The sequence below is a fragment of the Lichenostomus cassidix genome, chromosome 4 (assembly GCF_008360975.1).
Source record: "Lichenostomus cassidix isolate B80296 chromosome 4, HeHo_3.0, whole genome shotgun sequence".
Lineage (NCBI taxonomy): Eukaryota > Metazoa > Chordata > Aves > Passeriformes > Meliphagidae > Lichenostomus > Lichenostomus cassidix.
Window position 1 is genome coordinate 40,560,841 of NC_139484.1, and position 72,089 is coordinate 40,632,929.

General features: G+C 37.9%; 2 protein-coding genes across 2 annotated transcripts; both read right to left on the minus strand.

The window, feature by feature from the left end:
• Positions 1-622: 622 nt before the first annotated feature.
• Positions 623-1,538, minus strand: LOC146438315 (melatonin receptor type 1A). Its single transcript, XM_085058817.1, has one exon. It carries the CDS (start codon positions 1,407-1,409, stop codon positions 675-677), a length of 735 nt encoding a protein of 244 aa, XP_084914943.1. The 5' UTR covers positions 1,410-1,538; the 3' UTR covers positions 623-674.
• Positions 1,539-47,754: 46,216 nt separating this feature from the next.
• On the minus strand, positions 47,755-53,207 carry LOC146438316 (melatonin receptor type 1A-like). The gene is made up of 2 exons (XM_085058818.1): positions 52,769-53,207; positions 47,755-48,047 (listed from the first exon to the last, which is right to left on the minus strand). Exons 1-2 carry the CDS (start codon positions 52,959-52,961, stop codon positions 48,004-48,006), a joined length of 237 nt encoding a protein of 78 aa, XP_084914944.1. The 5' UTR covers positions 52,962-53,207; the 3' UTR covers positions 47,755-48,003.
• Positions 53,208-72,089: the final 18,882 nt, after the last annotated feature.

Genomic DNA, 72,089 nt, shown 5'->3' on the forward strand with positions numbered 1-72,089 from the left:
TTATCCTCCTGCCCTTGGAGCTTTGAAGATAATCATTCAGGCATGTTTCTCCTTCTAAAAGCTATTTTAAAATTGAGAAGTCGATTGAGACTGTCATTCCTAGGAGGGCTGGTGAGGTTTAATACCCAAAAAAATTATATTCGTGTCCATGTTAGTAGCAAAGAAATATAGATAGAGGTACTTATCAAAATACCTAATGAATTTTCAATTACCTTGATTTTTCACTTCACATCGCCTAATATATTACATAAAGGTCTTATTTCATCTTTTAAAAGAAGTTTTCAGAGGTTTTAGAATCAGGATCATAATCTGGCCAAAAAAAACACGTGGAAAGTGGCAGGAATAGTTTTATGACTTTTTCTGACTGCACCAGGCAGTATGGATACTTTTGGTTCAATCTTTTTCTAGGTGTTTATGTCCATCTAAGAAAAAAAGTATCCATTCATAACTTTTTATTCCCTCAAGGATATCATTATGTCTTTATACAAGAGATATACCATTGTGTAATAGGATCTGTATGTCAAGGCTCGGTTACAAGCTCCCAAATACCATGCAAGAAATTTTATCAAAGTGCTTTCAGTGTAGAAGATATATTTCATTATAATATTTAACAGGAGGTCTAATAAAATTGATAATTTGGATGTCGTTGAGTGGTAATAGTAAGATTCCCATTTTCAGACAGAGTCCACCTTCACTTGATTGTTGTTTGTAATCAGTGGAGAAGGTTTACTTCTCATTCTGTCTCCTGCATCATTAGAACTATCCTGGAAAAAGACTTTTGCTGTACAAAAAGTGACGATAATTCTCTTGTATTCTCTTCTGAAGTTCTGGTTCAGGAGTCCATATACAATAGCATTAAGGCAGCTGTTGAAATATGCCATGTAATAACTAGATACAAACAACCACTCTGGAATCCTAGGGATTACAGTTTTGGGGTTGACAGCCACAGCAAGGCCTATAAAGTTCAAAGGAGCCCAGCAGACTGCAAACAGTACAAACACCACAAACATGGTCACAAAGTTTCTGAAGTCATGTGGTTTCAGCCTGGGGTTGTTATCTGGTTTTACCCTTCTCCTTACCTGAATAACGAGGATCCAAATTCGCAAGTAACAGAAAGTAACTACAGCTATGGGAAGCAGGAAGTGGAAAAACACAACAGCTATTGTATATGCTGAGCTCACAGACTGTGCAAACGTACATGAGTAAATCCTGGGGTCATACTGCAGCGATCCCACAAACAGGTTGGGCACAATAGCAACAAATGTTAGGACCCATATAAGAACAATATAGCACAATGAATTCTTGTCGCTGTACAGCTTGTCATATTTGAGACTGTGGCAGATATAGCAGTACCGATTGATAGCGATGCCTGTAATATTGAAGATTGATCCAATGACACTTAGGCCCATCAAGAAGCCACTAATCTGGCAGTGTAGGTATCCCAGTTTCCATCCGTTGTGAAACACAGATGTGAGGACCAGTGGATAAGGGTAGATAGCTACTATCAAGTCTGCAACTGCCAGGCTTACAACAAACACATTTCCTGTAAAATAAATATAAAAAGGCAAGTATTAGTTTTTCTTTTGCTCTTTTCTGTCATTTCTGCTCTCAGTATATTAATGAGTAGCCTCAGCGGAACACTTCAAGTGGTATTAGTTTCTACTTTCTAGATCAAAATTCATTGTCATATATCAGAAATAAGACACTAATTTTTAGTCTAAAAAGGTAGCTTAACTTAAAGATGCACCTTATGAAAGAAAACTGTCTTTAAGCTTAATTACCAGGACCTATTATTTTTATCATGTAATTTACTTAGATTCTTTAAATCACACAAAATTCATATCAAATTAAAATATTCATAACTTTAGGCCTTGCTTTGGTTTTAAAGAGTCTCTTTTGAAAAATCAGCAGAAATAATATTATTAATAAATTTCCAAACTCAGATTTACCTTCTTTATTTAACTGCCTTTTCTTTCATTACATTAGTGCTTAACTGTTCCAGTCCTGAAATTAAAATCTCTTTTCTCCCATTTATATTTCAAGCTTCCATGACTTTAATAGGACTTTTCTGTTACTCTCCTTGAATCTGCTGGCAAGTACTTAAATAAACTTAACTTCTAAGAGTCTAGTTGCATACAGAGTTAGTTGTCTTTCCTAAACTGAGGGACATTTTCTTCAGTTAAAAAGAAGATGCTGGGCAGTGACCTAGACAGTTCCCAGACAGTACTGATGTCCCATTTTTCTCTGCCTCCAAACTGGAAAATTAAGCAATGAAACATTCTGCTGATTCATTTTTTAACAAAGGGAGATTCTATTCTTCAAAGACGATGGAATCCATCATGTTTTGAATTCATCTTTTGAAAATAGATTATATTTTCTTTTTTTAGTTGCTCAAATGATAATCCATCTGAATGCCTTCCAACCATTCTAATCTCTAAGAAGAAGCTCACAAGAAACATTGATGTCACTTTCATTCATGTCTTTAAAATACCTATTACATGTAAAGCTCTAGTTATTCATGTCCATAAGTACAGAAAGCTGCAAATGTTATCTATACATGCATGTTTGCAGGTATATAAATGCACATATACATAGGCATTTTTGTGTTTGAGATTCTACTCTGGAATTCTGAGATTATTAATGGAAGATTAAATGCAAGCTTCCATTGCAACCTGTAATAAAATATATTATCTTTAGATTATGTACAGTTTCATTATCAATCCAAGGTGGGCTTGGTTAATTGTTTTATGCATTTATTTTGAGCATACAAAATACAAACAGACAATAACAGGAAAGGTAGTAGTAGGAAAGGTAAAAGTATCTATGGACCAATAAGGCATTTTAGCTGCAAGAATTCTCAAAATTACTTTTTAATATATTATTTCAAATGTCTTAAAATGCATAGTCTCTTACCAATCTTAGGCTTTAAATGGCTAGTTAGAAATGTTCAGTCTGCAAATACAAGCAGAAAAAACATAGAAATTATCTTTCTATGCTACCTACACTGCTATGTTTAAATTTTGGTACATGCACAAAGTACTGCATTTGATATTTATACTAATGGCAGCTGGAACAAATGGCCTCAACTAAAAGACTGCTGCACTAGTTTTCATAGATTTTGTATCTGGATTTATAAATAACTTTCTTGTGATAGTGTCTGTAGTTGTTTAGTCTTTGACTGAGGATTCACTGCCAGACTGAAATATGCTTATCCTGAAGCCTTTGGCAGGATTCCAGATCATTTCAGCACAAACATCAGAGCTCCTTTAAGCAGAAGATGACACAGGAAAAAAAGCACTGCTTTCAGAATTTACCCTTGACGTAGTGGCAACTGATACAAGAACAAGAGACTGTATGGAACTTAGAGCTCTTTGTTTATCTGATGAATCAAGAAATGGAAAGCAAATGAAAAGCTGCTGTTGGCAGGTTTTTTTTCCCCTGCCTAGAATATTGCAGGATTGCTGAAATGGTAACATATAAACTGCACATATTTATTAAAATCTAATACTTGAAAGAATTATATTTGCCTATTAACTTTCTGCTTAGCTGGAGACTGCCCATCCCAAACATCTTTCTTTGCCATCCACTAAAACTTCTGCTGCATCTCACCATTTATATTGCTAATATAGCCATTATTTACGCACATTAGCCAAATGATTAGGACAAAGTTAAAATGGTTTTTTTTTCCCTTTTGAAAGTGTTGTGTTGAAAGGTGACAGATGGTATACATTTCTCTAAATAGTTCTAGCTTTGGAAACAAATGAGTCTAAAGAGTAGGCACTCTGAATCAACCAAATTCCAGGCTTCCACAAACTCATGCACTGTGGTTGTTCCAGCTTTTTTCAGCTGGCTGCTTGAGAGTGACAAACTGAAAGTCTTGGAAACACAAGCTATTTCATGTGAAAATTGAGGGCTAGCAGGAGGCTAGCAGGATTTCCTGGTAGCCTGTCTTTAAAAAAAAAAAAATAAATTAAATCATGAGTTTGGAAAGCAAGCCTCAAGCTGCCAGCTCATGTCAGCTGAAAGAATAAACCATTGGGGCTGGAAACTGCTTGGAAACCAGATACCTGTTTGCAGAGAGGAATTTTAATTTGCTTTTCCGGGAGGGTTATCTTAAAACTTGAGTTCAGATACATTTTCCTTATAAGCATGGAAACTTTTTTGCTAAGACAGAATAGAAAATTCAAGTGAAAAAAATTTGGCATTAGTATGTTTTTTGTATATTTTGAGGTTCATTGTTTCAGACCCTGAAGTTGAATCTGAAATGATGTTGAGCTTTTGTATGTTATACAATAAACAATTTAAAATAATTAGCTTTAGGTTCCACAATCACTTGAAAATATTGCTAATTTATGAAATTCCCATATTTTAATGGCATATTGTGAGATTAAACTCTTATGTTTGTAGAATACTTGGTATTTTAGAGGTGAGAACCATAAAAATACATATAGAAAAGGGTTAATTTTTATCTTCAGAGTTAGGTTTGAACAGAATACTATAAATGAAGCCTGAAGCCCTATATTGAACCCTTTAAAAAAGCCACAAAATCAAAATCTTGAATAACTTTTCCTCAAAGAAAAAGTATTCATTCTCTTTAGAGAGTAAGATCACATTACCCTGAAAAAATGTGATTTGTGTACCTAAAGAATATATTATTATGCATTAACACCAATTGGCTGAACTGAGAAGGCAGAGGTTGAATTTCTTGACTTTGATGTAAGCCAAATAAGTTTTAATAAATTTAAGCAAACGTTGTACAATGGATGTATGTGGGAAGAAAGATAATCTACTGGTGACCAGCTTGAGCAGGTTATGTTCTTAGAGATGCTGTCTAAAGAAATGTTCCACTAAATATTTTCACCACCCTTACTGAAAAAGATGCCTTTCTGCTCAGCAAACACATAGGAACATCAGATCTACCTGCTGAATATAAAGCTGCATTAAGGCAACAGAAAACAAATGAGTGTTTTCCTAGACAATTTGCTTTTCCAAGAGCACAATACAACATAAACTCAGTGTAAAAATTGTGATCCTGACAGATTATGAGACAAAATGCTTATGGGATTGCCAGGATGTCAAAATGAATGTAAGAGTCTCAATAACAACTACATGATGTATTTGCATCAGTCGTAACTTGTATTTGCAGAACATATACAAATTACTGAGTGGGTTGTTATTCCCTAGATTTAGTGCTAAGTATGTCCTGAATGGTAATTCGAAAGTTTCCAGAATTTTCTAGCAACTTAAATATGTGCAGAATATTAATAAAAAAAGATTAAAGTTACATAAGACTAGGTGGGGCTGAATGCCTGCCATAGACTTAGACTGGAGGGTGGAACACTTAGCCAGCAGGTCAAAAATTACTAAATCTTCTGGCAATTTTAGGAGAACTGAGGGAGATGTGGTCTACAGAGCTCTGTCCTTGAGTGTTTAGGCTGCGAAGTACCCTTCTAAAATGTTTAGTTTGGGGAGAATAAATTATTTTTAAAAGGGGAAACAGCTTATGTATGGAACAAAATAACAATGTTTTAAAACATTAGGGGGACTCTAGCTAGAATATTTGGTACCCAGAAAATCTGAGTGAATTTTAAAGAAGATCTCATATTTCTGGCAAGATCAGTAATGCTACTCTTTCTCCTCCTTTTTTTCCCAAGGTATTTCTATATTTCTATACTTTTTCGTACTGGTTGCCAAGTCATTATTCTGTTCAACTATTTCAAGGTTTTGCCTGTATAAATAATGCTTTGGCTCCTTACAACAAATGCTTTCCACAAGCCATCATGTTTTCATCATGTAGCTACATTTTGAAACACATACCATCACATTTCCATTAGTGCTTCAGGCTGCACCAATTTTAGGTAAGAGGGGTTTAGTCTTTATGCTCACTGGAGTTGCTTTATCTTTTAGGTAAGACTAAACACTACATGCAGCAATCATTGGAGTCACATACAAGGATTTTGTTTCAGTGGCCGTTAACTCAGACCTCTAGTGTTTACTTGCTAAGTATATCTTTAAGGAAAGAGTAATTGGTCCAACATCACTAATTTTTACAAGATCAAACTTAGTTTCTAACAACCAGGTTAATATCATTCTTATCTACTGCCTTTTCATAACTTGTAAGATATTGCCACATATGCTAACAGTTATTTCCAATTGTTTCATAACCAACCTTAATTAACAGAATGTTCTCCTATGAATTCTGATCATGTTTTGTAGACATTGAGCTGTACCTAAATATTATACTGCCAAGTTTGTTACGTACACAGTTTTTATACATTTAATGGCACAAAAAAATTATTTGCATTTTAAAGCACAGGTCTCTGATCATTCTAACACTTTTATTGATTGTCCTCAAGGATATCTTACACATTTTTTTGGCATTATGAAATATTTCTGATTAATCTAGCCCTTGCTTAGGATGTTAATGTGGGCATATATGCTCCTAGCTGAAAACAAGACTATGATTAGGTGCTCACCAGGTGAACACCTGCAGCATCAGAAATTTTAAATGTGGTACCTCATAACTGGGTACAGCATCAGAGAGATGAACTTCTTCCTTAGAAAGGCATTTTCTCAGGCCTCTGCTTATTTAATGATGCTTGCATGCACAAAATGGTGTCCTAATGACAAATACTAAAGATAGATTTGTTTCATATTGCACGAATATTTTTGCTCTGAATGTTTTTCCATTAGCACCAATATTTCACTTGTAAAACATCATAAACAACTATATAATCAGGGAGTGAAAGCTGGATTTTTGAGTACCTAATAGAAATTTAATAAAATGTTCTTCTATCCAGAGACAGATCTTAGCTCTACTCCGTGTTTCTTCTACCTGGAACATTAACCAGTCAGAATGTGTCAAGGAAAAAATCAGTTAGTAAATTTTCTAGCATTAACATTGGAAAGTTGCTGTACCTGGCAGCACAGAGATCATGCACAACGAAAATTGCTAAATTAAGACAGCTGTAAGTGGGGACAATGACCACGATTTCTTAGGCAAAATCCCAAAGTCAAGTAAGGTTACCTAGACAAACAAGTGTGCAGTTCCAGCTTTACTGAAGAAAGACTTGATATATCTAAGAAACTGAGTCCTTGCAGCTCAGCATCAAAATGGCACAAAACAGCTGAGCAAAAATGTAGGAATAAATATTACATAAGCTCCAGTTACTCCTGGGAGCTTCATTCACTTTACAGATCATAATATCAACTCCCCTAGATATAAAAAGTCTATTTTTAAACTAAAGGCACTATTTATAAACCTGTCCTGAATCAAGAAGTCCACGTGCACATTAAATTTGAATAGCATGATGGGCCTGGGGGTTTTGCTTCTCATTAGCAAGTTAACCCTGATGCTGCAGGTGGTGATGCAAGGAAATGTGAATGGTTTAAAGGCCACAGTCAATCTTTTAGCTTTTAGCATATGTAAGAAAATCTTTCTCTTTCCTTTTAAGCTGAAAAAAGACCTTATATTACTTCATCATTTTCATAACACCTCATTGAAATGTACACTTCTGTCACATCATGGAAGGGACTATCAGACCTTCTATCATCTGGTTGAGACACTAATGAAACCACCAGGGCAATTAAAGGCATTGCTGCTGCCTATAAAAGTAATGATGATAGGCAGGTAACTTGTTAGTGCTGAGGAGTATTAAATATTTGAGGTTTAAACTCATTTACAATCTTACTAAAGTAGTAATACTTAGTGTCAGATAAGTTCAGTTAGTTAAATGACCTTAGTAACCTCAATATTTAACTGCAGTTAATAGAAACTCAGGGTCCTGTATCTTACTGGTCTCGATGGCTGGAGAACTACATTACAGTATATTTGAGAGATATTGAAGAACAGATTTGTTAAAGAGATATGAGAATAATCTATATTGCAATGCTTTGTTTCACTCTGCTGAAAGTTGAAGAAAAATTTACATAATCAGCACAGCATAAATGAAAGATTACTGATGCATTCAGAAAAGAAAAGGCTATACTGTATTTAGATTAATTATCACACAGAATCTCCCAGTGAAGCTGCAGCAACAATTAAATTTGAAATGCCTATGCCATCTTCTGGCCAAGAAAATCAGATGCATGAAAGAGTAATTGGCAGAAAATGGCAGTGACAAATTTTGTAGTACTCAGAACAAAGGAATGGTTGTGTAACAGGTCCAAGTTGACTGTAGCCAAAGATATGCAGATGAGATTAAGTAGTTTTACAGATATGCCAAACAACATACAGTTTTCTGTGGTTTTATCACCTACCACCTTTTTTCTGCAGTCCCATGATACACATGTGAGTGAGAAAGCCACTGCTCTCCTTCTTGCAGTCTAAAAATATTTGTCAGTGCTATTTTTGGTGGTTCAGTCATGAGAGGATAGTGATGTGAGTTTACTGTCAGGCACAGAAGGGAATTGAATCTATATGCTGGATGAGTGCTACAGACTTGGGGATGTTCCTTGCCTCTGGCAGTTTTGTAAGACATGCCAGGGCTGCTTTGAAAATATCTCTTATATTGGACCTCTCACATGAGAGACTTGCTTTGTAGTATGCAGCAGGTTTAGGAGGTGCAAGAGATATTGAATATCTCAATGCTGATAAGACTGAGGTATTTCTGAGTATGCCAAGAAGGGCAGCACTATCCACTGGATGAATTTACGTGACATGAAATATAAAGCACCTGAGGAAAGCAGCACTAAAGAAAAGGCCTAGACTACCATTTCCCATATAGGTGCCTAACATAGGAGTAGACAGGAGCTGATATTGACTGAAGATCTTTTGTGAACCTGAACTTAAAAAAATCTAAAAGTGGTCAGGGTCTGGGTCTTTTTTAACAACTTTTAAGAAATGCCATTTTAAAAAGTACTTTAAATAGCTCTCAGAGCTACAGTGCACCTCAGGATACACTCATCTTTCTGTTACATTATGCAGTGGCATGAAATATTTTGCTTTGAGATTCTACAGAGTAGGTTCATGTCCAAGATATTTTGCTTTAGAAGCAGCAGCAAATTGAACAAGACTTCTGTTCTTTTACAGAAATATCTAAAATTTTATTGCAGCTAATACATTTTTACCTTGGTAACAAGATTGTATTAAACTGACACTGTGATAGAGTTTTATAGTTTTAAAACATAGAAATAAAAGATGAAAGTGACTCTTGTCACCCAGCCAAGAGTGAACTAAGACTTAACATAAAATATCAAGAAGGCTTGTAATGACATTGAAGAGAATCAACAAATCCTGCTGTTGCAGGTGAAAGTTAGAAAGCAGGGCAGGGAGACATAGTGGTGGATGTCTCAAGTTCTGTGACCCTGGTTTTGGCTTTGGTATCTGCCTGGCCTGTTCTTTCTACAGTTCACTAGGTGGGTGTGTTTTCAAGGGCAGAACATCTATCCTCTTTGAACATCAGCTTCTTCTGCCATGATGACAATATTTCAGAGATCAAATAGATTTGCCTGAATAACTTATCCACTTTTACAGAAGGGAATTATATTACCACTTCTGACTTGATCTGTTCTATCTCTAATTTCTATGATTCATTTGGGAGGAAAAAAATCCTGTGGACAGCCTGTTCTCCAACAAGGTATTGCCTAGATGTTACAGAACACTGAGGTTCAGCAAGCTGTATGAAACCGATTAGAATGACAATACTGCTGATGTCAGAGGATCACGCTACTGAACTGCATCACAGGAGAATAAATGTAAGAGTACTTTTCCCCCCTTCAACTGTATTTGCACTAGAGACTGGAAATAAATGGAAAGACAAAAATTATACTGTTCACAGTAATATCAGAGCTCAGATAAATAAAACTAATAATACAGTTCGAAAGTAGGAAAAGGCAGAGATGGATGCTTATGAAATATAATTATGTTTTGTATCTGTAAAAAATCTCTCAGATCTGTCAGGATTGATGCTAGAAAATGTGAAGATGCAGTCTATTCCCTTCCAAATTCTAATATGTATTTTGAGAAAACGAGTAGGAGAAAACAGGAGAGTGAAGGTGCAACCACATAACTGACAGGAGAGGCTGACAGGAAAGGCTTCTATACAGTATAAAACATTGCAAACACAAAATCACTTTCTTGAATCTCTTTGAAAGTCACACTTTTATGTAACAGGATTTTGTGGCTGAATTTGTCCATACAATTATTCATGGGATGAAAAAGAACTTAAAACTCTCAAGAAGACAAAATAATCCATTTTCTTTCTGTTATGGCTAATAAGTGTACAGGTGGTCATTCAGCCAACCCCATAGTTAACGAAAGAGTCCTCAGTAGACAGCAAAGCTAGTAAAATGATTTCATTAAATAGTCTTCCCAGTTCTTGCTCTTAAAATCAGCAGTGGTAAGACATCTGCCAAGAAAGGGGAAAATAGCATTTTAGAAAAAAATCACTCATATATAAACTCATGTGTTTACTCTCCCCTCATCTACCCATCCTCTGGTTCTTTTTTTTTTTTTTTCCTTTTCTTCCCTTTCTTCCATCACCATGTTTTTTCTCTTCTTACTGCCTTACAACCCCAAATCTTTTGTTTCTGACAGAAGCCTTTTTCCTCCATGCTTTCCCCTCTTTTTCTCTCATCTTTGTTGCCCCAAGTTTCTTATAAAAGGTGAGAAGGCACAGACGATTGTCATACAACACTCCCACCTTATCAGTTGGATGATTTTTCTAGTGCATTCCACTTTGCCATTATCACAGACCTAGGTGACTTCAATTCTTCCTCTCTTCCTTTCAGTTCATTTTCTCTCCTGTACGGAAGTCAGGTTGAATGGTCCCACATCAGAGTGGAGCTAGTGAAATAGTATCAAGTATCATGGGGAATTCACTAGAATAAGTGAATTGCAATATTAGTGGGGTTTGTTTATGAAAGTAACTGATGGTATCAAGAATTCTTACTCCTCTATACCATCCGATATGCATTACCACTGGAAACTAAATGAAGGGCAAATAAGTGGAACTCTTATATGCATGGCAGCAAGGCAAAGGATCTTAATACTCATCTTCTCTACTGTTTATCATTTCCTCTTTATGATGGACAATCGAGTTGAGGAAACAGGGCATGGGAAAACAACTCTGGATTAAGAGAGAGTGAAGACGCCAAGATGCGTAGCTCCTTTCCTCTGTAAAAAGATTTTAAAACCTTGTGAAATTTGCTTCAGCTGTTGGAGCAAAATACACTCTTCAGTCCAAGACTACACACCTGTATTATCCTCCTTTGTCTGTTGTTTGTGTATGTCCACAGCCTGCCAGGAGAATCCTAAAGGATCCCTGAACTTGTGCTTTTGTAATTTTATGGGAACCAACATAAACTGCAGGGTTGTGCCCCATACACAATGGGGTAAAAATACGATAAGAAATACAAATTAAACCTAAACTGGTTACACTGAGTGTCAGGCAAATTCAAAATGTGACAAAACAACAATTTAGTTACAGACAGCTTTTTTAGAGGAGATATTCTGGACTGTTGCAGCAAGCAATTAAAATTATAGCCCTGGCAATTTAAATATTTCAAAAGCTTTGAGGAGTATATTCTTGCCCCATGTATTATTCAAAATAAAATGGACTTAGATATAGGATAGATTTAAATGAAATTAATGAAGAAGGTAGTTTATAGTTTATTCATTACTGCCCTGATTCATTAATCATAATTTTTTATCTCCTGTACAGTATAATTGACTCAGAAATGTTTGCCTAAATTACATGTGTATTGTAAAATACATTCCTGATTAAATCTACAGTTGGAATTTTGTATTGGAGGAGAAAGAATGAAGATATTGCACTACCTTAAGTAAAATCTGTATTTTAATTTGTATCAAAAAGGTTGTACGAAACATATACTTTATCTGCAGTAAACATCACCCCCCACTTTTTTTTTTTTACCTGAAGATCTAACTTCTAGTCCTTTAACAGATCTAAAATAGATGTGGACAAATAAAACTCTCAGTTTTCTAATGTTATCCTCATTGCTAGTAGAAACAGTCTATAGAGAATTTAAGATAAAGTTTAATACTTGTGACATTTGAATGACCATAAAAATATTTTCATTTATTTGCAGGCTCCCCAGGATTCTTATTTTGTACAATTTAGTTTCTTCATTACAAAAGCAACTGTCAGAATAGACAAAACAACAGGGACAAGCTGACTATAAAAATTTTACAAAATTTTAAAAAATAGACTAAACTTATTATCCCTTTAATTCTTCAGACAAATAAAGACATGACTTTTTTTCAGTATTTCTCCTAGACTGCCTGAATAAGGCACTGTGACTTTACTGCAGGCAAAAAGAATAAGCTATCCTAAATTCATGCCAATACCTTTACAGTATACAATGATATGAGAAATACTGACGCTCATGTACATCACCCAGTTATTCTGCAACTGGATATACTATTATACTTGTAGTTAATTAATATCTCTCCACTTCAATTTTATCTGAATGATCTATTTTTTGCTATTGGTCTGAATGATAAAACTTTCACAGAAGTTTTCTCTGGGTTGACCAGGTTTCTAGAAGTCACAACAAGGAGAAGTCATTTATTGCTTGTTTCTTTGTTCTTTTTTCTTGTTTTTCCCTGTATGATGGGATTTTTCATAGAGTACAAAATAAAACTTTTGAGCAGTAATTATTTCAGAGAAAAACTGAGGTATGATTGCCCTTTGACATCATAGAAGATTTCAGGAATTTTCACACTGTACCTTACATAAGTGAGGTCAAATTGAAGTATTTTTCTTCTCTTTAGCAACTACTGACATAAAATTTCAGAATATTTCAACATCCTCTTGATTATTTAATAAGAAAAGACATGACTTTTACATTTAATGCTTATTAGAAATAAAATGGGGTTTGGATTTGTGCCTTTTATCTTCACAGTACTAAATGAAGTTCTTTATTGAGAACTCCCTTACGTGGGAACATATAATTCGGCGTACAGATGAATCTGCTAAACCTTTGAATCCTTAGAAGTAGGCTTTTGAAAAGAAAAAAATGGCTAAAACAATGATTCAGCTAACTCCACAGAAAAGTTGAAGTGGTGTAAGTGAGCAAATAAGTGGGTCGCTGTATTGAATATATCTCATAATTATATTACTGAATATAATATTCATCTCCACCTTGTTTTAGTTGTTTCCCTGTTCTCTAGATTTTATTTTCATGAAGAGTGGTGCACAATTTCTCAGAAAGTTTTTTTTTAATTGCTTAAGACTAAACTGCTAATTTATCAGTGAATGTGGTAAAAAGACTATGAGACTATGGTACTAGAGAACAGGAAGAAATATATAAATGGTGTTGGCTTCCAGTACCCACATATGTCTTTAGAACTTATCACTCAGTGTTCTTACTTAATATGTAGGACAAGACTGTCCAGTACAATGAAACAAAATTGCTGAAACCTATACTTGCTGTCAGAAGTATTGAATTTTGTATTACAGTAATTTCAGTGTGGTAGCATTTAAAAGCTGTGTTATGATATCTCATCTGAATTATTTGTACCCATTGATTTTTGTTATGAGTCAGAAATATGCTAACTGCTCACTCTGAGAAACCAAACACAATTTGTAAAATTAAGGTCAATACTTCCAGTGTAAAAAATGTGAACCCTTTCACTGTGTGAAAATAAAATAAATCTGGAAAGCTATACCACCATTATAATCCTAATCTCATAATGTTATGTATATAATAACTTGGCTGTGGAGCTCCTTTCCTTTTCTAACGCCTATTTTTTCTCTTGCAGTCCTTTCTGTCTTTGTTTAAATGTTAGTGAGAATCTTACCAAAAAAAAAAAAGAGCAAGCTTTCAAGCAAACTGAAAAGCTATATACAGACAGCTAAAGATAGTATCCTTTTAAATATTCAGTAAAAACGTTTCCAGTTCTCCCTCTGAACCTTACTGCTCAGTTCTTCATCTTTTTATAGGCACAAGCTTTTTGTGTGCCAACATACTTCATTATTTAACAAAATTTAGCAAACCAGAAGTCAACACTACTACTTATGAAGCTAAAAATAAGGCACCCGAAGAAAGGTGGGATAACTATCTCAATGAATATTAATAAAAAGTATTTCTATGTTGAAAGGATGCCAGAACGAAGAGGTTCTGTACAATCAGTGTATGTCAAAGATGCCGTGTATTTACATTGTGTTACAAAACCTGACATGAAGTATATTGTGAAGAAGAATGAGTGGTAAGGATGCCTTAGCTTTAGACAGCACTGATCTGTAGCTTTGAATTTCTTTACTTTGTTCTACTGGGGAATAATCATCTCATTTTTTAAACAGTATCCTTGTAAAATGTTCTACAGGTGACTGAATGCTAAAAAAAGGTGGGGGGAGAGTGTCTTTCACATCTTGTCTAAAACTTCCTAGATTTCCTCACTTTAGTTTAAGAAAGATTTGTATTTAGCTTCGTAGATGAAAAGATTTCTTTAACATTTTTGAAAGATAGCTTTAGCTCCTCAGAGAACCACTTTAGCTGTTTCCATGTATGAGCACAAAAATATCAGCTTTAGCACATTCTTTTTAAATGAACAGTAGAAGGGCTTCCCTTAAAGATCTGAAAATTCTTCACTCAAAACTAACAGCCTTCATTTTGTTGTGTAAAACTAGTCAGTTCATGAATCCAAAGTTAATTATTTTAGTAATAGGGGAAAAATCTCCGTCTAAATCTTCTTGTGTGTCAATTGAAACCACTGATGGGCAACAGTAGAATTTCTTGGCATTATATTAATTTCCTGATAGACTTCAATTTATATTTTAGGGAAGTCCAAGTGGGTTTTTTGTTTATAAATTCCAATATCTGGAATAGGATAGTGTCAATTATTTACAGTATTTTTAGATATACTTTATTAACAAGCTTGCATCCTGTAAATGTTGGCCTGGTCAGAGCTCTAAAACAGATCAATCAACTTTCTTACAGTGAGATCAATGAAGGAAACCATGTAAGACAGAGAACAATAAAACCAAACCAGTTTCTCCCTGCCTTTTTTTGTATTTCTGAGGCACCTCCTTTTTTCCAGGATTGATTTCCGTCAGTTCAAGCACTTTGATGGTGTCCTGTGGTCCTCATTTCTTGGGCCTGATCTGTTTTCTGCTCTTCTCAGCCATCTCACTTCCTGCTGTAGCTGCAAGTTCTCTTCTTGATGCCTTCCTGTGCCTGATCTTCCTGTTGTCTGGTGCTTGCTTTCATCAACCCTGCTCAGCTGCTCCTGAGAGAGTCATTTCCCCTTTCTTCTAGAACATAAACCCCACCCACATATGCCCCTGCTAACAAAATATGGCAGAGTGAGGAAAAAGATAACAAATACCCTGACTCATAACTACGGGAGAGAAGAAGAGTAGTTAAACTTTTCATTTTCAAGACAGTCCCTGAAAATATCTTCTGCAAGTCTACAAAGAATGAAAAACCTATGCCAAACTCCTAAGTCAAACAAATGAACAAACACATCCAATCTTATTCTTCCAGCATAAAAAAGTACTTTGTTATATGAGATTTTCAGTAGAGGTATAAAAGTCAGAAGACGTAGAAAGCAGGGCAAGTATCAAAGGAGCAAACTAAGTATTCTTTAGCTTACCCATCAATGATTTGGATGAAGGGGCAGATGCCTCTTCAGCAAGATCGGTGAACACAAAGCTGGGAGGTGTAGTTGATAAATAACCCAGAGTGCTGTGCAGCCCTTTAGAAGGACCTCGACAGCGTGGAGACATGGGCAGAGAAATGGACGTATTTTTCATAGGACAATGGGGAGAAACTTGCTCCACTTCCTTTGTGGAGCATTTTGGAAAGTATCTCCACAGGTGAAGCACAAAAGTAGCCAGGTTCACTGTGAAATGCAGCCTCTCATGCTTGGATTCTAGCATATATCTGCAGTAAAATGGTTGTTGAACATATGTTCATGTAATTAGTTAGTATTGCAATTGTGATTTTTAACGTAAGCTGCAGAAATATAATTTCTATGTCCTTTAAAAATAATAATAAAAAAATCTTATTTTTGAGTAATTAATATCTTGTGCATTTTAGCAGAATTTTGCTCACTCAGATCATAGAATCACAGAATCATGAAGGCTGGAAGAGGACTTCAAATTCATCTACTCCAATCATAAACCCAGCACCACACAATAACCCTTAAACTGTATCCCCAAGTGCCGCATGCAGGTGTCTCTTGAATACTTCCAGAAAAGGCAACTCCACCACCTCCCTGGGCAACATATTCCAACACCCAGCCACTCTTGCAGTGATGGACTTTTTTTCCTAATACATAATCTGAACTGCCCTGCACAAGATAAGGCCACTTCCTCTCGTCCTTTCACTTGAGACATGGCAGAAGAGATCAACCCCCACTTCATTACAACCTCCTTTTGGGTAGTTGCAGAGAGCAGTGAGGTTATCCCTGAGCCTCCTTTTCTCCAGACTGAACACTCCCAGTTCCTTCGGCCTGTCCTGTAAGATGTGCACCTCAGCCCTTCCCCAGCTCTGCTGCCCTTCTCTGGACTCACTCCAGCACCTCCATGTGTTTCTTGCAGTGAGTGGCCCAAAACTAAACACGGGATTTGAGCAGCAGCCCCGCCAGTGCTGAGTACAGGGGCACAGTCCCTTTCCTAGTCCTGCTGGCAATGCTTTCGCTGATCCAGGCCAGGATACCACTGCCCTTGGTCACCTGGACATGCAGCTAGCTCATCCTCAGCCAGCTCATATCCAGCACCCACTCGTGGGACACCTTCCCTGGTAAGGTCACTTACCAGCTGTGTCAGATGGCTCCACACTCTCCAGGAGCCTCCTCGATTGCCTCCTCTCTGCTGTGCTGTATTTCCAGCAGACATCTGGCACGTTGAGGTCTCCCAAAAGATATAGGTAGAACAACTACAGGCTATACAAGGCTAGAAATAACCTTAGCTATATGGTGGAAAAAAGGTAGGGGCTGCCATCCATTTGTGTCTCTATAAATATGAAAGATTATTTAAAATCATCGCTCCCTTTAGCTCATAATGAAAATTTAGATGCTGATATAAATTACAGTCCATTCAAGATTTAAGGTTTAAAAATCATGCTATAAGTGCCTTCAAATTACAAATCAATCTTACATCTATTCCAGTTAATTGTACAAATATGGAGTATTTGGACTATGATTTATAGTATTAAATAAGTGATTTAGTATTTTATAATTTATAAGCATATTGTTCATACATAAAATGATTCACTGAGAATACATTATTATGTAGTGATCTTTTAGTGCTCCCTACAGAACCTTGCTCACTGAGATTATTGAACTTCATAGAAATGAAAAGAAATCCCAATCCCCAAAAGAGCCAATGACAGAATTCTAGCAAAATTATCAAACCACCATGAATACATCTGGTCTTGTACATTTCTCATGCTCATTAGTATTGCACAGAATCAAGCCCTTCAAGGAACACATGTGGAAATTTCCATTAGCAGCAATTACTCTATTACTTTAGTAATTTCATTCCCCCCACCAGAAAAAAAAAAAAAAAAAAACAACAAAAAACCAGAGTGTAGTGACTTCAAAGCTATGCTTTTCTGGAAGAAAATAATGAGAAACAATAAAATTAATATTTTTTTAAAATCAAATCCTGAAAAAGTAGCATCATTATAAAAAAGTTTAATGGGGCATGAGTAGATGAAGATTTTTTTATTTCATCATAATATCTTTTTACGTTCCAACATACTAACTCATTATGATTCAGTTTCCAAAACTAAAAAATCAGGCATACCCTATTTCCTTGTAAAGTTAACTATTCTGAAAATTGAATTCATTTCTTTGAACTCAAGAGTGTTTAAGAATGAATAAAAGTGCTCCAATAGATTAATTCATATAAGGTTCTAAATAGATTTTTGAAGTCAATTCAAGGGTAAAAACCCAGAAATCTCAATGCTTTGGTTTTCATGACAAAGATTAAATAAAAGAAAATAATGCTTTTTACAGAAAGCAGAAGTATATCACTTATTGGGCTGAACTTTTTGTGGAAAAACAAATTGAAATTCTGTGTGGAAAACACTAGTAAAAATACCAAAGAAATTAATTATAGAGAAACATACCTCAGTCTGCAGGATGTTTCAGAGAAAAAAACTGTTAATTAAGTTCTTATTTTAAGTATCTTTTAGGCTGATGGGTGATACTTTGCCTTGCTATACTATAGGGTCAGTGTTTGCTGTAAAACACCACCTTGATTTTCTGAACAAATGGATTATTTTTTTAAAATCTCATGGTTATAAGACTGGATGAAGAGTTTAATTCAAAAAACCCTAACACTTAGTACAGACAACTTTATGTGTTATAGGTTCTGCTAAAAGGTCAGAAAAGCAAATTTTCTGTTTTCAAAAGAATGGCTGCATTCATTATGACAGGGCTGTAACAAATTCTGGGCTTCCAGTAATCTTAAGACAGCTGCAGTGTGGTTATGTCCAGCCTGACCCGAGCCAGCAGGAGATATTGAAGATATGTCACTTTTACAGTCAGTAAATTGATGGATCATTTCTAAAATTATACTGGCTGTTATTATCATTATTATTATTCTGCTTCCTTCACTGTTCTTTGTTTTTTTAATCCCCTTCTTCCTGCAGTTCGAGGCACAAATAGTGGAGGATATGCTAGCTCTAAATGATAAGCTCTGCTTCCAGTGCATGGATGCTCCAAAAACAAAAGCAACAAGGCATTTGGAGATAATTTAATCACATTAGGAGCAATCCTTTTGCTTATTTTCCTTCTCATAAAGATAAATTGATGTTGGATGGCATATGGAGAAAGACAGCCACTGAAGAAAAATGTTTCATATCCCCTAGTCTAGTAGATATATGAAAGGCTATCACAGTGTCCATCACTAAGTGATGGACAGCTTTTTGTACTGAAGTTTTTATGCCATGAATTTAAGGAAAAATTGGTGCCTTCTCCAATGGCAAGTGTGAAAGTAAAGTGAATTTGAATATATCTCTTATATAGCTGCTGGAAATCTTCAGAAACTATAATATAAATACCCTTTCCTTGTGAACTTGACATTATAAACACGTGGCAATGTCTCATGGAAGTTTTACTAGAATTTCTTTAACAATTACCATAGTCATTAAATATTTGAAACACTGAAAAAAATGCTTATGTCCTTTACCAAAACTACCATTAAACCTACTTTCAATCTTTTAGGCAATTTTTTATTCTAACTGGCAAATACTTTTTGTGTCATTAAATGTTGCTGCAGTTGCTTAAGTTAACAAATCTGTCAAGTCTGACATTTTCTCTTGCAAAGTTAACTGTTCTGGGAATAGAATTGTCTTATTTGCTCTCAGTTGTGTTTAAGAATGAATACAAGTTACACATTAGATTTAGTGGCCTGCATGAATCTTCCAGTTATAACCCTATATTCTTTTGTCAAAGGCCAGCTATAAAAGAACATAAAAAGTGAAAGAGCCAGTGTTTGTGCTAATATGCGTTCATCTTACCATCTCTAAAAAGGGCTCTGTGTTAGGGGAAAATTGTAACTGCAATGACCCTTGTAGGAAAAGTACTCCTACTGGATATGTGCTCACATTCTGGTAACTGGAAGACAAAGTGAGACGACTGTTACGTGCTATTTCTCTGTATTTTCTTGCCATTGTATTGGAGGAAAACTTTCAGGTCCAAATATGTTTGCTTGATTTAATCAACATAATCACAGCAACTTTGAGGAAACTATACATGGTCACAGGCACTGAAAATAAATCTATTTAGTCGTTTCTCAAACTTAAAGTCATATACATTTGACAATGTATCCTTATCAAGGCCTAAAATCAATCATTGCTATTCTCCCATAAGCCTTCAAAAAATCCCAATTTTATTATATTGAAATTTATCCAGTTATTTCACCAAAATGCCTTCATAAAAATAGAAACTCTTACTAAAACTGATGTTCATATCCTAAATAAGTTTAGTTTTTAACTTTTATTTAATAAGCAAAATCAGATTTAATATCAAACAGCAGGAGCATTTTTAGATCTGTGCATGTCTCATTTTCAGAAAGCCCAGAGAATATAAATAATCCACTGATTCTGTGGCCTGTTTCTCATCTGTATTATTCTTTGTATGTGCAGACTGGACAATAATGTTCTTTAAGTCACCTCATTCATCATGATATAAGATATCCACATATCTTTTTGGTCATTTAGGAACAATATGCACAAACAAAAAAGGACTAAAAATGAAGTATGTGTAATTCTCCATTCATAATGACATGTGCTACCTACTGTAATAAGTATAAACTCAGAAGTCACAATGTTTACCACAGGAACAACTTTCAGTTCCATAACCGGAATTGATATACATTTTATGAAACATTGAACTTTTAGAGGTCTATTTATTTCTGTTATTCACAAATTCCCTGCTATTGGGAGACATGGAAGTTCAGCATATATGAAATTTCTGGCCAGTTAATTGAGCTACAGGTCTGCGAAATAATAATTTTAAATTATTTCTTACACACACAGAAATGCTATCTTATTTCAGGGGATACTGTAATTTTCACCAGTTGGAATTCTGTTCATTAGCAACATTTTATTTTGGTTCAGCTCTTACTCTATATATTTAAAGTAAAATAATTTTGCAAAAGAGAGGTAGTTTATATTATAATTTAGGAAAAATCTTTATTATCTTAGCCATTACTGCTAATCCTCAATACTTTTCTTGGTAGATGACTGTGAACTTGAACAGTTATACACTGAAAATAACAAACAGCCCTTGCAGTCAGCTAAATCAGAATCACTCAGTGTAAGATCTGCATAGAAAGAAAAGGTAGGTTCTTCAGAGTCCTGAAAGCATGTCCATTAGTCAATATGCCTAAATATTTGACATAGGCAGGATCAAAGCTGGAGGAAATTTACTTAAGCTTCCAAACACTTTCCTTCTACATTAAGCTAGAAACTGTACAGATAAAAGCCTTGGTTCAGGTCCAGATCATATCTATATGCAAGAGATGGCTCTGGAATCAGTCACATCCAAGGGAGATTAACTTCTCAAGATCCTCAGATACTTCTAAGTTTTTCTGAGACAAAATGATCAAATCAGTCTGAATTTGCATATTGGACACCATAATTCTTCCCACTGACTTTTTCAGAGCTATAATCATACTACTTGTGAAAAACTCTGCAAAGAGCCAGCCAAAGCCATCATTCGGAATATGTTTGTTTAATTAAAGGATGCCATTAATCCAGTGAATAATGTTGCCATAGAGAAGATTTCTGTTGCCTTCTGAAATTTAAATTTACATTTGAAATACATTTTAAAAAATATTTTAGATAGCTTTCAAATGTGAATTAAAATATAATGGGAGAACCATATTCTAGGTACTTTTTTCATGCAATAAACTACACATAGAGTCACTGTTGAACTGCTAGCAGAGAGAAAGAGTCGGGCTCTTGAATGTGGCAAAATTCTAATTTTATTAATTCCAACTTATAGAGACTTTCACACATCATCTGGATTGGGTCAGTTCTAAACCTCCCCTCAGGCTGATTGGCCAGGCTTGAACCACCTGTCTTTCCAGAGACTGTTTCAATAACATCCAAACTTTATCTTTGTTTATAAAACACAGGAAGAAGAAGAGAAAATTCTCATGGGAAAAGTCTGTGCTTGCCACAACATAGTATTTACATGCCTGTCAAAATCCACTCATTTCAAATTACATTAAATATCAGTCTGCTCTCAAAATTCAACACTCAGAGAAAAGTCAAGTATAAAGTAGTAATGACAGCTCTAAATTTTTTTTTTTTTGAAAAGCAGGTGTCCAAGTTGAAGTCAAGAATCTTTTCCATGACAATAATCTGTAAATCTAGTATTTCATATGTGCATCCATTAATTAGACCACAAAAATAATTTTAGTAAAATAGTAACTTAATGAAGAACACGGTACAGCTCTCTCATACTGGTGAAATCTGTAATTTAAATGCAGACCATCTGCAAAACTAATCAGTACTAGATGGATGATTACAATGGTTGCTCTGCTTCTGTTGATTTGACATCTGGTGGACAACAAGCTCAACATGAGTGAAGAGTTTGCTGCTGCAGCAGAGAAAGCCAACAGGATGATGGGTAGCACCAATGAGGGCATCACCAGCAGGGATAGAGAAGTCATTATGCCACTCTGCTCAGGGCTTGTTAGGCCAGACCTGGAATACTGTGTTCGCCACTATACAAAAAAAAGACATGGACAGGATGGAGAGGGTCCAGAGAAAGGTCACAAAGATGACCAAAATGACTGGAAAGCCATGAGAAAAGTCTGAGAGGACTGGGTTTGTTCAGCATTCAGAGAAGAAAGCTTGAAAAGACCTTATCACCACTGTTCCTGTATTTAAAGGCTAAGATAACTCCCTTTTTACAAGGCGTAACATGGAAAAGATAAGGGGTGATTGGTATAAGTTACTCCTGGGAAGATTCCAACTGGACACAAGAATTTTCACAATGAAAACAATCTGGCTCAGAATAATCTCCCCAGAGAAGTGTGGGATTCCCCAACATTGGACATTTTTAAGATTCAGTTGCACATGGTGCTGAGACATCTTGCCTAGACTGTGGCTGTACTATGTTCTTGCCAATAAAGGTTAATGCCCCTTGAGGTCCCTTCCAACCTGGTATTCTATGATTATATGAAAATATCTCAGTTAGGAGAGATGACTTGTGAATATGCAGAACTAAGTAACTGGACAGTTTTGATTATTTATAAGAGAAATGATTACTGGATGAGTAATCAGCTGATCAAGTAGTCACCAGTCTTCCCTTTCAAAACAAAAATTGAACTTACGTACAAAGTACATGGCAGCACTGAATCTTTACTGTCTCTTTTTAACCTAGGATATTATGAAAGCTGTCTGTAATATTTGACAGTGGTCTATTCTAAGGGGTAAGCAAACATGCTTCCTGCACTGTGAGCTGCAGTGGAAAGATGGCTGTACATATAGAAAAGAAGTACTTTCCAACCTACTTGCTAGTCAAGACATAGACAAGACTTTGATTCTTACTACTCTGTGGGGAACTGGCTAGAACAGAGTCTGCAGTCAATTTAGCTGCATCTGAAATGGCCCTAACATAGACCTCAGAAAGGACAATCCAGCTGCGCTAGGAATATGCATAATGTAGACTTTAATTTTGTTTGTACAGGACTGGTTTTGTAGGCTGGTTACACAGCCAACGTATACCATTTGAAGAGTGGGTTTAGTAATGATTTGACAGTAGAGACAGCAGGGATAAGAAGTTGCAACAAATTCAATCATAGCCTTTTTTTAATAACTTCAGGTTTTGAAAGCTGCATTTAATGTTTAGACTCACATTTTTTACCAATTTTAACTGAAATTGGCCATCTAGCAGCTTGAAGTGGCTTTACAAATATTACCCACCAATTACTATTTTACTTTATCAGCAGCTTGTGCTAAAATGTCCCAGTTGTTATATTAGGCACTATTCTGGAGTTGTTAGGTTAGAACAAAAATGACAGTACAAGAGAGAACAGAGGAAAAAATATTTTTCCATCTACATGAAGAAAGCAAAATGGCACATTTCTGGATTTTTTTTTTCATATTTTATACCTATTGATAATCTTTTGCTGTATATACTATGATGAAAAAACAAGATGAGGTAAAATTAATTGACAAATAAATTTCCTAGCAGAAGGATCAATCTTGAGTTCTAAATATTAAGATATTCAAGAAAGGTGCCACACTGCACCTGGCACTGAAGAAAAAGGAAGAACTTGAGAGGAACTTGAAAGCCAGAGGCAGCCTTGGCTGCAGTGATCATGAAATGATGGAGTTCAGGATCCCAAGAGAAGTCAGGCACAAAAGCAGGATCACAGCCCTACATTTCAACCTTTCCAGAGGATATGGCCCTGGACAGCAGAATTGTCCAGGAGAGTTGGCTGATATTTCAGGACTATATATATATATATATATATATATATATATATATATATATATATATATATGTATGTCACAGTACTGCAACAGGAATGAAAAGAACACTGTAGAGGCAACATGAAGAAAATAAGACTATTCCAGATCTTTCTTTTTGGCTTTTTGTTCTAATTCTCAGTTACTGTACTGCTAATTCTCTCAGTAACATTTTGTGCCATTAAGGATTGTCTGTAGTACTATGAAACAGGACTGACACTGAGTACAGCAGGCTAATCCAGTTTTAATTGCACTTAATCTTTGTTAGTAGATTACCAAAATATATTTTCCTGTTTCTTCTAGATTACACAGAAATGTTTCTAGAGATTAGGAACTGGCATATCTTAGAGTCCAATACCAAAAACTTTATTGGTCATGATTTCAATACTGGAAAAACACTGTATTTGCAATTGACAGGATCTCTAGAAAATAGGTGGAGACAAAAAATTAGAAGTCACAGAACAAAATTAAGTTTTTCTGAATATATACAGTCTTTTCCATGGAAACCTCTCTTCATTCCCTTCTAGGATAATTATTTTAAAAGTTCTATGCAAAGTTATGCAACTAAAAGAGAAAAATTTTGACTTTATATACATATAAAATAATCATGTTTACATACACACATACTGTATTATATGCAGATACATGATGCCAAACTGTCTCTGGTATAAATATAGAAAAAGAAATAAAATTGAGGTACCTTGGACACATGCCTCTAGGAGTATCAGAAAAGTTTAAGTATATATCAAGTTTATGGCAGAAGTCTGACTCTATTACAAACCGAGTTGAACTGCTAATTTTTCAAGTGCATTTTCTTGATCATAACTCATAGTATAGCCAAGTTTGTTGATTAATAATGTTAGAAAACAATGTGATATGATAGTAGAAAATTAAAGCATTTAACATAATCAGAAATCTCAGTGACATATCTCATTCATTAGGAATATATTTTCCCCTTGTTGAACGCACATCAATGTCATTAATATTAGCAGGAGTGATTTTAGCTTGTTTAAAACTGAAAATGACATTTAATAACTGCATCAGCAATTGCATGGATATGTGTTCAGATAATCCAACTACTCATTTTTTGCAAATCATTGTCTGGAAATTGCTTCAGCCTTGCTAAGTAGTCTCATTTGCTATACATTATGAATGAAGCTGTCCAAAACATATGAAGTGCTTTCTTTATATATAATTCCATTACAGATGCATTACTTTTACATCTATGTTGCTTTGGTTTATTTGCACATTTTGTTTGAAAATCAAACCCTTACTTTGAGAGAAGCACTAGAATTTTGAAGAATTGCTAAGAGAATTTTCAGAAAAATCTCTAAAAATTTACATTTGCAAAAGGGTAAATAAAAGTATTAAATCTTTGCAATTATTTAAAGTAGCTGCATTGAATCCCATCTCTATAAAATTATCTATTTTCAGATGACTAAACCAACCAATCTGGTTTTAGAGCTCTTTTCCTTCGTGTTCAGATATATTTACACTTTGGAATATAATTTTGTAAAAAATTTGGAGACTACTGAAAAACAACAAACAAAATAATTTTGGAGAGAGATGTCAGTCTTTTGCTTTTTATGACCATCTTTTTCTACCTTCATGGCTCCCAAATGTACTTGCAGCCTTTTCTTCTCACCTACCAAATGAGTATCGCATAGAAGTTCATATTATTCTTCACTTGTCAATTCATCTTTTGTCACCTAGTAGAAGTAGCACAGCATCATTTCTCACTGTACTGTAGCACTCAGACAAGGGGTAACCAATTATATTGAGTAATTCTCCTGGTTGACATTTCTATTTATCCTTCCTCCCTTTTACTCTGTTTCTTGCATCCATCAGTATGAAAACAGAACACACATCTCTGCACTGCATGGAATAATCCTACACCTTCTGCCGAAACTGACCCGCTGAGAGCCAGCAAAGTAAGGTAAGGGATGTCCTCATAGCCTAACCCTGGGCTAGGGTTCTAAGATGGACCTCAGGGACTTGGACCAGAAATCAAACTTCTTTGGGCTTCTGTGAGAATCTCAATCACATTTGTCAGCAGCACAAACAGCAGGTTATGTTAAGGAGTTGGAACAGAAACAGCCATAGAGAAAGAGAAAAGGAAACAACCCACTGTTTTTAGTACTGTTCCGTGATTCCGTATGCCCTGTAGTACTAAGACTTTCCAACATCTAGGCTGGAATGTTTTTTGGCTTAGTTTGTGGAGCACACTTGCACACATCTGTTGTGCTCCCTGTTACCCATCACTGTTTAACATTACTGCTTTGTGTGCCTGTCTCAGAGAAAACACCACTGAATTTTCTAAAATATCCTGATTATTTCAAGTAAAATGTATTTTGATATATATCTGGATACATATATTCAAAGTATTTGTATTTTGCAAGTCTAAGTACTTCGAATTTCCACATTTTTTCTTTCGTGTGTGTGTGTGGTAAAGCAGTATAAAGAGTACGGAGTTCAAGAAAAAAAACCTGTCAGACTTGCTTTAAGAAACAATCACAAACATGGAAAAATTCTTTGTGCTTGTGAAAATTAGGATATATTTCATAGAAAAGAAAAAAATGCAGTTTCTGTGAATGACGAACTTACCCGTAGACAGGAATTAAATGAACCAGCTACCATTACCTGGAAAAAGCTATTGCACTGTAATTAAAATACATTGTATTTTAATGGCTTTTCATACTCTGGAAGGATTAACTGTATCACATCTTGATACCACCTGACTATTTAGTAAAGAATACTGTTATGAATCCCATGTCTGACTGCTAATTCAGTGAATCAATAACAATATGAAGAGAATATAATTAATCATTTCCTGCTACAACAAGAAAATCTATAACAAATGTACTATACTCTGCATCCCTATTCTGAGAAGTGATGCATAAAATTGAATATATTACAGTTTGGTTTGCATCTTAATGGTCTAAAAATATGGAACATTTTTCCCCTCTAGTGTCTGGTAGTGGAAATGACAATGAGTTGAATGCATTTTTTAATTTAAAATTTTTTTAACCTATACTTTGTTTTTATATGAGCATGTTAAAGTCTAACCTAATGCATTATTTTGAACATATTTTCTAATGAATAATTAATATCAAACTCAAATCATACTGAAATTTTTACTAAATGAAGTTTTACTGTTGATGTCAATGGGCTTTTAATTCCTTCTTAAAATAAGACAGTGGGGAAAGATGTATCTTCAGAAATCTCTGGTTAGTTATAGTCACATCATAGTATTGAGTTAAAACCAATTATAGCAGACGTTGACTGGAATTTATGTTGATAATATGGATCTTTATAACTTTCAGGAAAGCCCTAAAGCTTCAGATATATCAGCATAATCTTTGCTACAAAGTAATAGTTCCTGGCATTAGCCAGCACCTGTTAACTTGCAGTCAGAGCCTGATCTGCCCCATCCAAACTTCCCTCTGTAGCCTTTATATATTTAATACAGTGAAGCTGTGGATTGATCCTGGCACTTACTAGAGCAGCCAAATCCAAGAGATCGAGGAGGGCAATTCAAGGTGACTGCAATCTGTTCCCACCATACACAAGTCCTACAGAGTCAGCAGGGAAAAGCAGGCACGTGGTCTAGGGACTTAGAGTAGATGTTTTGCAGGTGGCCTTTTCCTGTCTGTGTGGGGTGCTTTTGGGAACAGACAGAACCATTAATTGCTACCTCCAATGTCACTACAGAGACCAGATTTTCTCACAGGCCTGGGAGTCCATTCTCTGAATGCACCCAGCAAATGGTAAATATTATTAAATCAGACTAAACAATGGAATGTTTCTAATTTTCTGCACTAAATGTACACTCCTACAGAGTTTACAATCTATTGTAAAATTATGTTAAAATAAAAGCCTTTGTATGTACATGGGACTTATCTGGCTGTGGCTAGCACAGGTCTTTCCCATGAGAATTCTTTTTGTGTTTTCTAAACAAAGACAAAATTTGGATGTTATTAAAAACAGTGTCTCGAGATTTGGACAGTGCAGGCCTGGCCAATCAAGCCTAGGGGGAGGTTTCTGACTGACCAATCTGGGTGACCTTTGAAAACTCTATATATATGTTGGATTCAAACAATAAAGTAATTTTTTCCATGCCACGCTGAGAATCAGGGCTTTCCTTCTCTGCTAGCGGCTCAACAGCGACATCTGGATTTTGCTGCTTTTTGTCTGCTCTCATTAGAGAAGTCTGTCTGCTTTCTCCAGGCCTTATTTTAGTGAAATTTATCCCTTTAGACAAAATTTAACTCAGATAACTAAATTTCTATAACTTTTCCAAATTGGTGTTAACAGCAGATTTTGAACCTTGTTTCTCTTACTGAATTTTTGGAGATGGGTATGGGCATTCTTTTCCTTTGTTTATTTCTGTGTTGCTTTGTTTTGTTTTTTTTTTCTTTTCCCTAAAGATATGCTGACTGTCAAAGAAAGCAAGCTCACTCCTGCATACCCAGATTCCACAGGTGAAAAATCAGAATGTCAGCTTCAATTATTTTATTTCCTAACAAAGTTTAAAAAAAAAAGATGTAAAGAGAAGCAAGAAGTTGTGTCTTTCTCTTCTTTGTCCCTCTGTACCTCTGCTCCACCTTGTATAGACATACATTTACTGTTTTGGCTTCTGGTGTCTTCATAATGATGTTCCATATTGCTGTACGAAATCTCTCACGTTGTTCCTTCTCTGTTATAATTAATAAGCCTCCCTCTTCCTCTCAGTGATTCAGATACATTGTATGTTTGTAAGAACGAGTAGTTATCGCAGTAACCAAATTGACACCCAGAAACAGTTACTAGGGGAATGGAGCAAATAGCAACCAGATGTTTAATGAGAAAATGATGGCTCTCAGAAAATTTGTAATAGTGCTCGTTATCATCAACCTTCTCTATGGCACTCTTATGAAGATTTGAGACTTTGTGCAAGAACTTGATGGGGAATTCTGTCTCAGCTGACCGGCTTTCTTGAGGCACTTCCATTGATTTTATAGATGCCTCTGATACTGTACTCCTAACTGAGGTACTTTGCTACTTTACAGCAAATTTGGTTGGTACTTTATACAAATCTGTAGATATTTCAATGTCTAGTTCTTTGACACAACACAACTCTGTTCAGGCAATTGCCTAAGCATTTTTGGCCTAGAAAATATTCATGGAGGAGAAAGAACTCCTGCATATGACAGATTGTTTTATTTGACACTCCTATGAAGGCAACAAGAAAAGGTGAAAAAAAATTATAGGAATTTTATTTATAAACTTAAATATAATACCGAAGTCCATTATTGTTTTAAGTATTTAGCATTCCGACATAAGAATGAAATCAAATAGCTCATTTCAGTTAAAGAAGATGCTGGCCATCCTCATGGAGATGTTCTTACAAAAGTATGTCAGGTTTAACAAAAATGAAGAAATTGCATTCCCAAAGAAGAAAGTTTCAATGCCCTGTAGCAATCTCAGAAAAACATGCTTTACGTACATCAAGTAATTAATGTCTCTTACGGAACTTGCAAATTGAAAGGTACTGCAACTTATTATTTTTAGTGTACTTAATTGAAGATAAATACGCTACAGGGAAAGAAAGTCCTAAACAGCTTGATGCAATAATATTGCAAGACTTTTATTGTAATATCTACCCACTGCCAGAATCATTGCTAACAAAGTACTTTGCTTTCAAAATCTCAAGAAGAAAAAAAAATCTTACCAAGTGTGGATGAGCTGTAAAAATCTGATGTTTGTTGAACCTTTGGCTAAATAGTGCCAAAGGAAGTATAAATCAACTATTTTGCCTAAAATGGCTCTTTAGCAAAATTCCTCAGAGTCTGCTGTAGATGAATTAACAAACAGTTGGTTGCAGAGGGAGTTCTCTGTAGATGGCAAGCTAATGAATTCTGACATGCTGAATGGTGCAAAGATAATGGGCTGAGCTGTCCACTGACTGTAAAGCAGAAGCTGATTAAGGCTAAGGCTTCAGGAAAATACCCCCAAAAAAATGGATCAAAAGGAATTATTTGACTTAGGGGTTGAACTGCAGGGGTTCAGTTTCTCTACAAAGGATTGATGTGTTAGTCAGATTCAAGCATCTAAAGTTTTACATCGGTATCATGATTTGCTGCAGAATTCATAATTGTTCTAAGATTGCCATTTACTCTTCCAAACATGAAGGGTCAACCAACATTTACTTCATCATCTTAATACTATCTTTGAAAAAAATTCAGATTCAATTAGATACAGAGTTATTATGGAAAACTTTTTCAAAAGAGAATACTTAAATTAGATTTCAGAAGATGAAACCAGATTAAATAATAGTCAGAAATATCTATCAATGTATTTTTATACAGTTTTTCTTCCAGAAGAACTGTCATTAAAATCATGGCTGATAAAATGAGGACTTTATGTAAAAAAGGTGGCAAAATATATATGAAAAGGTTGAAGGACTTTTTGCAAGCTCATAATCAGTAAAAAAAAGTAGTATGTGATAGGTAGAAAAGAAAGTTTTGCTTCTAGAGATATTAATTTGTTTACCCTATGCGCAAAACAGATTAAATCTCTCAGAAATCTGCAACAGAAGAAACAGCATTTACCCTTTCTATCCTCAGCAGAATGAAAAGCAATCAAAAATATATTTTCTTTCCCTTTTTTTCTGTAATTTTTTACATACTGCCTGCAAAAAGCACACTGAACTGTTCTAGACAGTGACTTGTGTAATCTAAGGTTGGATCCCCTTATTATTACTCAGGTATCAACAGAACAAGGTGCTTTTCTTGGGCATGATTACAAAGACTAAAAAGAATTCTACAAACCTAAACCAGCAAAAAGGAAACAGAATCTGAGTCTGAAAGTGAATTTGGCAAGCTGTCAAACTTACCAAGCTTTCATAATTAGGCTCTGAGAATTCTGATAGAGTAATGGATCATTAACATCAGTAGGGTGCTGGAAACAACTTTCAGGGGAAAAAATATCCCCAAATCTTCAGCAAGAAGAAAAAGATTGTTTTCAATAGACAAGTATGGAAACTTCATTTTTAAGCCATATCTTGCTGCTCTCAAGCTGTAGGAAAAAAACCTTTTTTCATATTAAAAAAAAGTAAAAATATTAAAATCTTTTTTTCTTTTATTTTTTACAAAATTATAATCTATCTTGAAACATAAAAACATAATATAATTTGAAATTAAAGATTTTGCCTTCAAAAATCTTGAACACTCCAACATGTGCAGGCATTTTTATCATAAACCTCAATAAGACGATTCACAGGACCCAAAGTAGATTTCTAATTGGTCAAACTCTTTTGAGAATTTTCTTTGTAAAGTCTTGGGTGAAGGATAAAGAACAAGTGAATATTTTTCATATTATGTTATTGGAAAAATGATTGTGTGTTTTTAATCTTTGTATGCAACACAGACGTGTGACATAGACTCCTCAGAGATTGATGGTGAAACTTTTGAGTTCACTTCATCAATTTCACATGTCAGTAGAAGCAGGAAGAGAAACAACTCTGAAGAGAATGAGAAAGTAGTTCCTGTATGCATAGATGTAAACCCAGTTTTTACTCCATAACCTTATTGCCCAGAATTAAGCAGGAAGATTCTGAAATCCAGTAATGAATTAACTGAGAAGGTCCTTTTTCAGGGTCATGTTTGTAGAGCTGATCCTGGGGTATTTAGGATAAGAGGCAGACCAACTCCTTGAAATTTTTATAACAGCTGTTTTCTCTCATCCCCATAGAATTTGACACATCCAGTATTTTGGGAGCTATTAATGCTGCTTTCTAAATTCCCCAAAGACTAAACGGTTGAAGAGAGACAGAGTGGAGAAAATCAAAATTTCCAGCTACAAAAACCAGTGTTAATATATATATATATATATATTGTAAGTATCCAAACACCTTAAATTATCTTTTTAAGGTCATGTTTATGCATGGCATTCAGTATTCAAGAGCCATTGTAATGTCATAGATCATTTTTCAGCCACTGCTATCTGCCAGGCAGAAATCAGACAGCAATCATTGTGGCTGTATCATTTTTATACTGCTGAAAATACTGCTGTGAGACATTTTTCCATTCTGGATAACTACAATGCAGATGGATTCTAAAGAGACTTTCTGCTTCATGCAGTTGTTAATGATATTATTCACAAAGCATATACATCAGGCAGATTTGGCTTGACAGTCCATGAGGTAGCAACCTCATCTCCTTTCTAAAGAGAAATGATGTTCCCTTATGACAGTCACGCTCTTCGAAATTTTGGGAGGAAAAAACTGCAAAAAGTGCCATTTAGCTTAAAAGAAGTGATTAGGGAAAGGAATCACTGACACAAAACAGTCAACTTATTTGCTTGCTGGAAATGGTCACATTTGTCATTTGCAAACCATCCATATGTCTTTAGAAACCAGAAAAAACCCTGGCTGCTTCATAACATTCATAAGAGCTTTCATAGAAAAAGTATTGAAAGATGGAGTAAAATGTAAAACCACCTGGAAATTGACTTGAAAACAACAAAAACATATACACCCCAGAAAATTTAGCTGAAATTTCCTTCTGAACTTTGGACTGTGTTTGAGGCACATCTTCGGCCTGTCAGTACTCAAAAAACAGCATCACAAACTTTATTTTGATGAAGAGCAGCTGCCTTTATTAATATGACTTTTGTGACAATTCAAGCAACTAAGGATAAGCCAAAGGGGAATGCAGTGTCTTGGAATCAATTTTGATTTTAGATAAATCCATGTATTTGAGTGACTGGAGCATGGGCATACTAGGCACACAGATACAGTGACATAAGAAATCTTTCAGTTTCTATTGCTAAAATACATGTCTTAGGAACTTAATTTTGACTACTTTGTTTACCAGAAGACTCAAGTCATCTAAGCAGAAAGTGCCTTGAGGATCTGGATAGAAAATAAAATACTTTTGCCTCTTCTTCTCAAGTACAACTGGCACTGAAGCTATTTTTTCTCCCTAGATATTTAATACATCAATCATGATCTGCTTTTGCGGAGGTGTTACAATAGGATGAAGACAGAACTATCTGAAATAACTGAAGTATTCTTGGGACTTGCTGCAAATTTAGTAGCAGCACTGTGTTTGTTTACATTTGAATCTTAAGTTCACTTTAGACAAGAAGAAAAAAAGAAAAACAGAACAAAAAGATCTTTATAATGGCTTTCAGTTCCAGACACTCCAGTAGTGACATACATAGCTAAGCCCGGCAAAAGCATTTCAACATATGTTGCTTCAAAGGTAAGCATTATTTGACTCGGGCACTCACATCCTTAAAATGTTTACATGTTTAAATGGAACTGCCTTGAAAAAGAATGTTGTTTGGGAAAAAAAAAAACAAACCAACAGCCCATCAGTGACCATGGTCCACTTTCTTCCCTTGTACAAAAATAGTTGTTAAAAGAGAAGGAGAAACTTCATCTGAGTCCTCTGTGAGATGACTATATTTGAAAGACAGCAGGAAGTGAATTCTTAAAAAAAGTCCTTAGAGAAAACTGTAAATCCTTGCCCATCTATCCAGTTTTTTTTTGGACAAAAGGAACTGTTTCCCAATCAGTAGTTCCCAAAACACAAAAAATCTTTCATTTCAAGGACAGAAAAAGAAATTCGCTAATAGTTACAGATTATCACAACTCTAGGCATGCCCCTAACAGTACAGGAGGGATGTACACTGTATCTTCAGCTGGCAAGTTTTATCTCAAGAATGCTCCTGTGAGTTCAACTTTCCCAATGTTTTCTCTACTCCAAAGCTGGGGTAGAGAAGGTGGTACCTGCTTTCCAAAAACTTCTCAGTTCTTCTGAACTGCAGAGTCTTGGTGTGTCAGTAACTTTGATTTAGGGAGAATTACTTGGGGGTGTTGGTTGACAAAAAGCTCAGCATGACCTGGCAATGAGCAATTGCAGCCCAGAAAACCAATCATGTTCTGGGCTTGTGCATCAAAAGCAGCTTGGCAGAGCAAGGGAGGGGATTCTGTCCCTCTGCTCTGGTGAGACCCCACCTGCAGTGCTGCATCAGCTCTGGTGTCCCCAACGTAAGAACAATGTAGACCAGCTGGAGAAGATTCAAAGGAGGGCCACGAAGCTGCTCAGAGGACTGGAGCTCCTCTCCTGTGCAGTCAGGCTGAAAGAGTTGGATCTGTTCAGCCTGGGGAAGAGAAGGCTCTGGGGAGACCTTGGAGCAGCCTTACAGCACCTAAAGCTGAGGACATTAACAGGAGTTAAGGATGGGGCTTTTTGATTTAAAGCAGATTAAGGAGAAAACTACCAAACTCTGCAGTGGCACAAACATCGCACTTTCACACAACAAAATGTGGGCAATACCACTGCTATTAAAATCCCCTGTGAGAATCTCAAGTCAAGGTAAAAAATCTACATAGCTGAATTCAAGGGAGCAGATGGCTCTAGATTTTCATTCAATAGATTAAATATGTCACTGAATTGAAAAGAACAGTTTGAGATACTCAGTCCATCTGAAATTAGGCTTGAAGCTAAATAAATCAGAAGATGCTTTCTCGCATACAGAGAGGGCAGAAAATCTGCAGCCAAAGCTATGCAGATGTTAATTAAAAATGAAATCATTATTGTAAGGGGTGCTGCTCTGGGCAATACGAAAGGTATCACATAATAGGGATGTATTTCCCACAGTATATGATAATGCACAGTACACAAACACCAAACAGTCTTTCAGTCTGCCACGTCTTGCCCAACTGTAATATAATTTATAACTCTGACACACATGTGGAATGAATGATCAGCGGAGAATTGCGGAATACTGCTTTGATCAGACTTCAAATAATAAACAATTGCACAAGCCTAGACTGGCTTAATTGTACCCTTTTTAACAAGGAGCTCTTTTTTTTTGTTCTTTTGCAATGTTTACTACATAGAAGCTCAATCCATGATGAACAGTATAGATAAAAGCATGAAATTGGTAATATTATTGCCACTGCTATGTAATTTAATTTCTGTTGTCATAAACATGTCTCTTTCATCTTTTTTCCTATGGCTTAGAAAATACTTTTTCAAACTGGTGGATAAGGCTTGTAGAAATGAAAACAAGACTCTTTCCAAATTTGTGCTTTCCCCTTAAACTGGTCATGATAGTTTCAATTTTTAATCACTGCATTATTAACAGAGGGACCACTACAATGCTTTTTAGAAAATTTCTGTTTACAGTTTACAGCTGTGTTAACAAATTTTTGAGCCATGCTAGTGGCTTGACTTGTGGTTTACTCTGTTACCTCAGCTTTACTACTTATTTTCTTCAGGGACAAGATTTTTCAGGAGTCTTCTCTGATTAATTTAGCTTTTCTGAAAGAGAATATTTGGCTGCTAGTGCCAGACTAATGTTTTAATGCAAAAATCTTGTTAATTCTCTGATGATAATATTTCTAAGTCAAAGTCAGTCCTTAGCCCTTAAAATTAACATCAATGTGATAAACATCAGTGTCAGCAGAACAGAAACTTTCTAGACAGTTCTGATGTCTGCAATTTAAGTGGCAGAGACCATAGCTATAGTAGCAAACAATATCAGCTTTTCTGGTAGTGATTTTAAAGCTATGCCAAGCCTATATTTTATGACTACTTTATGGCTGTCAGTAGAATTTTCACACATGCATAGTCACTGTTGACTGGTATTTCACCTTGTTTACAAGGACATAAACAATTTTATTAGAAGTTTAAAAATTCACAAGCTAAAGGAGACCTTTACAGTCTCTGTCTCCTGCTTTACAGTAAGATTTACTGTAAATCTATTCACAGATACCCCAAAGTCTTCTGAATGTGATCATCCGGACACTGGTCTTAGGAAAACTGCCTGTAAATAAGCAGCACTGTAGGCTTTCCCAGCAAGTACAGAAGAGTGGTGGTTTTGGACAAACACTTTCAAACAATGTTAACTTCATTGATGGGAGCAATCCAGTAAGGACAGAAATGCAACTCAAGCCAATCTCCTGCTTTTGGCAGAGTACAGTATCTTCTGTGAAGTTTCTGATTTCAACACTATGGAAAGCTATGGAGGTGTGGAAGAGATGACACTTACTCCACCTGGTATAATGAAGATTTTAGGGCCAACTCAGTGAAATAGCTTTCAAGCTTTAGGTACTGATGCAAGAAGTGACAGAAAATGTATTTTGGGGCATATTAGACATTATCTGAATTGTCATTTGAGTGAAAATATCTGAGTACACTTTTTATGAGAAAAAGGAATTTATAATAAAGGATATTTTGAGAAAAACTCAAGTGTTTCAAAGTTATTCATGAATCATACAAGGTACACTTACAGAATTTCACAAGCTGCACAAAAAATTGTTTTAAAAAATGTATGGGAAGAACAAGACTGATCTGCATACTCAGACTACTCACAAAAGAGCAGGGAGTGTACAAAACTTGCAAATCATAAATTAATATATGCAATAATATATCACAGAATCACAGAATATATGGAGTTGGAATGGACCCACAAGGATCATCAAGTCCAACTCCTGGTCCCACACAGGACAACCATCTGCAGAACTGACTCTAAGTAAAGCCACAAGTTTTGATATAATGGGTCATAAATATGGGAAATAAAATCACAGTTTGGCATATTCAGAATACGACTTACCCAAACCAGAAATTCACAAATCTCTGCCTCAGCTCTAAAGTACTACAGAACAAAGAACATATAAAGCTTGGAATTCAGAGAAACTTAGTATCTTTCACTAGATTTAGAGATTCTCTCAAGCTTTTAAAAGGGACTGAAGTCAACATACCGAATTATTATGGATACTCACTTTACAGAGATAATTGGGCTCACTCAGATAAGATAGTCTGACATTGTGCTTTAGGATGTGAAAGGATCCAAAAAGCCCCAGGTGGGATGACCTTAGTGGAAGCAACAGTCCAGAATAAGGATAGTTCTTAATACTTTCTCTCTAAAAGTGTTACAGTGCCATTGAAGCTGAAAAGCTTCTTTTTTCTATGCCTAAATATGCAAAACTAGACATGGTCAGAACATGCATCCGTCACTCAAATCTAATTTTGCAGGACCTGAAATTCTTTGAGAGGCTGTGGGCGTTCTTGAGTATTGTATATTTGTCATGATTCATATGCTCCTTTAAAACACAGGGAAGTTTTAGGAAAATGGACTTTGACCAATAGATTCAGAAATACACCTGTAAATGGAAGAACCATAATTAATGTGAATTTTTCATGACAAAGGTTAATAGCACAGCCCTAAGGCACCCTCCAAACAATTTGTACTGATCTTGAAGATCCTAACAGAACTATTAAGAAGTAAGAGTCTGTACACATAACTTCAGCACCATTTAAGATCAGATAATCAAATAGGCGATGCAAACAAATTAACTGGTCTGAAAAAAGAAGATGGATATTCACAAAAAAACACAAGCAAAACAAACAAAAAAAAAACCACCAAACAAAAAACCAAAACAGAAAAACAAAAAAAAGCCAAAACGAAACAAAAAGAAACACCAAATAAAACCAAACCAAAAAAACCCACAAAAAAACCCCAAAACAAAACAAAAACCAACTCAGCTAAACCATGCATGCTAGATACACATTTAGTATTAAATATATTTTTCTTATTATTTTGGAGGATAAATTCAACAGTGGAATAGAACATGTAGTTAATGCACTTCATTGTAATGTCCCTGAATTCGTCTCTTAGTTCTTTTGTCAAAGTGTTGCACTTTCTGTGAAAAAACAAGTTGGAAGAAAAGCTGTAGTGATAGTCTAGTACAAGGCTTCTTTATGGCACAGAGGTGCTGTAGATGATACTTTCTGCAGTTATTTCAGATTAAGAAACTTTGGCTGTCATGCTGAGGCAAAAGACTGTTCCAGAATGAAGCTGGGAAACGTTCATGAGGAGATAAAGTATTGGAACAAACAGATCCAGTAGCAGAACTGTAATGCTACATACAAGCCAGTATCACCCAAACAGTGAAGACCAAAAAGGGCTGGGAAACTGGGCTTTCTGGGCTTTTACAATATTACAACAGTAGATGTAGCAGGAGACAGACAGTTGAAACATAAGAAAGAAATTGATTCTCAGCTGATAAGAAATGACTTGGCATTGCCTATGCCTCAAAACATGTCAACAAATGTATAAAAATATGGGTCCAAATAAAACAGACTGATGTCAATTCCAGATGGTATTTAATTTTCCTGGTAAATGCTTCCCAAGCTACGCTAAGCATTACTTCAGTTGAAAAAAACCTGCTCATAAAGTTGTATTCCTATTTCAGTTTGTAGAGAAGGGAATTAAGAGGTCATCCTACTCCTTTATCTTCTTCAAATACATGACTAACTCTGCCTATGACTTTCCTATACATAACTGTCTGTTTATCTTAAATCAGCATGTGATCTAATATATTTCTTCTGCTGGACTGATATTTTTATACTGTTTAAGTCTCATTGAAAAAGTATGACAGATTCTTACAGAATTTCAGAGGCTCTGAAAGATCGTTTGGCATCAGTGGTATCTTCATTTCCAGAGCCAAAGGAATAAAGTCTAATTAGGCTTGGACAGAAGAGTCTCTAGGGAATATACAGGACCATAAAAGAGCATCACTGCTTTTATCTACTGCTGAATTCAGATCTTCTAATACTAGAATTCTGAAAAAAAGTATATGGTTAGAATATTTTGTTTCATACTTAGAAAGGCCTTAGTCTTATTATTTCATTACATACTTCTGTCACCTTTTTACACTATTACTGCTTGAAGGGCTTTACAGTGTATCAGCGAAATCAGTTCAGACCCAAGCAATAGTTAACTGCATCAGTAAAAGTCACAAGTGACAGAAAAAACATACAATTTTTTTTCTGGATTCCCAAAACTAGCAAATGGGAATTTCAGATTCTTGTGAATTTTAGGTTAAAAATTATTTTCTACCATTTGCTTCCCTTCATTGAGACTAATTTCAATATTCCTTTTAATTCTTTTCTCCATAGCCCCTTCTCTCTGAACATTGCCAGTACACCATGAAATTTTGAAGGCAATGCTGATTCACTTAAATAAGCCATCTGTCTGGACAATTAACAAAGCACTAGGTACTGGTTTCAACAGCTTAACTCCAAGCAGACTTTTTCCAGTGGCCATAATCCAAACAAAAAGAACAGTAAGTATCAAAGAACAATTGTCAGTAAATCCTTCAAAGAAATTTAAAGAGTATTGTAACATTTCAGATTGTTCATTTTTTCCCCTCCTTACTATTAAATTCTTATCTTTTGGAATTGTCTTGACTGAAGTTGCATTGTTGCTGCACTTTCTTCCAGATAGTACTAGCAGTAGTCATTAAATGGAATGCTATCAAACCTATCTGTACATGCAGAAAAGACTTTCTAGCTGAACATTCCTGCAATACGTCATTGTATTGCACAGTGATTTCTAAACTGAAGGCATTTGATGCACAGGCAGAATATATGACATGAAAAAGTGCCATTTTTAAAGACATTGTTTCCTAAGCATAGTCACAGTTTAAAATGAAACAGGGCTTGATATAGAAAACGTGCAAAAAAAGATTGTCTAGGTACTGCAAAATGCAATAGAAGCCAATGGATTTATATTTTCTACACTGATAGCCTGAAAATCATGGCGTGAAGCAAGATCTATGAGAGGATCAAATGTAATGAATTATAAATTATAAGCTTTGGCTAGAAACAAATACAGAAGAACATTCATGACACATAGAAATGACAAAATAAAGAAGGCCAGTCCTAAAAGCAAAAGTCTCACAGAGAACAAGACATAGAGGTCACATGTATGCAAGTGCTCAGAAATTTAGTATTCAACATATAGACACAGACTGAAAGAAAAAGGTCACATCTAAACTTCGAGTATGGATAGGGAGTCAATGAAGTCTACAGAGGACTCAGAAGATGGTTCTGGAAGACAGTAATGAAAAGGGCAACTGATGCCCTTTCATTACAACTTCAATAGAAGATTTTTTAAGTCTGCTCTTCCAAAGAAGCAAAAATAGCAGCACTGGAGAGACTGCTGCCATTTGTTGTTGAAGAGCTGGAAAAACAACCTAAAGCTGCTTAACACTCTAGAGGGATAAAGGGCAAGAGAAAATGACAAAATTAACTGTGCCCACTTGTATGTATTATATAGAACTTTAGGGCATACCAAATAACATGCTGTTTTGTTTTAGTTAGGAGAAACAAAATGTTTCATTATCCTTGTCAAATAATGACCAGGTACAAGAACTGAATCAAAGGCATTCCTTTAACAGTGCACTATAAGATCATCAGAAACCTGGTGCAAACAAGATGTCATGAACAAAAGAGCAAGTCCTTCTGGAAAGCCTCTTTTTAACAAGGTTTATGACAGCATCTAGTTCCATGAACGTCCATTTCACAGACGGTGCAGCGGTATCCTTGAGCAAATGTACTGTTCTGCATGGTGGCTGAGAAGAATTCCAAGTTGGAGAGAAAAAACTAAGTTGAGTAATTCATTTCGGGGCAAATAAGTCAGGGTACTTATTAACTATATCCATATAAACTATAATTATCAAAAGACACTAACAGCAAAATTTGGTCCTGAAATATCTGGACTCAGAAGGGTCCAGTTTCTTTCCCAGAAACAAGAGAAATTAAAGCAAGAAAAGACCAGCACCATTTTGAGGCTGCTAGCTGAATGACACCCTGTGGACTAAAACCACCTTGAATGAATGAAAGTTTGCAGTAAGGCCTTTTCTGTTCACAACGAGTGCTGTAATTACTGCAGCTGTAATTAATCACTGGGTGTGGAGTGGGGCTTTTAATCCTGAGAGCAGTTTCTGTTAAGACAGAGAGACTCCAGCCCCAAGCAGTCATGCAGGTACACATGCAAAGAGAACAGCATTTCACTTCTAATAACCAACTCCACAATTACACCCATGAGAGGAAGGCTGGGTTTAGGATTACAATGGGTGATTGTAGGAATGGCCCTGACACTGAACAATGAGTCTATCAATTTCAGACACTGGACAATGAATGCCCTACTATAGCTGACATAGTAATCTAATTTCTCCAGTTACAACTGCACTCCTAATTTGTAAGCTCATATGACTCTTTTTGTACCTCAATATAGGCTCAGAGTTTCTGAATATAGAAGACACAAAATAATTTTACTTCACAGATGATCATTAGACAGTGCCTTGCTTCCTGTGTACTAAAAATGCCAACATATTGTGTTTCTATAAAAAGTAATTGATCACATACTGCACTTGCACTTATCAAACGAACATGTAGAAATGCTCCGACAAAATAAATCCTTAAAATAATGCTGGTAAATATGTCTTCAGAGTCAGTATTAGCTTACATGAAACATATACTGGAGCTGCCTTGCAGTGTTACTACTGAAAATTTCATTTACTTCATTGGATTGCCGGTAAAAGGGAGTAGACCAAAAAACAACACAAGCAAATTCATATGGAGATTTATTTGCATGACAAGCAAGTTTCATGTTTTTGAGTAAAGTAAAGCAAACTTTCTGTCCTGTCATCACAAAGAATGATCAGCAATTCAAAAGACAGAAACAGGTGAAATCTCTGTGAAAACTGAATTTGATCAAGATATTTTTCTGAGTAAATGTGGGGACAGGAGTTAACATGAGTATCTAAATATAAGAAAAATATCTTAGAAACCAATTCACTACTTTGGTGATAGTCTATGAAGCTGTGTCTGCACTAGAAAGATGTGCTCAGGCAGCTTTACCCCTTGAAGCACTCTGGCAGCAAAGCCCTGCCACTGAAATAGCCTGAGAAAAGTAAAAGAAAATGCACACTAGAAGAGCTTGCAATGAAAGGATGCATCATTCTTGTGACAGATGGGATATCCCAGTACAAAACAAGCACCAGTAACAAGCAGATTGCAAATCCTACACCCACTAGGTTACTTAAACTTATCTTGCACACTTCATTCTTTCTCCATTCATACTTCTGCATGTCCATGTTTGTCAGATTCAACCACATCTTTAGGTCACGTTGCCGATAACAATAGCTGCAAGCAGTATTAACAAGGTACAGGTGCTAACTTTGCACAACGGTATAATCTTTCCAAGATTGTCTTAAAGTATGCATTTGAAATTCTTACCAGGAAAAATTGCAAAAGCAGCACTCCACTTAAAAATGCTAGTATTCATAATGCCCCTAAGAACAGAGCAGCATCTCAGAATTCTATTTTTACAGAGTGCATAAAAACCCGGTTTGACAGAATGTGTAAAGGAGCCCATGAGGGAGAGACCCGAGTCAATAACAGTTCTAAAGAGACTTTCAGAAACTGACACATCTACACTCAATGAAAAAATGTAGGGAAGAAAACAAACCAAAGGAAAACAAAATCCAGCAGCAAACAATTTAGCAAGAATAGTGCAAAGTTGTTCTTCAATACAGGAGCCATCATCTTCATGCCATCTTCAGCATAATACCCTATGGGTATGGAACACCCAAAGAAAAAGTGCAAATATATGATGAGCAGAAGCACGACAAATTCCTAGGAACATGCAGTAATAATTGAACAAAAGTGGGTATGTTAGGTAAATACAAAATATTTTTGGAGATTGTCTTCAAAGAAGACAAGCATTATGCCATAAAAATTACAAAAACCAAGGCGGTTTCCCACCAGCCAACAAAATGTTCATAGCTGACTGCTATCAGGCACTGCAGTAGTGGGATGCACTGGATGGGCGAGAGAAAAAGGAATCAAGAAAGCTGCAAAAAACAGGAGTAGTATGTACACAAATTTATACGTGAAGATGTAAAAGAAATGCCCAGTTATTTCCCAAAAAAAATATTCAAAAATCTTTGCTGCAAGAGCAAAAATCTGTCTGCATTTTGAGCTCTACATTAGATATTTAATATATGCTAAGACACAAATGCTGTCTTCTCTGTACTTACCAGTATAGAGAGGAGATGAAAAGCTCTTTTACTGAGCTTGATGAAGACTACTTTGTTAACTCTGTAGTCCCAAATATTTGCATCCAGAATAGTTAGAATGAGCTTTGCATCCAGAATAGTTAGAATGAGCTTGGCCAACAAAGATTATGTTTATCTGACACCAATATAAAATTCATGTGGAAGCTGCCTCGATAAGCAAGAATTACAAAACCACCAAAATCTTTCTATTTTATCCAAAGAACTAAAGCCAGCACCTGTGTCAAGGTGCAAGAGAGGTAAGGAAAGATTACTCTCCTTCCTTCCCATCAGGAATGCTGGATATTGTTTTCCTGCATATGAGAGATTGTAATTTCTGGTGTTTATTCACAAGCAGTATACAAAAGTATGAGTTACAATGTGCCAGCAGATGCTGCACTAGGAAAAAAGAAAGATTAAATGAAAAGGTCCTTCCTGCAAAAAAACACCCACTTAGGAGAAATGTTTCCAGATGTATCTGCATCTGCAGATTAAGGACCCCAAACTACACAAATTTAAACAACCTTTGGTTTGAATAACTTCTGCAACATGGTAGAAAACCAGTAGGATTTACATATGCTTTAATATAATTGTGGTTCTGTATGTACCCAAGACACAGCCAATACTATGAACATCCTTAGCAACAGTGTAGGAATAAGTTACATCATCAGGAATGGAGAGTAAGATGGGGTTATAAGCACTGCAGAGATTCTCAACAATACAGTTCTTCAGACAAGGCAAAAAAAAAAAAAAACCCAACAAAACAAAACAAAAAAAAAAAACCAACCAAAAAAAACCAAAAAAAAAAACCAACCAAAAAAAAACCAAAAAAAAAAACCAATAAAAAACAAACCAGCAGAGACCTGAAAAATTAGTGGTCGCAAACAGCTGGACTGAGAAATTTTCAAAGGAGTATCATACATTTATATGATGGTATATTTCACAACAGAGCCACTCATCTGTATAGAGAGGCTATAGCAGCAAAACCCCAACTGTGAAATTTATTCTGCTTAATGAATGTAATAAAGAACAATGAGTTCCTAGAAAGTAGAAGAGGACAAATATATCAATATACTTGTATGATCTGACCAGACAACTCTAGTACAAGCTGTCCTTGACCTAAGTCACAATTCCCATCTGTAACCCTGAAAAGGATAGCATTGCAGTAGCAACCATTGGTGGTCTTTTGTGTTTTCTTAATTCCCAAGCGTGCTCTTGAAGCATCAATTTTCAGACTTAATAGCTTGCATACCAGCTATACGTGAAATTGTTAAGTGGCTTCCTACAAGGCACCCACCTCAGGATATACAGGTCAGGTACTTATGACAATTACCTGTATTCAGCTTTATCACAAGACTATCAGTGATCCAACAAAAATCCTCTTCTGACTCCAGAATTATGCAAGATTTCTCTGCTTACCACACTGGGTTTAAGGCTGTGAGCAGTATAGCAACCTTCTTACTCACTGGCAAGTACTGCAGACATAAAAAGTGAAGCAACACAGATGCTGACCTTGTTAAGAGATTAGCTATTGATTTCAGTAAAATCAGGATTTCACTTTGGGGGAGGTTATTTCCAGAGATCAGGCATACTCCTGGAAGTGGTGCTCTCTTGCAAAGGAGAAAGGTTATTTTGTAGAAAGACTAACAGAATTTGGTATCAACCTTTGACTAGAAAAGCAACAGCCAAGAGGTGATGCTTTTATTCTCATTACAGGAATAAGGAGGTGCTAAGTAGTGCTATGTAATACAACAGCAAAAGCAGATAAACTGACAGAAAACACATTTAGGCAAAGAGAAGCACAGAATGGGTTGGAAGGGACCTTAAAGATGATCTAGTTCCGACCCCCTGCTACGGGCAGGGACACCTTCCACTAGACCAGGTTGCTTAAAACCTCATTTAACGTGGCCTTGAACACTTCAAGGAATGTGATATGGACAACCTCACTGAGCCACCTTCCAGCCTCAACACTCTTCTTCCGTTGGAGTAAGGAAATAGGTGATTCCAAAAGGATTTCTGTGGGCACCTACAACTCCTGAACGTTGGATTTGATGATTGAGAAGGTCCCGCCATTCAGTCCTGTGTTCTAAGTGAGAACTAATTCAGTGACAGAGATTCAGGGAAGTTTCAGTGATGTAATATGGAATAATGGGAATGTGGAAAAGAACCTAGGTTGTAAGAAGCAGATTAAGATTACGCGAACCCGCACAGTAGTTGCGGCACATTGCAATACTCAAATTACAGAAGGCAGACCTCAGCATTACACAGGCAGAGATAATCTGGGCACATCTTTAATGAAAATAATTACTATAATTAAGACAGAGCATATTAATGCAAAATACAAAAACTTTTTTTTTATTTAGAGACCATTAATTCTTCATCCAAAATGAAAAGGCAACTGAAGTACATGATTAATTTGCATTTATGCAAATTTTGATTCTTCAAAATATGCAAGTCTCATATTTTCAAAATATTCCTAACAAAAATGTCACACCCTAACTGTACTGGTCTCTTTTACCTATAAAAATGAAAACACTTCTTTTCTCCCCAACATAGACAGAGAGATGAATATGTCATTAAAAATCAAGTTAGACTAAGGAGTAGAGAACTGTTCATCAGTCATTCTGGAAAACAGAAACATAAAATAAAACCTGTTGCCACTACTGGGGAAAAGAATGTTCCTGATTTTTTTCCCAGAATGTAAAGATCTGGTTAAACTTCTGCATGGTGTGACTGAATACCAGTTTTCAAAGCTGAACCCTGCACTCATGCCTTTTCATCACTTTGGTTCATCTCTACAGAGTTGGCCACCTCCTCTGGCTAAAGAACACAGTTCTGGCAGGTGCACCAGAAACACAATAGGCTCATACTTGGTGCAGCTGAAACACCTGACAAAAAAGAGGTCACATTACAGATTGACCTCAATGACAAGCATGGAGCTGACCTCTGTCAGCACAGAGTGCAAACCACCTCTGTGTGGTAGCCTCTCCCTGAAGACAAATTAGTTATGCTAACCTTGCATCTGCAGCCAAAAAAAAAAAAACCAAAATGCAAAATCCAAAAAACCCAAGGTGATATAGACAGACCTCATATTTCAGCACCACATGGAGAATATCATGTACACATCATGTTGAATGGTCTTTCTGTAGGCCTAAATGAAAAAAGCTACATATTCTGTTTAACTTACACAACTAAGGTAGACAGATGAACAGTCAGTTTAAAGGTGTGAACTGAAAAATATAATTAATCTGAAACCATCCACAAAAACTTCCAGCTGCTTAGTATGTATTTGACTAGAGAATTCCAGTGCTTGATCACACATAGAAGGGTTTGAAATCGGCTGCTTCTATTTTTCCCATTTTAGAGAACAGGGGTTCTCAGGGTAGAAAGTCCAAGTGAAGAACTGAAGAACTTTTTTGGAACTCTAGCAATGGAAAAGATGAGTCCTCCACCATCAAGAAAACCCAACCCACCATCCTGCCCAAAATCCAGACAACCAAATTCAAGTCCCCAACTCAAGCACAGGATTCTCTCATATAATCAGGAATTAAATTTTTATGAACACCAGTAATCCAATACTTATTCCTCAAAATACATATCTAACTAGTTGACCTGGTACTGTATTAGATCATTCATAAAATTAAAAGAATGAGTGGAAAATATTTTACTTCTGGTGTTGGGTGTTTCTCCAAGGAAGGAGTATAAGTTTGCCTCCTCATTAAAAAAAGACTGCAGAACGTGAAACTTTTTACACATACTGGTCAGTTACTATGACAAAGCTAATTAGAAGCTACAGAAGTCACTATCTAAATGCTGTAAATAGCTTTGCTGATTACTTTCAGTTGCCGCTCTACTTGAACAAAAAAAGAAAATATTGAGAAGTTTGCAACATGCTTCTCGCCCGAATTTAAGGGCACTAGTGAAGTTAATTTGCATATTTTATCCATTCTTAAAAAGTAAGTAAGAAGTTAATCAGACCTTTATTCTGTCATTTAAGTTAGAAACCTTGATTATCCCACCTGTTCACCTGTAGCTTCAGGAGGGCCAGATTTGGAAAGAACACTTGTTTATTAGCAGTAGCACTTGTATTATAGTCTCAAGCATTACTTAACTACACACATTAAATACAGGTTTATTTGTTCACTCAGTAAGCAAACATTGTTTGCTTTGTTAACAATTTGCATTGTTATCCTCAGGAATTCTTAGTAACGCCTGTCCTCCTGAAACAGAGGTCTCTAATTATTTCTCAGGAGTAGAAATGTGGTACTTAAGGCAGCACACAGATGTGACTGTAAGAAAAACTGCCAACAGCAGGGGGGACAAGCTCTTACTGACAGTGCAAAACTAAAGTGTGAGGCACAGCACTCAACTGACACTACAAAGATTTTAGGAAAACTTGTCCTAGGAAAGCAAGCCTCACCAGAGAAACAGAATGGACATTGTCACACCAGCACTGGATGCCTACCCTTGGTAGCATTTTCTGTCACTAACCTAGACTTGGTAATGATGTCTTAACACTGGAAAGACATAAAGCATCTACATTACAACACGAAAGTGGAGAGCGTAAAAAGAAATATGAAAGAGAAAAGTAGAAGCAAATTGGAAATTGCTAATGAAAACGTTAAAGATGAAAAAACTTAATGAGAAAAGGGAAACTAAAAGTTCCCTAATGAGAAAAGGGAACCTCAGTAACCTAAGAGAGACACCAAATAGTAGAGCATGTAAGTCCCACTACCCACTGGCAGCAGCTAACTAGAGAAAGCAATGCCTCTAAAAACTTCAAAATCTTGAATAAAGAATAAATAGCTGAACTTGACTGACACATTAGTAAGAATAAATTATTAATTATTCAAAATACTTACCTCAGGCTTTGGTTACTAACAACACAGCACCATTTAAACAAGTGTTTGAGGCAAACCTTTGATTCAGTAAAGTATTCAATCAAAACCAGTCTGAGGAACAACTTTATTGAAACCGTATTTTTATGCTCACTTCTGTTCAACAATTGGCAAAGTTCAGCATCTCCTCTAGACATTTCCCCTTCTCCCAAACAGCTTACCATTTTTAATACTGGAAGTTAATAATTTTTGAAATAATGTTCATTGCCATCAACATCTCAGTTTTTATCAGAACCCTGAATTTGTGCTACAACTTGATCTTCTAAGTTCTCTTCCTTGAGTCAAGTATTTGTCGGGTTACCCATAGTCTCTCAGCGCACAAAAGGAAGTCCATGGATCACCTGTGATGAAAAGAAGGATTCCATTAGTCTGAATTCACAACAAAAGTTTCATTTATTAGACAAAACAATTTTTACTGGAGCATTTAACATTATAATTTTAAAACTAAAAAAACAAAACATCATCAAGAACAACATTTTTCTGAAAAGGCTGATGATATCTCCAATCTGATTATCAAAAGATAGCTCCATCCTTATTTTTAAAATTTTTATTCTAGAAAATGCACTAAGAGAGGAGCACTCTTCTACTAGATTCTTACACTGCTCAAATCAAAACTCAGGGCCAGCCTGAAGAGCCTCCAAAATTAAGTTGTTACTGATAGATTCCCATCCCTAATTCTGCAATGGCTGTACTATTTAGCAAAGAATGGAAAAAAAAGTCTTAAGTAGCTGTGTTCCTCAGTTCTTTCAAAAGTGATTCCACTGATCTTAGAGATTTTAGAGAGATTACCCTTGAGTTCATTATATCCTTTTGAGCACTCGCAAAGCTGTCTTCACAGAACTCTTGGGATCTAAAGCAGGTGAGGCAGATTGAGCATACAAACATTGGTTTTTTTCCCTTCTGCATTGCTGTCTCATTCAGAAAAGTAGTTACCACACATAGGTAAGTTTAAGCATGTGCAGTCCTAGTGAAGTTAACTGGATCTTGCTGCTAACAGCTCTGGGGCTTCAGCACAGTCAAACTTCCTCTGCCTTCTTCACCAGTAACAAAACAAAGTTTTACCAACAAAAAATTTGGGCCAAGGACATGGAAAACTGGAAAAACACACAAAAACCCCAAATACCCCTAGCACAGAACAGAGATCGCTGAGAAGAGGGTGAATGCAGCTTTCTGCCCTGATGTGGTAGGTGCTAGTTACCAGCTTGGCACCAGTCGCTGTATTATCCCAGCCCATGTCAGGCATTAGACAGGACAAGCACACAGGAGTGAGGGTGAGACTGCTGGGCCTCCCTTCTTGCCTGCTGGAGGCTCCCTTTCCACACAGGACTCTGTTGGAGGGGCAGTCAGGGAACCTTTGGACCTCAGCACATAAAGCACCCAGAAAAAAAGCAACCCGCCAGGCCAAGAGAACAGTTTCAAAAGAAGAGAAAGAAGAGCAAGAGGTGTAATACCATTCAAGAAAACTTTCTTCATTGACCTTAAGAATGGTCCAGTCCTGCAATCACTGAGTACCCAAATCTACCTGACACCAAAAGAACAGGTGTGTGCTGACATTTTAATGTCACAACCAGAAAACTAATCTCTACAGTCAAAGACTTAGAACTGCTCCCTCACCTTGTTCTTGATGCATTGTTTTTCTCGGTTTGGGTAACAACAAAGGCATAAGGATACCAGCAATCACCAAATTTGTGTGCAGTGTTCTATAAGCAACTTAAACAATCTCCTCAGTTTTCTGAGATGCTCTGATTCGATGTTCATAGTTTCAAGTAAAAATTCCACTTGTTGCTAAAAGTACCATCAGCTTTTTAATACACCTTCCCTAAGGCTAGTTATTTCATCTTCCCAGGGTGGATCTGTTGAATGACCTTATTTCTCTTCCATGAATATTAGTAATGGTAAATGAGACAAGGATTTACACAAAGCTTCTTTTTAAAGTGATCTATTCCCATTCTTTTTAAAAATTAAAGAAAGGACATCAGTTTAAAGTTCAAGCTGCGTGAATGTGCTACCAAGATATGGTCATTAAAATCCTTATGCCTTGAATGTTTCCCTTGAACTTTGTTTCAAAGTTAAAAGATTACAGATATCATAAACCAAATTCAGTCTTTGTGTAGGTCAGCATTAAATTGTAGCTGTTCCCATCAGGACTGAATCGGTGTCAGGCACCTCTTAGATTACAAAGCCACCATAAAAGAAATAACAGACCAGAACTATGAAACTTATTACAAGTCAAGTACATTAAATAAAAGAGGATCCTACCAGTTGCATCATCAGCTTCTGTGTCTAGAAGAGCATCTATTGAAGCCATGCTTGTGCCTATGAAGGAGCCTGTAGTATCAGACACTCCTCGCTTGCTGAGACAAACTTCTTTGAGTTACTGACTTCTCTGCTTTGATCAGTGTCTTTCACTAACCTTCTGACTGTCAGGAAGGTTATACCACTTGTTGAGAAGGTTTTTCTAGGCCTTCCTACTATTCCCCAATGCACTTTTTAAATCTTTAGTCCACAGGTTCAATTTGTAGTTATCTTCCAAAAATATGTATGTAATAGAGAGTAGGACAGAGATGCAAGATGTTTTTCCCCACCAAATCCACCTTTTTGTGAAAGGGTTAAATACTCCTTATTTGTTAGTCCTCTCTTGCAAAGAGGGAAGAAAATCTTCAGTGAGATATATTTTCTTCAGGAGGTATCTTCTGTTCCTCCCTGACCTTTTTCCAGTGGAATTTTCATCCTGTGTCCTTTTTCCTCAATAAATGTGCCAGCAAGACTTAATTAATGTAAGTTGTTGCAAAACCGAAAGTTTCTTTCTTATTACATCACTGTAAAAAGTCGTAACTGCCTTTGGCATTATCAAGTTACAAATTAGTTGTATCTATAAATCAGATTATTTTCAATGTAATCTCTTCCTGAATAATCTGAATTAGGATAAACAAGACTTAAGAGACTTTAGTCTTCCAATTTACAAATATTAGGCCACAGTTTTCTAAATACTTATTTCCTGTTATAAATTTATTTGCCTGAGTAACCCCTTCCTGATTGAAGGCCCAATTTAACAGTGGTGCTCACACAAGTAAAGTTACACCCAGGCATAGTTTTTTTGCAGGATTAGTCAAAAGCACTTAGCACACCTTTTTAAAACTTGTGTTATTGCCAAAGGTTCCTTTAATCCATGAACTAAACCCCACTATATTTTAAAGGAAAAAAAAAAAAACCAAAGTTCAGAACTTTAAAAGGTTGCCCCTATTTTTTTTCCTAAATCAAGACTACAAACTATTTACTATCTTGTACCAAATATTTACTTGTTTTAATTAATCCTTAGTCTCAGAGGGTCAATCAGTATCTAGTTCATGTTCCAGTCTCAAATAATTTATGTTCAGAAGAATGCTCTACTCTCCTAGCTGTTGCCAGTGTATTGCAGCTCTTAAAAGTCACTATGACAGAAAAGGCAAGAACAAGAAATGCATTAAGAGTGAGCAAGTGAGCACTTGTTGAGATTCAGGAGGGATTACATGATATCTACAGCAGAGAGTATGCACACACATAGAGCCCAAGGATTCAGTTATGTCTCTGGAAAACAGACACCACATTTATTTCAGACTTTACCAGACTTGTCTGTATTGCAAACTCCCCTCGGAAGTGTTAAAGTATAGATTTACTAATTAAGGAGGACAAGAGTATCGCACTTTCCCTGGCGTAACCCCAATAATATGCCTGGCTCAACCCTTTCTCCCTCCATCTAAAAATATTCCAGGGAACAAGTGCTGACTTGGACTTCTGGAGTTGGAGTCTCCTCTCAGTTACATGCTATTGCACGTGTTACCCTGCCAGCTCCAGTGAATGAAATTTCCGCCAATGAAAGCGGGAGGATAATAATAGCTTTCAGAGTTTACATCAATGGCAATCATAGGGAGAAAAAAATGAAAATCTGTTACTCTTCATTTTGATCTTGTGTGTGTCATGTATGGCTGAATAAAAATGAAACAGACAATCCACTTGAATTACCTGAATTAACCTTACAAAGCTAAGCATGCCACTGTTTGCCAGAGTCCAATACTAGATACCTTTCTTAGGCTAGCTCAGAGCAAAGCCTAAGCTCAAGTTACCCCTCACATGAATTTTAAACCACTAAATAATGAACTTAGTGGAGTAATAATGAAGACCCTGACAGCCCAGTTGTGAAAAAAATTAAAAGCAGCTTCTCAGTTGTCATGGAGTGAAATTCCGCTTTCATTACCCATACAGCTCTCTTCACATGCTCCTGTATTTTTTTCAATGAAAGATGCATAGGGTTTGGAGTGCACAGATTTGGTACACGTGCGCAGCAGCTGGTCTGACATGATAAAGCAGAATGAATCTGAAGAAGTTCCTGCCTGTCTGACCAATAATCCATGAACTAAGAGGGATTTACTCAATGGACCAGCACAGATTCTATCCTGTCAAAATTAGGAGATTTATTTTTTTTTAAAAAGTGCCAAGAGCTGTTTTCTGTTAGATGTTTCCCATTCCCCAAAGACCTAGACAGCAAGTAGGAGGCGAACAAAGGTGGGGGGAGGGAATTGTCTGAATCCTGCAATGTTTGTAACTCCGTATTTGCTTGATTTGAAGCTCCAACCATAGAATTTGTTACTGGAGACATTTCTGTAACTCAAAGAAAATCAATCAGAAGAATAGCATCCAGCATGCACAGACACACACTGTATGCCAAGGCAGCATCCCCGGTACCGTGTCTAAATTTCATTCTTAAATACGACTTACTCGCCATTCTCTTTTGCTAGGTGGGAACTGCCGAGAGCTATAAATAACACCACGATTCGGTGGCGGGAGCTAAAAATACCCTTTCCCGCTCGATTACCGACTCGGCAGGAGAGACGGAGCTCTTGGCATCTGTCACAGCCTATAACCGCCAGCTGGGGATGGAGGCGAAGAGCCCAACCCCGGAGTTACGCGCTCGGGGAAAGTTTTCGCGGCAGCCGAAGATGCCAGGGCGCCGCACCCCGGGGCCGCGGGACCCCCACCCACCCCAGCCCGGGCGGCGCCCCCGGGCCTCCCCGCCGCCCCTTACCCGCGTTTCGCAGCTTCTTGTTGCGGTAGACGGAGAGGATGACCAAGAGGTTGCCCAGCAGGTCCACCACGATGGTGAAGATGAGGACGGCGGCCAAAGCGGAGGTCACCCAGGGCTGGCGGCGCGGGGCTCCCTCGGCCGGCGGGTCCCGCGGGAGGACGGTGCCGTTCAGCTCGCTCTCGTTCACTCTCATCCTGCCGCCGCCCCCCGGGGCAGAAAGGGGTACCGGCAGATCGGGCACGCTCCCGGCGCCGCCTCCCGCGGGGGCAGGTCAGGTCGGGCCGGGGGTCGCGGCCGCAGCCGCCCCGCACCGCGGGGCTGCCCGCCCTAGGGCGGAGCGGGGCCGGCGGGAGCGGGCGCGCCTCCCATGGCGGCCGCCGCCACTCCAGGCAGGAAGTTTCCCCGAAGTGTGCATGTGCCGCGGCGGGACACTTTTATAGCCCGGCCGCGCCGCCGCCCCGCCCGCCGCCACCGCTGCCGCCAGGTGACACCGAGCCGCCCCCGCGCCGGCACGTGCGCGGCCGGGGCTCCAGCTGCTGCCGCGCGGCGCCACAGCGCCCCCCCGCGGCGCCCCATCCGCGGCCGCGCCGCGCTTCCCCATTCATGCTCCCGGCCGCTCCATTCAGCGCCGGCCGCTCCATTCACCGGCGGAGGCGCGACAGGCATCCACGGGGGTTGCTGTCTGCGGTTGGGTGGTTTGCTGCGCTCGGCGCTATTTTTAGCTCTCCTGGTTAACGCCGGCTCTTAATTAGGCGCGCGCCGAACTCCCCTCCCCTCCTCCCCCTCCTTTATTTAACATCGCACCCGCACGGTAACGTGAGCGCGGCGAGAAACCTCCCATCGGGGAGCGGGTCGGGGCTGCTATAAAAAGCTCCTCGCGAAGGAGACTGGCTGGCTGGGCAGGGGGAGCGTCTGAGGACCCGCGTCCCGGGAGCACCACGTGCCGCCGCAGCAAGGGGGCGGCGGGGGGGAACGCACCGCCTCGGCAGCCCCCCCTTCCTCCCCTGCAGCCCTTTTTCCTCCCCCGCACCCTCGGCAGCGGGGACGACCTGCACAGGGAAGGCAGAGAGAAAGGTAGCGGGGATGCCCTGTGCCACCGGCGAGGTCTGGCTGCCCTGTTCCCCAAAAGCAGCATTTGCTTCAAAGAAAGGAGGGAACAGGGAGCCATTGCCCAGCCGTGAGGAGGACCCAGTTGACTGAATAGGGTATCCCTTCACCCTCTCGTGCGGTGGGCGCTCTGGTAAATAAATTAGAAAAAAAACAGACGGCACTTTTTTTCTCACTGAATCTTCTCGCTTGCATAGTATAAAGATGTTGAAGATCTCTGAGCAAACAGGGCGTGGGAATCACTCTCCCATTCAGGATAACGGGCTGCGAGCGCGGATGGCGGTGCGCGCTGCTCTCCGCTGAGCGCAGGGCTGGGCGCGGTGCTGCGGCCAGAGACAGCCCCACCCCACCATCCCGGCATCCCGCCCGGAGTGCCATGGGGGTGCTGCCCCTGGGGGAAAGCGGGGAGTCCGCAGCGGGAGCGCGGGGCTCCTCCTGAGGCGGCGCAGCCTCCGCCGGGCGCTGCGGAGCGCAGGCGGTGTCTCTGCGCGGCTCTACGCGGGGCGGGAGGGGCTCATGCCGCCGCAGCCTGCGCTCAGCCGCCCGGGCTTACGGTACTGTATCGGGTGGCAGCCCGAGGTGAGGGATAGCCAAAGCCACCGTTGTGGCGAGCAGTTACGTAACGCGTCGGGTGTGCCAGAACGCGGGAGCGGCCGGCCCGCAGCCGCGGAGAGGCGCGGACAGGCAGGGCGGCGGCAGCGGCAGCAGCAGCAGCGGCTCCCCCGCCCCGGCAGGCGCCGCAGTCCCAACCGCACGGCTGAGTGCCGGGGAAACCCCGAGCTTCTCATTCACCCACGGTTTTCTCACACCACCGCGGGCAGCGGGGCGAGGAGCACAGCCGCTCAGCCTCCCGCTGGTGAATGAGACCGCTTTTGTTTCGTGGGGGAAGCGCGGATTTATTTGATCACTTACTGACTTACTAAATGTTCAGTATTCCGGCAGCGTGTTTTCACGCCGCCCCGGTAAACAGCAGACCCGGGGAGATGTGTCGGCACTACAGAGCTTTCCTTCCAACAGCTTCCCGAGGAGAGCAAAGCTCATCCATCACTGGAGATGGAGAGCAGCCGCCTGCACTATAGGGGGGGTTGCAGGAGGAGCCCCTCAGCGCGGCGCCGCAGCTCCTGGGCACAGGGTGGTGGTGAGCACACCCCGACATCCACATCCACCCACCACCAGCCCCCCTTGCAGGGCAGTGCATGTGTCCGTATAGGTGCATAACAAGTAGGTTATCAAGCTGTGGGAGAAGATTAAAAATAGGAGGAGCCAGTATCAGGGGGATATCAGATCAACGGCAGCCACACGTGGAGACAGGCAGAACTGCCTGGTCCTCAGTAGACCTCGACGGGTGTTTCACTGGACAGGGAGGGGCTGGCTGCCCAGAGAGAGCTATGAAGTTTCACAGGGTGAGGTATTTTTAACCAGAAGGTAGAGCAAGGATGGGGATCAGCCCAGGGTTTTGCTTCAAAGAAAGGGAATCTGGTCCATGCAGGAACTGCTGTTATTTGTCTCATTCCTGGGATGTTCAATGATGTGTTTGCAATTTAGACTGATAGGGGAATGGAGATAACACACCATCCATCCCATTTTAGTCTCGTGACAAAAGTGTACCCTGGACCAAGGCTGCTAGTGCTGGTGAGAGCAATGCTTAGGGAAGTGAACCCTTCCTGGAAAGGGGGCTGAAGACATCCTACCAGAAAACCCTATATGAGAGCTAAGAGTGACCCAAGCACCAGCGAGGACCATGATACCTTGAGAAGCCTTGTGCTATTGATCCATGTGTTGACTTTGTTTGATGAGTATCAGGATGTGAATCAGGCTCCAGTAAGAACCACCTTCCCATTCCCCACCAGGGAGTGGGACAACCTTTTCTTTATTCCCTCTCACCTTGACAGAGACACACCATACTAGAAAATGCTGTTCTTTGAGGTTTTTCATGTGTTTACTCACATTCTGGAGAGTTAGAGACTCTTAGATGCCACCCAAAGCAAGAAAGCTGTGAAAGCTGCAGAGGAGCAGATTTAACAACATCAGGCTGCTTCACCCTGATCAACATTCAGAGTCAGTCAGGCAATCTTAGAGGCAGTTTGATACTGTTTGTTACATCATCTGAGGCTGGTCTCTCTGTCCTCACATTTTCTACACTTTTTCTACATATGCATTTTTAAAGTACAAGTGAGTGAAGTTAAATTATGCTTTACATGAAAGAAGCATAAGAAAAGATCAAGGCATAAGAGCAAGCAAATCACTTGGACCAGCCACCCCATATTATAATAACTTAAATCAGGGTTGACTCCACTGCAATGAGCAAAGTTGGCTGAGATCTTATTACATGAAGAAGCACAGAACTTGTCTGATCTGTCATAAAAGAGTCCTGCTTTGTTTTTGCTTGAGTTATGTTTGGGATGTGCCTGCTGTTCATTCTGTCTCCAACCAAGTTTCCAAGATGCTGTGGTCTTGGTTTTGGTCCTGTCTCCTGTTGATGCAACCTGGCCTCTCTGGATGAGTGCTAGGCCTGAGTCGTCTTTTTGTTCTGTCTAGGGCTGTCAATTGACCCTGTTGTCAACATCTGCCTCCTGCTCTTATGTCATTTGAGACTGTGCTTTGGTTGGTGTGGACACTGCCTGGGCTGTGGTTTTCCTTGGCTCCTGGTTTGCCCTTCCTGGGGGGAAGCTCTTAAAGCTACACAGCAAGGGACATTAGATGAGTTGAGGGAGCACCGTTCATCTGAAAAGACAGGTAGAAATGTAAAAAACATAAGAAGAAATTAGCAATTCAGCTGGTTCTCTGAGTAAGGGAATGGGGCCTGCCTGGCCGATGGGACTGAGATGGTCAGTAATGGGGCAAGTACTGAGAGCATGCTGGTATGGATGCCTGGCAGAGAATGGAGTGGGAGGGCAAAAGGGAGAACACTTGTCTCCTTCTGCAGAAGTTTTCACCATGGTACTGTGTGGTTTTCTTCCTTCAGAGGAAATAGCTGTGGAGGCTGATGACAGATAAGATACCTTGGAAGGCACTGACTTGAATACAAATATGTGAAGAAGGTCTTGGAGGGCTGTACTGGAACAGGGAGGTAGGTAAGTTGTGGTGCCTGTGGCAGTGAAGCAGCAGCTTCTGATATCCTTTGTGCTCTGGTGCCTTTCTCTCCTTCAGAGAAGCCCAGGAGCTGCATGAAATATATAAATGCAGACTCTATTCTCCTCAATCACAATAGGTATTTCTGTAGTGAAAAGATAAAACTATCTTAGAATTGAGGTGGAAAAGAATGAGGCAAACCAACTGGCAGGGTGTTTCTGTGGTGAGCAGTAGTGTGGAGGAGCAGCTGCTCATTTGAATGCTTAGCATTAAATTAAGTGGCTGCAGGTTCTTTCTGGTGCCATTCCTTACTATTTTGAGACCTTCCTAATTCTACCCTGTTATGCTGAAGAACAGTTATGATGCTGGTGGTTCTTGAGCACTCTAGGAAAGAAAGGAAACTCACAGCTCCTCTCCACTGTGGTACTCTGAGACATTTTTACCATTACATTTTCCAGCCTCTTAGACTGCTCTCCCAGCACACTTGACACAGTCATTTAGTTCTTCCCACAAAGTTGGGGAGCTGTTGCTCAGTACACAAATATTGCTGACACACCTATGGGTCAATTCCACTTCCTCAACAGTTAAACTTCCTAAACAGTTAAACAGCAGATTTGTTGCAGCTCATCCTGTGGTAGGAGGTATCTGCTCTTCATGACATCAGACATCGGTTGTGATGCTGCACTACAAAAAAAGTGGCTGTTGTTCCTTGTCTTTTGGAGGAGTGATTCAGAGTGCTGAAATTTTGTCATGTTTTGTTTGGTGATGTGTGGCTTTCTTTCCTTGACAAGTCTTTTATTTCGGTGTTTTTTTCTCACTTACAATCTGTGGCATCTCCCTCCTACATGTTGTAAGTCATAAAATAACTCTGTAAATTGCAGCCTCTTTATGAGTATCGGTTTTGGGCAGATGATGTAAGAGATTGATGGGAAATGTGCCAGCTCTTTAATTCTTCATTCAGCACTGCCTTAGAGCACAGTTTTGTATTCAGAGAGTGCTGTTATGACAATTCTTGTGCAACACAGTCTGATGTGTTTCTGGCTTTGGGGTTTCTAGGGTTAGATGCCAGTCACCACATAGCTGAGACAGGGACAAATGCTCTTTAGAAACGAAACTACATCCTAGGACTCTTCTCTGCATTAATTCTCTCTTCTTCTGGAATATCAAATGGCCTCAAAAGGAAGAAATAGTAGCTTCTCACTGTAGAATGGCATATTATATAACTGTTAAAGCATTCTCCAGGATGATTAGAAAATTATCTTTGAAACTTTGCAAGCAGAAAAGATAACTAATCTCTGCTTATCTGTATTTTAGCGTACGACAGTGCAATGCTGTATATTGTAATTGACTGTTTTAAGCATACCATCTCATAATTTTGATTTTAAAGATTAATTTGGAGCTTATTTTGAAGTTGGGTAGATGAGGGTGGGTAAGGTTCAGGGCTATAAATCCTGACCAGAAACTGATACTTTTTGAAGCCCACAGTCACACACCAAAGGTGCTGAGATAGGTGAGTGAATATTTAGCTTTGTCTTCAGTGGCTCCAAGACACTGAAATCAGTGTATCGAGTGGTAGGTCACACAAACAGACCTACCTTGCTACATATAATTATAGAGTGAGGTTGCTTACCTCAGACTGCACTTCTGATCTATTTCTTTTCCATGTCCGTTTCTTTGTCCTGGGATTCCTCATGATATTGGTTCCTAGCAACTGCATTTGAGAGCTGATTGACGTAGATTGTTCCACAATGCTAGCAGTCCAGTAACAAGCAAAGCTGCCTCAGAGAGGACACTCTGTATTACTGCTCGTGTGCACCAAGGAAACAGAACTCTCCCATTATTTGTGGCTGCCTTCTGCTTCCTTCAAGTCTGCATTTAAAATGTTAAGAATAGGAATTTCATGGAACTAGCATTTTATAGTGTCATGACAACATGTCACTCTTCTGCCCTGCCCTCTGGGCACAGTTCAACAGTTCCTGGTACATACCATTTACTTGCATTGACTATAGAAATGTAAATACTCCTGGAATAAAATAAAAGCTCTGCCAAAAGGCAGAATGTACCTGCACATTCAGATTGTCAACTGGTATTCGTTTCTTGCAAGGCTGCTGCCTGTTTTCATATGCTGTTACAGTGCTTTTTTATTTAGCAAACTCAAAAATTCACCCTGATTCCAGCCCACCCATTTCTCTGGTGTTCTCGCTGTGCTGACCAAATTCAGCCTGTCTACTTTACATTTAAATTTGTTCTGGTTTTTTTCTATAAAGGAATCTATTACAGTCAGGGAAATAGCATACTCCTTTAAGAGAGCATACAGAATGGTTTAAAATAGAAATAACATTCACTTTCTTGTATATTTTTATATTCAGCTTTGAATATTCTGCTTTTGTGTGTTTATTTTTTTCCTCCTTGGCAGAGACTTTAAAACCTTTCAATATTTCCTTGTATTCTTTTATATGACTCTTTTGTCAGTCTGAGTGAATGTTTTCTTTGGCTTTCCTTTGTTTAAATATAGGGAATAGAGGGAACATGTCTTGAATTGAAATCACTGAACTGGAAAAGGGACCACAAAAAGAATTGACTGTTGTAAAGCTTAAGTATTAAAATCCAGCCAGTACAGTTCTTACCAAGTGTAGGAAAGCAGAAAAATACAGCCTCAAAGAATGCATGGAGAAGTTACAATGGAAATGGTTGAAATTAATGGGAAAAGTTGAAATTGGTAGTCTTTGACATGAAGCTGGATGAGAGTGAGCAAAGGATGGGGTAGGGCAGGGTGCTGAGTCTGAGGGATTTGAAGAGGTTAAAATGCTTAAAATGGAGAAGCATATGATTGCTGTGTGTAGTCAATATTCTAGTTTTAGGCTGTTAATAAGGAACTGATATCAGCAGCATAAAGCTTGATGGAAATGGTGATGACACAATTCCGTGATGTAATGCTATGGAGCACTTCACAATGGGCCCTTTAAGAAATGTGTAATCATTTGCAATTAGAAATGGTGGCAAAACAGTAAGATTTAGTCTGAATTTAAATCCTCAGATGCCATACTAAGTGTTGAATTGTTTTGTTACTATAGAATCTCACCAAAAAAATCAGCAACATAGTTGCTTTTAATTTTTTATTCAGCAAATATGGGCTGAGCCATTTTCTTCAAATGCAGTATCATCAGCAAATCAAGGAAGAGATTTTCGAACAGTTTGCCTTGTCTGCTGTGTTTCTAGAAACCTTTTCAGACTTGAGTCTACAAATAACAACTTCTAGGTTTGGGGGCTTTTCATTTGCTTTTTTCTGTTTGCACCCATGGCCCTTCCCCTTCCCCCCCAGTCACACACACACACATCCCCAGCATTCCCAGAGTAGGCTTGGATACAGCTTGTAGATGATAATAGGGTTCATGACAGTGATTTACCTTCCCCATTTGCCTACGAAAATTACAAAACTTCCACTAAATCATCCAGGTGGTATGCCACTGGGAGCAGTTTCTGAACTTAAATTCTAGAAGGACAGAATGTTTATGAAGAAATAGAAGCTAGAAATACCAAATAAATAATTTTTTTGAGCTGGCAATTGTGTACTGCTCAGCAGCTCTTTATATTAATTTTCCTTCCTGCTTTCAACAGGTTATTTTATACTTCATCTAATTTATTTTTGTTTTCTACTCTTTTTGTTTCACTAATAAACAAAAATGGATTTAGTGACGATTTCTGCTCTAACCTTTTAATTCCTTCTCAGTGTGATGCACCAGACTTCATCCATATTAGTATTAGTAACTCCTCACGTAGTTAAGAGTTGTGTCGATATAAAACCTAGCCACAAAATAAACCATGAGTTCAGCAAAGGTTACTTACATCTCAGGGATCTCAAAGTCACCAAATGTGATGTTTTCTTTAAAAGACTAAACAAGTAACACATCAGAAAGTGTTCAATATGTTCAATCCTTTCTAAATCCTTTAGAAAGCATTGAACACATTTGGTATTGCTCAGTAATCAAAAAACACTTCCATGTTTTCAATACAGTGCTCTTCAAAGAGACAAGTAACATCTCTGAAAAGGGTTTTTTTCTACGTGGAAAAGGTACAATGTATCCAGGGAATAGAAATGCCATCTCTATTACTCTTGTACCTGAATATATACTTGAGGCAATGATGCGTGAGAGGGCAATTCTGCCTTCAGAGTGAGAACTTGCTATTTTTTTTGAAACTGCAACCAGGACGCCTGCTATATTGAGATAGTAAATATTATTCATAACATGTAAGACATGTCTCATTTCCTGTATCTGCCCAAAAAAAAAGCTGGAGTGGTGATAGGAGGCCATAAAATATTATTGAAGTCAGTGGTCAGCACTACACCACTCTGTCACTCTGTCACTTGGTCGAGCTTGTTCCAGGTAACATGAACTGTGTCTTGTGATTCCTCACACGTCCTGTTCAGGGCTGATTGTATTCATTTCATCTGCTGCTTTTGCATCCTCATGTCAAGATATTTGAGTGGACATGTGCTTATCTAACAGGTAACAAACTTGCAGCTTTTTTTAGTATTTATGTTATCTCCCTCTACACATCCCATCCTCTTACTGAGAAATCCAGTTTGTTTGTTTTTCTGCTAAGTCCCAGTCCTCATGCTCAGCCACAGAATTTCTCTTCAGTTTTGAGGCAGTTTAACCCTGCAATTTCATTTCTGCACTTGCAGATTTCATTTCACTTCCATCCTTGAATCCTCAGTCTGGGACAGTAAGGCAGAGGTATTTATTAATTTGTGCTCTCTACCTTTTCAGAGCAGGCCCCTTTCCTGGTAATTACTCCCCTCTTTCAGAAAGAAACCTCCAATGTCTCTTAGAAAAGATGAAGAAAAATGAGAAGACAGTAAAATGGAATCAAATCTGGTGATTAATCAGACAATAAACACTACTTGTAGTACACACACTCACCAAGGGGATACCATTTAAATCTATTGGCTTAGAAATCTAACATCATTAATCCATGATTAATTTTTGAAAAAAAATTCTCATTTTGCTGAAACTATTTTGCATTCTAACAAAATAAAAAAGTAAAAATATGCAAATCAAAACCGCATGAGAACACAACATGCATAGTAATGAAAGAGTCAAAAGTAATATAAAGATCTTTACTCCTTGAGAATTGTGATAGTTACCATAAAGTGTATTTATTCTCACTGGTTTATTATTATTTATTCTCACTGTGCACTAGTTAAAAATGTGCCCAGTTAGCCTCTAATCTTGAAAATGCTAGAAGCTATTCACAAGAGTATAGTTACTTATATGCACCAGGCTTCTGGGCTAAGTTCTTATAAACTTTATATAAAAATAAGAATTTTTAATATTTGTAGCTCAAACTTTGATTTAATACCTATTGGTCTGATGTGGTGAAATGATGTTTTTTTACAGCTCTTTAAAACATGCATGAACAGTTTGCTCACTCTTGGTGGAAAACCTCAATAGGAAATTACTTAAATTCAGAGCATGCACATAAGTAAAGTGCTGATGGAGGATTTCCTAGTAATCTTCTTCACTGTGAGGGTAGTGAGGCAGTGGCACAGGTTGCCCACAGAAGTTGTGGATTCCCCATCCCGGGCAGTGCTCAAGGTCAGGCTGGGTGGGGCTCTGAGCACCCTGACCTAGCGGAAGGTGTCCCTGCCCGTGGTGAAGGGTTGGGTCTGGATGATATTTAAGGTCCCTTCCAACCCAAGCCATTCTAGGATTCTGTGATGTAGTGGGTGAAGTGTTTGACCAACATTGTGCTACCAATTTAATTGTATCTAAATTTTTTACCTTCTGGGACTTCAACTATGAAAACTTCTGCAGCAGCAACCAACATATGAAAGTGCTGACTTGTGTTCAAAAGTCATCTATGCTACCTATAGTTACATGTTTGCTAGCAATTTTGGTACCATCAATTTCAATTATTTTGATTAGATCTACATTTATTTTGTTGACATGAGTGATTAATTTCAGCAGTGTTTTGCTACAAGGTCTGCTGACGGTATGTTGTCTCTAAAGTTTGAATTTTCTGCTGTTTAAAAAATCTCTAAAAATTTTCATCTAACTTTGATCTCCATTATGAAAAGACATACTGCTTTTAAGCTTGTTTTTAAATCTAAATATAGTAAAACATCATATAAAATTGTCATATACTTTTTATGTGATCTGGGACATAGAATAAAGGCTGTCACTGATACTGTGCATTGACTGTTGAATTTATTTGAATTATTACTGAAATTGGTATAGTGATCCATTTTAGAGAAGCTTTCTTGCTTTAGAATTTCATAGCAGATTTTAGCTATGTTTATGTCATTGTGATTACTTAGACAGGTGCGCATATCTTTTGGATTTATTTTGGAACATGTGAAATGTGAAATGTCCTTCCTCAAAATGGTTGACCAATGTTTTGACTCTGATTCCTGTGATATCGCCCTCTTTATGTGTGAGGAATGGGTCTACAGCATATTGTAAGAGGTAATCATATTTATTATTGGTGCAAGAGAGGAGGAAACAATGGAGCTGTTGATAAGAAAGAAGATTCCCAAAGTTGTATTATATATTTTTAATAATATATAAAGTGGGGAGGAATATATAATAACACCTCAGTGGTATTAAACACTGAAGCTTATTCTAAACTCCAGTAGCTGTGACATCATATAAATAGATCACCCCCTAAACACATTTATTTTCCTTATGTTTATTCCATCTGACTTATATAATAAATGTTCACCATTCGGTATTTTATATGAAATGAAATAATGCTTTTCATCTGATTAATGGATCAAAGAAATATTCAAAGAAGAAAAATTTCATTTATTAGCATTTTGTTGCAAATCCAGCTGACACAATAAGATAGCAATGGAGGTGGAAAATGCCTTACTCTTTTATCTGTGAGTGTTACAGCTAGCATGTGTGTGCGGTTATTATTATTTTTAATTAGTCTGTTGAGAAATTTTCTGCTCTATATCTAGTGACCCAACAATTTATTTGTTGACTGAATCCACTTAAAATTATCTTTGGTGAATAGCTATCTGACTAGTAAAGAATCCAGATATAATATTTGAAATGTTTTAATTTAAACAGTTGAACTTGCAGTTATTTCATTGTAACTGAAGGACTCTTTGATGTTATGGGTGAAGAAGTAATCTAAAAGCCAACTCCTGAGTTTTTTACTTTTCAAATGATGTGGGATGATTTGAACACAGTAATGTTTTTCTTGGCAAAATTTATGTAGCATTATTGACTGGTTTTCTTCAATTAGAGTACATTATTTTTTAATGTATTTTGAGGAAATGACCCAAAATGCAAATCAGCAAAAGCTGTCTCCTGAATAAAGTAAAATAAATAAAATAAATGGTACAAAACTTGCCAGTACAAGTTTGGAGAATTGTGTGGATTTTTTTTTCTTTTTTTTTTTTCTTTTTTTTTTTTGTGTTCTGAGAGATGTTTGCCGAAGGTTATTTTTTTGAATCACAATTTTAAACACTTTCATGATTTATTTATGTGACTTTGTATATAATCTCTGCTATTAACTATTCCTTCTATTTTTGTCTCTCATTTTTCAGGTGCTGTAGGTTTTTCCTTATATGAGAAAATGGATTGCCAGGCTGACCTATCATACAGGAATATATCTCTCATTGTGCCTGACATACGAATTACTTATGAAGAACCAGCTCTCTTCACATACAAGAGGATTTTCTTGTATCTCTTGCCTTAAATCTTTCCAGACATTTAGGCCCTCAGTGGTAGTTCATGGTCTCAGTGGTATTTCCTGGGATCAGCGTGTTCTTTATGATGAGTTTTGTTTGCCTGTCACAAAGTATCCCAGATAAGGAAATGAACAAAAAAATAAAACCTGTTATAATTACCTGTAACTGTCAGTAAAGAGAGAAGATCCAAAGAACAAAGCTATGATCTTTTGTTCTCTTATTGATTAACCTGCTGAAATAACTTACACAACAGGTCGAAGGTACTCTTTTTTCCATGTATATTCTTACCAAGAATAACAATATTCACTAAGTTATGGGCTGAGATTTTTCTATTATTTATTAATTTTCCTTAATTTTATATAGCTCTGTGGTGTCCAAATAAAACAAATGTCAAGCTTTGATCACTGTGCATTTGTCTTATGCACTATTAGTAAATTTTTTATCAGTGCTACTAAAGCCTCAAGAATCACTAAGAAAGTTCACCTTGTAGTGCTGAGCTATCTTACTGTATGGACTTCAAGATCCTCTGGTATTTAAAAATTTTTGAGGATTAAACCAAAGAAACAGTGGAAACAGAATGGTAACTTAAATGACTCATGAAATCCTTGGCACAGTTATAGATTTTCTAATTTTGTTGTGCCTTTTGCATGACTGCAGGTATATTAAGAGTAGAAGAAAGTGAAATGCATTTGATGTCACAGTGCTTTTTTCTTATTTCAGTGGGTTTTGTCATGGTGCAGGACCCCCCTCAAATGGGACAAGAACCTCTCCCCCTCGTCCCTACCCCAATGGGGCAGGACTTCCCAAATGGAACTGGAATCTTAATGAGGAAAATTGAGTTTATGGAGTTCAAAGGAAACTGCAGGATTGCGTGGGAACTCTGAGACCCTAAACTCCACAACAATATCCCTTCTGTGAGAGGTGACTCAGAGCCCACACTGACACAAAATTTGGTGTCCACACTCTAGGAGAGGATATCTGAATTCAGTGTCAAGATTTCTTGAGGAGTGTATGTTTTGGTCTGAGATGAAATTTTGTGTGAAAGTAGAGAACCTGTATTTCCAGATGCTTTGCTTGTGCATCTAGGCAAGGTCTTTTCTAGACCTTGATGCCAGAGCCTGGAGGTTTTGCTTGAGTTGTCTTATTTCACTGTATGGAGTTGATGGACATGAAAAATCAAGGTAAATTCTCTTCTTAAGATCTTTTCTGCTTGTCGAAGTCTGTCAGGAGAGGCAGGTTGAAAAACCTGGGAAACTTTCTTCTCACATGAGCCCTCTGTCCCTCTATCATACACCTTGTGTTTCCATTTGAAATCAATTTGACAAACAATAATTTTCTTTTGGAAGACAAATACTCTTTTCAAATGGAAAAGACAGTGCTCAATAATGTAACAAAGACTTCTTTGTCATTGGCTAGACAAGATCCAGCTCTTTCTTCCTTTCTTCTTTTACTCCTTTCAGGTATATGTTCTCTTTACAGGTATATGTTCCTATTGTGTTTGAATGAGTGTAAAGCAGATAAAAAAGTAAAAGCGGATAAAAAAAAAAGAGGAAGTAATATGGTTTAGGTGACTGTACTTTAAGGTGACTTTTCAGTGGACGCTGCTACAGAGAGAATCTGCTCTAGAAGGAAAAGAGACGGGTCTGCTGTCAAAATGCACAGTTCCTCTCATGCTTCAAGGAGTAGGATCTGCTTGGACAGGAGAGGTGTTGGAGACCCTGGCACAACTCCATCAGAGAGTCAATTGTCCTGATGCCAATATTGCAAGGGAAATTGTGCAGTGAGGTAGAAGAGGAAGGATAAGCCCTGGATAGATGTCATGTCCTCATTGATCTCCTGCCTTTTCTGTTAGTATTATCCCTAACACCTACCCCTATTGCTTTAGGTAATAGCAAATGAAGTAATGATACAGTTAATAGTGTATCTGCTGGGTCATGATTCATGGCTTTAATAGCAATGAGTTGTTCTTGGTACCGCTGTGACAGCCTTGTTGTGGCTCTTCCTTAGTAGGCTAGCTGTGTTCTGGTTCTGACTAGAATAAAGGATTTTTAAAATGGAATTTGGATGTGTGGCATTTGGATACACCGGGAACATGGATCTTGCAATCCTCTCCTCTAAAGCCCCTCTTGTGCTTTGGGAACTGAAAAACAAAGAAGTAGATAGCTGAGTTGGAAAAGAAAATCCTGTGCTGTGTGAGAGGCAGTTTAAATACCAGAGACATTTATGGATCTCACTCTGGACATGTATTATATTTATGCATTTCTTAAGTCCTGGAGAAAGAAAAAAAAGTAGATTAATCAAGGAAAATGGCTGTCTGCTTAAACCAAGTAAACAGCTGAATCAGGGAGATAAACCCAAGTTTAAATATATATTTAATCATTAAGAAAGGCATTTTCTGTCTCTTTTTATCCTGTATGTTGTTAGCTTTGTATTTTCCTCCAGGGCTAAGGAAGAAATTTTAAAGTACACCAGATGAGCTCTAAAGCTTGGATCAACACATGCAACAGAATTCTTAGGAAAAAATCTTTAAACTGAGCCCCAGCCCTATTATGACTTGTTCTAGAGGACACACTTTTTCTTGGAGAGGTGAAGCAACAGATGGTTTGCAGATGCTGTGTTTAAGGAGAAAAAGGTTACCTTCCTCCACAGTAAAAAAATGTGACAAAGATGTCTTTGTAGTTACAAGTTAGAAGGAAGAATGTGTGTTTGAAACAAGGTAGATGTGAGGTGGAGAAGAGAATGTATCTTTTCTGATCAAATACTTATGGAAGGTAAAAAATCTCAGTGGGTTGTGGAGTCATAGCAATGTTTCACTGGTTTAGAGGGTGCCACAAACACAATATTGCTCTTCATGAAGAAAAATGGGAATCAACGTTTTGCCCTCTAATCGCCCTTGTTCTTTCAGCCCTTTGAAGTACTTGCTTTTTGTGTGTGAGTTTAACTGGTGTCTCTCATGGACTCCTTGTTTTGGTTCTAAAGGCTATGCAAGCAGGAGGTAGTGGAGAGGTGGGGAGCTGCATTTATCAGGGGAAGGTGAGGGAAAGGGCAGCAGAGCTGGCCAGTGCTGGCCAGGACAGCCTATGGTACTCCAGCACACTGTGCTGAATGTGTCTGGTGTTCTTGGTTACATTGTCTGGACATATCCAGAACTGTAGGGGTTTTTTTTTGGTTTTATTTTTTTTTTGGGTGGTTTGTTTTTTTGTTTTTTTTTTTTTCTGCTGTTGCTGCTGGGGAATTTTTGTTTGTTTGAGTGGTTGAGGGGTTTTTTTTGGTTTATTTTGTTTGTTTGGCGAATTTTTGTCAGTTATGGGATTTTTTAGTGGCTTTGAGATGTTCCTGAAAATGTGGCATCCATATATCTTGCAAGACTGTCTCCTAGCTTCTTACGGGTGAAGCCTGTTGGGCACAACTTAACTGTAAAGAAGTTACACAATAGCCAAAAGCTTTAAAAAAATTATGGTTTTCCATACTTGATGTAGTTGTCCCTTGCAACTACATATTATTGAGTGTTGGTGCCCTAGAAGTTATATGTAGAGTGTTGGTGCCCATTTTTCTATCTTTCTCTATTGATTTAACTGTCTTTTTAGTGGACTCTCTTATTACTGTAGCCTTTCCTCCACCTCCATCTTTCTATTTGCTTTTCAAGGTAATTTTCTCTCTCTCCAAATATGTATTCACTTTGCACCCTTAAGGATGCTGTTACAGTACAGTAAACAGATATCCTTCATGGTGAACAGAGTATTAGCAATTACAGTAATTACAGCGAAGAGCCGCTGAAACCCTGAGGAACCTCTCAGTGAGCAATGCAGCATGTTTAAAAAATGATGTGGACAAACAAACTATTTACAGACCAAAGAAATGCCCTCATACACACACACATACAAATATGCATGGGGAAGAAAAAACCTCCAGATTTTGTGTAATTTTTTGTCTTCTAAATAAAGCAACAACTTCAGAGCACATACTATACAAATACTATGTTGTTTACAACTATTATTTTGCTATTTCAGGAAAACTTCTGCATTTGGTGTCATGTGCAACTGTACATCATATCTTATCTGATATGAAAGAAAATGTGCTGTTAAAACCAATGAACTGTATGTTTTAGAAGCTGAATCAGTCACAATAGAATTGGTGTTAAGATTTTTGAGGTTTATTTGCTGGCTGACAGAACTGGAAAATTGTGAACTTTCAACCTGATAGTAAGAATCAGTATATACGGTGATGAGTAAACAAGGACAAAGATGAAAATTTTAGGAAAGGGAATTCTAAATGAACAAATATGTAAATAAAAATATGTTGTTATTGCTGACCCAAATTTATCTGCAGTAAATATAGAAAGAGAATTTGTTTAACAAGCTATATGAGTCTAACAAGGGGATTTACTGGGGGGTAAATCTTGAAGGATAATGTGGTGTTGCTTATTGTTCTGTGAAGACTGCAAGTACACAGTGGCAAGAAGGGTGTGTGCAAGCTGGAGATTAGCCAGAGTGGGAATTTGAACAGTGGGGTCATGGTTGAAGGGAATGCATCGTGGCTTTAAGCAAGCTGCAGTGCATATATTTGGAAGGGAATTAGTCTGTCTCATTCTGACATCAGCTTCTGTCTGTTAAGATGACTAATAAAGCAAAGGGCTACACTTTTATCTTACAGTTGTTTCTGACCTGCTTGTGCACAATTCTAATGGTAAAAGGCCTGTTAGTTCTTCCCTTTGTACTTGAAGTCACCAATCCCTGAAATCCTTGTTTGCCTTTCCTGCCCCCCCATCCAGATTGTCATGTGAATTTTCTTCAGATCCTTGCTGAAAACGTACTCTTATGAAGCTTTGCATTAAATCCTGTGTGTTGGTACGAAGGGGTTAACGAGAGTGTGTGTCCTCAGTTTCCTGCATTTCACCTGAGGGCTGGGTAGGATTAAGGCAAAGAGGTGGGAAAGTTGGCACAGCCTTTATCTAGGAACAGGCAGAGAGGAGAAGTTTTTTTGGGGGTAATGCCTCCACCAGGGATGAGCTGCAAAAGGGCTGCTTGTCTGGCAGGAGATGTGGGGGAAGTGGGAATCCTGCAGAGCTGAGCTGAGCTGTTTTGGGCGCTGACTTGAAGGGACTGTGAGACTGTGTGAGAGGTCAGACTGACCAAGCAATAAAATCTCTATATTCTAATCCAGTTTCCTGAAAAGGAGGTGGACAACATGCCTGTAAGCATGATGAGAGAATGGATATTAGTCCAGGTCTCACTGTGACTTCCTTGTGTTGGTTTTATTATTGTCCTGGAGAAGACAATTCACCACTTTTTTTTTTAATTGTTTAATAATGCAAAAACTGGACAGAAATACTGCTCCTTCTAATGCCCACCTCCTGTCAGTTTGTGCAGCAGTCAGGACTGTGTGGCAATTTTATATTTGGTGTTGTGATTGTAAGCTGAGGAGAAATTGCAGTCATTTTGAAATCCATTTATATTTTAATTTGAGCTAGGAATAAATGCATTTTTAGATGCTTCAGAGAATAATTATGAATCAGGTTCAGACTGAGGTTCCCTTCCTGTCTTGCTGCTTTAATAATACAAATAATCAGAAGGGTGCTATTGCTCTAGGTGTGTCAGACTAGGTGGTGAGCTCTCATCTGTACAGTTCGATGCCGTCCTAAGATCTGAAATACAGGGGTCCCTTGGGTTTCTTTCATAAGTGTCATTCAGCATCAGACCCTATATTTTGGCTGTGACTGGAGCTCACATGCACAGTACTTTTAAGACTTTATGTGCTTGTTTTCCCCATGGAATAGTTTTCCTCACTAATTGTATACTGGGCAACCATAACAATATCCAGTTTCACTAATTCAGGCTGGCATGCCATCTGCACTATCTAAAGGTCAGTGCAAGTATTACTTGTAATTCTGTGGCTTCTTAATAAGCAGCATAGTAGTGGTATGCCGGACCTATTTCCTGATAACAGCAGCAGTAATCCAAATCCTGTACCAAAAAAGAAAAAAAGAGACATCTCTTGCCTGGAAGAAACCTATATGTCTTCTAGTTCAGGAGCTGTTTCTGTATTTCGGAACACTCAATTTCATTGCTCTGAGAATTTTGCGTGATGTTGATGCATGGAAGGCTTCCCAAACTCTCTTGCCTGGATTATAACAGTTAACAGCGGCCCCTTGTGACTGCAAGAAGAGTTTTTGGCACTCAGAGTCTCCATTTGAGCAGCGCTGGTTAAACAGGCTCCCAAACTGCTGCTGGTTGGAAAGCAGGATGAGCTCTGGGAAATGGGGAGATGCCCCTTCTTGCTGTCTGCAAAATCCACAGCGGAGTTAGGGGCAGCAGTATGAGTCCGAGTGAATAGCAGAGGGAAGGGGAAGGGAAAGAGAAAGAATTATGTCAATGCCAGACTGCCATGTTCCCCACGTGCTGGAGAAGAGGCTAGAGGTACTGGTAGGGAAGTGAAGCACCTAAAGGAGAGACAGAACTGGAGTTCTGTGGAGGAGAAATGTGAGCAGAAGTGTCATAGAGTGGTTTGGTTTGCACGGGAGCTTAAAGATTATCTAGTTCCAACCCTCCTTCCATCAGCAGGGAATCTTCCCCTTAGCTAAATTACACAGAGACGCATCCAGCCTATTCTTGAACACCACTGACCTCTCTAGGCAACCTGTTCCAATGTATCACCACCCTCACACCTAAAGCATTTCTTCCTAATATCTAATGTAAAGCTATCCTCCTTCAGACTTGCTTGTAGGAATATCTAGTCTCGCAAAGGGAAATGTTTTGGAAGACAGTGACTGGCCAGCAGCAAGGGCTACTTTGGGGCCCTGACCCCTCCAGGAACATGCACAGTTAGTGTCACACTTAGAACTGAACCCTTGAAAAATCTCCAAGAGTCCTCCTGGGTTTGTTTGTTTAGTTTTTGGGGGGTTTTTTTGTGGGTGGTTTTCTGTTCCAGTAGTGTACCTTGTAGCACTTTCTTATCAAAGGAAAATGATGTTGGAAAAATGTTCCACCTTACCAAGTGCAATAAATATTTTTGCACATATGGTGCATGTATCTGTGTGTTTTGTCTTCTGAAATTTTCAGGAGGAAGCAGTAGCAATAGATAATGAAAGAACTGGAATTTGAAAAGGCAGGAAGGACTTTAGGCTTGAGTGCCAGTGCTAGAGTTGCCAGTGGTTTCCAAACCTGCAGTGTCAGTAGTGCTCCATTGCCCTGTGTGGCTGCTGTGTGTTGATCTCCATTTGTCACATCATTCCTTTGAATGAAGGTGGAGCTGATATATAAAAATGTCAATGGATAAAATCTTGTTGAGTCATAAATGTGTATAACATGGCTTTTTATTGTTAGTTGAATAGAAGAGATATTTGACTTTTTGTAAATCCCAATGAAAAGACATTTCACTGAGTTTGGATTAATTTCTATGATGTAGAAATAGAAGTACTTAGAAGAAATATTAGGAGGA

Bases quoted from the DNA above. Each gene is read 5' to 3' on its own strand.
- LOC146438315 (XM_085058817.1), bottom strand. From the start codon at position 1,409: ATGGGCCTAAGTGTCATTGGATCAATCTTCAATATTACAGGCATCGCT.
- LOC146438316 (XM_085058818.1), bottom strand. From the start codon at position 52,961: ATGAGAGTGAACGAGAGCGAGCTGAACGGCACCGTCCTCCCGCGGGAC. The intron at 48,048-52,768 runs GTAAGGGGCGGC...TTTTCATCACAG, and splicing joins CAAGAAGCTGCGAAACGCGG to GTGATCCATGGACTTCCTTT.